The 71,431-nt window shown below is 43.1% G+C and overlaps 2 protein-coding genes across 4 annotated transcripts; both read left to right on the forward strand.

The window, feature by feature from the left end:
* Positions 1-249: 249 nt before the first annotated feature.
* On the forward strand, positions 250-15,312 carry AMACR (alpha-methylacyl-CoA racemase). Of its 2 annotated transcripts, none has more exons than XM_082622619.1 (5): positions 250-958; positions 3,062-3,205; positions 4,744-4,904; positions 7,647-7,833; positions 14,616-15,312. In XM_082622619.1, the coding sequence occupies exons 1-5, from the start codon at positions 622-624 to the stop codon at positions 15,023-15,025; spliced, it is 1,239 nt and encodes a 412-aa protein (XP_082478745.1). In that variant the 5' UTR covers positions 250-621; the 3' UTR covers positions 15,026-15,312. The 2 variants fall into 2 exon arrangements, with proteins under 2 accessions (XP_082478745.1, XP_082478746.1); XM_082622620.1 differs by having other exon boundaries at positions 260-880; positions 14,616-15,311.
* Positions 15,313-23,750: 8,438 nt separating this feature from the next.
* On the forward strand, positions 23,751-56,814 carry SLC45A2 (solute carrier family 45 member 2). 2 transcript variants are annotated; one of them, XM_082621028.1, is made up of 7 exons: positions 23,751-24,462; positions 26,442-26,618; positions 43,054-43,379; positions 47,576-47,719; positions 48,634-48,757; positions 53,093-53,307; positions 55,747-56,814. In XM_082621028.1, exons 1-7 carry the CDS (start codon positions 23,934-23,936, stop codon positions 55,969-55,971), a joined length of 1,740 nt encoding a protein of 579 aa, XP_082477154.1. In that variant the 5' UTR covers positions 23,751-23,933; the 3' UTR covers positions 55,972-56,814. The 2 variants fall into 2 exon arrangements, with proteins under 2 accessions (XP_082477154.1, XP_082477155.1); XM_082621029.1 differs by having other exon boundaries at positions 43,054-43,139.
* The last annotated feature ends 14,617 nt before the right edge of the window (positions 56,815-71,431 follow it).

Consider the following 71,431-nt stretch of genomic DNA (forward strand, 5'->3'; position numbering starts at 1 on the left):
CATTAAAATCTAAAACTCCAAGCCGTAATTGTCTGTAGAAATGGCAAGTGACAAATTAAATATTTTTAAACATCTCTGATTTGGCTCTGATGAGCACCGCCCGCTCAGATGTTCTTTTGAAATTCCACTATACGCAAGCCATCTGTGGGTGAATCATCGGGTGGCTAAGAAAGAAGTAAGAACGGTGAAGAACAGTCTGCAGCCCACCGAAAAAAATACTTTAGCATTGTTCTTAAATATTTATGTACTTTTAATTTCTCCAGGGCCGGAGAGGTTTACGAACCCAAAGCGCACAACAGCTGGGATCGCAACAGCGAGAGTAAAAGCGTCCTGAGAAGTCGGTGACCAGCCACGGGCTGCCCAGGTCAGGCCCGGTCACGATTTAGGATACCGCAGAGTTACAAAAAGCGAAACCCCTCCGGCCCACTAGCTGCCCCGGACCCGGGGAGGCGGGGCCAGGAAACGCACCAATGCGCAGACTCCGCGGCCGCACGCAGGCGCACAAGGGAGAGGCCACGAGGGCGGGGCCCCGAGGGACGGAGGGAGCGTGCGACAGAGGAGGGCCCCAGGCCCGAGTGGCTGAGGTTGGGGCTTCTCCGTCTTTTACGCCTTCGGAAGGAGATGCGAGTGCCCATGCCTTTGCAGGGCGTCTCGGTCGTGGAACTGGCCGGCCTGGCCCCGGGCCCGTTCTGCGGTATGGTCCTGGCGGACTTCGGGGCGCAGGTGGTGCGTGTGGACCGGCCGGGCGCCCGCGGCGACCTGAGCCGGATGGCCAGGGGCAAGCGCTCGCTGGCTGTGGACCTGAAGCAGCCGCGGGGAGCGGCGGTGTTGCGGTCGCTGTGCGCCCGGGCGGATGTGATGCTGGAGTCCTTCCGCCCTGGTGAGCCCCAGATCCCGACGCGACGCGAGACCGGACGAGGGACGGTCCCCGAAGAAGGGAGGCCGCCGGACATTTGGGGTTGGCCCGGCACACGTTTGCCCTGTTGCCACCCGAACCGTTTCCGTCCCTGTCTGTCTAGACCTTTCTGTTGCATTTGATATTGTTGCTGATCGTTCGCCCCCTGAGACGGTCTTCCATACTTGGACTCCGAGATACTGCTGTTGCCTTTGCTCTTCTCATACCTCTCTCTGACTCCTTCCCAGTTTCTCTTTTTTTGAGTCACCCTATTATAGTTGCCATTCTTAATTACTTGAGGATCTTGAACCCTTTGAGAAACGATCGAAAGCCATAGATTCTCTCCCCGGGAAAGCTGCATATAGGTACATAGTCATTTTGCTACCGTTTGGAGCTTGTTGTACCTCATAAAGCCATCCACGGACCCAGGACAAGTCCCTGCCTTAAATGCTGGTGTTCCCAAGTACCAGCTTCTGCTCAATTTCCTTTACACTCTGCTTCTTGGAGCCACTTTATCTCTTCCTATTATTTTTACTTTTTACAGGCAGATGTTGGCCAAATCTATAACTGTACCCCCTTTTAGAGCCACAGACTTCCGGAATACCCAGCTCCTGTCCATTTCTACTTGGCCTTCCCCCGGGCACTGTAGCTTCCACGTATTCCAAACTGAGCTCATCATCTTCCCTACTAAAATGGCATCTCCTCTTTGTGTTTTATTTCAGTGAATGGAACCAATGTCCACCCAGTTGCCTGAATCAGAAACTTGTACTTCAACCAGGACTCCAAATCTTCCTTTCCCCCTACCAGCTTTCAGTTATCACCAATCCCATCATTCTTCCTCCTTTCTATGACCCCAGATTCTTCCTCTTCATACCTGCTGCAGCTTCCTTGGCAGCGTTTTTTAAAGCTGATGTTTGGGTGTAGCACCACTCCGATCTATTCTTAGACAACTGCCACCGTCATCTTGCTCAAGTGCAAATACAGAGCTTTGCCTGGTATATAGCAGGAAGGCAGTAAATGTTTGGTGAATGAATTGAATGTCTGTGGGCACCAGGCATATTTAAATGTGTCAATTCATTTACCCTCAGATTTGAGGATTATAACAATAATAATTTAGTAATTAGGATTATGTCATAATTTAATAATACCGTATTTGAAGTTGAAGGAGGTTCAGCATGATTAAATAACTTGTCCACAATCTTGGAATTAGGAGAAGGGTAGAGCTGTGAATACAGACATAGCTGCCAGGGGAGGGGATTGTGGCTGATGTTTATCTAGGTAGAGGAATAAAGTTCTTTTTATTTTATTTTATTTTTTATTGAAGTATACTTGATTTACAATGTGTTAATTGCTGCTGTACAGCAAAGTGACTCAGTTATACATATTTATACATTCTTTTTCATATTCTTTTCCATTAAGGTTTATCACGGGGTATTGAATATAGTTGCCTGTGCTATACGTAGGACCTTGTTGTTAATCCATTCTGTATATACCAGTTTGCATCTGCTAATCCGAAACTCCCAATCCATCCCTCTCCCAACCCCCTACCCCTTGGCAACCACCACTGTAGGAATAGAGTTCTTCTGTAACTTATCATAGCTTTATGGAGGCAGAGGCACGTTATAAGCCTGTGGAAAGAGATGAGGTATGAATCCTGCCAGAGGAGCTTCTGAGCTGATAGGGAAGATGGAATATATACATACATAAATAAGTATAGCAGGCACTGATGCGGATATAGACTTAGAAAAGGTCCTGAAAGGAGTAACAGCTTCCAAAAGTGAATTTTTGGTCAGAGACCCAGAGTAACTTCCAAAAGAACAGACCATTTCTAATAAATTACTAAGGAGAGAATTTGGGGAACTATAAAGGGCCTGAATAAAGGGATGAAATGTCCACTCTGAGGATTGAAGATGCTTGGGTATGCCTGAAGGGGTGCAGGGCAGTGCTGGAGGGAAATAGCATTCTGGTGGTCTGGGGGAAGCCACACATTCCAGAAATGGGGGCTTCACTCTCTGGGTCCTTAATTACTGGCAATACCCTATAAACCCGCAACAAATGTTACTAGTTTTCCTTGCAAAAGTGCTGTTTTATGTTTGCCACAAAGAAGGGATTATACCCATCCTCAATTCATGCTCTCTTAAAAAAAAAATTGTAACTTTTCTCAAGGTGTGATGGAAAAACTCCAGCTCAGCCCAGAGATTCTGCAGAAGGAGAATCCAAAGCTTATCTACGCCAGGTTGAGTGGATTTGGCCAATCAGGAAGATTCTCTAGGGTAGCAGGACATGACATCAACTACTTGGCTTTGTCAGGTATGTTGAAAAAAATAATTTCTCTACACTTTTTATTTTGTTCCCAGTCCAGATCTACAGTTACACTTATTAAAAAGAATTTTTAAAAAGTGATTTAAATATTTACTGGAATCAGTAAAGAGCATGTGGTTGTTTAAAAAGGGTTGGTTTGTCTTGGAACAGTCATTCTCAGCCTCCCCCAGCCTTAACACATTGGAGGGGTAATGTGTTCACTAATAACATTTACTGACTACATTTGTGAAGTTAATTCTCCAGCAAGCCCCTGCTGGGAATTAAGAGACTTGTTGGTAGTAGAAATGGTTGCTCTATATTTTGCAAAGATATAGTTTGATTTTGATATCCCTCCTCCCTCACTTTATTGAGAATCATTGACTGAGTCATGATTTTAGAAATTCTATGAATACTAGAAAAAGCCCATGGTTTTCAGGTCATAATATCACCTTACTAGAGTTTTTGCCTGTAAGAACATATCTTAGGGCTTCCCTGGTTGCGCCGTGGTTAAGAATCCGCCTGCCAATGCAGGGGACACGGGTTCGATCCCTGGTCTGGGAAGATCCCACATGCTGCAGAGCAGCTAAGCCCGTGCACCACAACTACTGAGCCTGCACTCTAGAGCCCATGTGCCACAACTACTGAGCCCATGCGCCACAACTACTGAAGCCCGCACGCCAAGAGCCCGTGCACCGCAACGAAGAGTAGTCCCCGCTCACTGCAACTAGAGAAAGCCCACATGCAGCAACGAAGATCCAACTCAGCCAAAAATAAATTAAAAAAAAAAAGGAACATATCTTAGAATGGCCTAATTCTAGATTTCTAAGAACCGCATTGCTGAGTCAAGGAAGTCTCAAATTTTCTGTGTGTACACATTTAAAGGTTGAGGAAAAGATTGAGTGTAGAGTTGGCTTTTCTCATCTACTTAAAAATTTAATTCCTTTTCTTTTTCTTGTGTTTATTTTCTTGCATCTCTTTCTAATAAGAATGCAAGTGCATTATATTGTTGTTAAGCCATAAAGTGCTAAGTGGATAGCAACCATTTCCCCCCCCAAACCCAATGAATAAAAACTTAGCAACAGAATTCTGAAAATGTTAGTTGGAATAAAGTTTTAGAGAAAACAAAAAAATCAAACAAGGAACCTTGTTAGAGGGAAAGCCTTTTTTTTTTTTTTTTTGGCGGTACGCGGGGCTCTCACAGTTGTGGCCTCTCCCGTTGTGGAGCACGGGCTCCAGACGCGCAGGCTCAGCGGCCATGGCTCATGGGCCTAGCCACTCGGCGGCATGTGGGATCTTCCCGGACCGGGCACGAACCTGTGTCCCCTGCATCGGTAGGCGGACTCTCAACCACTGCACCACTAGGGAAGCCCGGAAAGGCTTCTTATAAATATACTGAACAGGTTTAGGTTTAGAAAAGCATTAGGTATTAGTTTTCATTTACAGCAGTAACTAGAGAGATTGGTTTCCCCCCTAAGATGTTCATGTATTTATTTAAAAGAGGCATTAAATTTACAGTTAGTGTTCCCCAATTTTTTTTAATGGTATAGGTGTTTTATCAAGAATTGGCAGAAGTGGTGAGGCTCCATATGCCCCACTGAATCTCCTGGCTGATTTTGGTGGTGGTGGCCTCATGTGCACACTGGGCATCCTGATGGCGCTATTTGAACGCACACGCTCTGGCAAAGGTCAGGTCATTGATGCAAACATGGTAAGTGTTGATTGGGGGAAATGATAAGCCTACTAGTTGTTCCTGAGGTCCATATATGGCTGCCTCAAATCCTCTTCTGAACAAGACAAGAAATAAATGAGATTGGAAATTTGAATCCAAGTTACCAAGGATGGCCTTTTCTTTAAAATAGCTTCATATCTTGAACATGTGTCAGAATGTCATATTTTGATCATCTGTTTGTGGAGTCACTCTTCTAAACTTTTCATGACTCACCTGATTTCTATGTTGTGTTTCAACAATTTTCCCCGTGCTGCCTCTTGTGCTTAGGATGTGGTTTTCAAAAAATCTTCATTCAAAACTGGGCTCATGAAGTCTCCCTTAGCAGGTAGAGAAGATTCTTAATGATGCTCAAGTAAAATGGACCAGTCTAGACCTTCCTGCTGCATTGTGTAGGGGAGACTCAAGTGTCATGATGCTTCGGTGTTTTTACCCTCATACATTTGCCTCATGTTATCCTAGGCACTTTGCCTGTGTGATTTCTCCTAATCCCCCCAACAGCAATTTCACTTGGAATACATTGTTATTTTAATGAAGAGGAAACTAAAGCACAGAAATTTGCCCGAGTTCTCACAGCTAGTTGATGAGAGCCCAGTCCAGTGTCACTATACCTTTGCGTTTGGACAGATATTTGGCGGTAGGGTGGAGAATGGATTGGATGGAGACGACGCTGAGAGAGAAAGGCGAGTACTAAAATGGTTAATGGTAGAATGGGTCTGGATTTAAGGATTTACATTTGAGATGTAAAATTGCTGGGATCTGATGAGATATTGGCAATGAAGGGAGAGGGAGGAATCAAGAATGACTCCCCCATGTCTGGCTTGGAAGATCCAGTGGATGGTGGCCCTGGCACCCTGGGGAGGATTGCTGAAGGAAGAGGGTGATTGGGGGAAATAGATACCTTATTCTTTAAATTTTTTTTTTTTTTTAATTTTCCTGGCTGTGCTGCACAGCATGTGGGATCTTAGTTCTCTGATCAGGGATCGAGCCCTTGCCCCTTGCGTTGGAAGCATGGAGTCGTAACCACTGGGCCACCAGGGAAGTCCCCAGATACCTTATTCTTTTGGGCCAGTAGTTTCCAAATGACGTTAGCAGCAGAATCCTTGATCCAGGCCTGCCTATGATGACCTGGAGTTGTCTCTTCATCAGACTGTTGCCTTAGAAACTAGAGTTAAGGTAACTGTGGAATGTGCAGTCCGTTTTACTGTGTTTACTCCTGAGCTGGGGGTGCTCATCTGACCTGGGGGGCTGTGTGTTGGCATGCAGGCCGTTGGCCTACGTGATGAGAACAATATAAAAGGTTGGGAAATTGAGGCTGCAATTTTCCCTGTGTCAAAGGCTCTGGTCCGTGGCAGCACACACTGCATGTGCGTGAGGGGAGAAGAGAAGTATGTGCGGGGCAGCCTCATGATGAGATGAGGAGTATAACTGCTGTGTCTCTTGTCCTGTATCCTCCTGTGACACCAAGTAAAGGTGGAGTTAGATTAGAGCCTGTTTGTATCCTGAGTGAGCCAAACCAGCCCCATCACACTGTTAGGATATCTTTTTTCAATAGACTCATCACTACATCCAGTGTGTAAAAGAGATTATATATGTATATGTATATATATGTGTGTGTCTATATGTGTGTTTGTGTGTGTATGTCTAAATGTGGGGACACTCTAAGATCTCTGTAACCCCATTTCAAAAAAAAGCGCCACCATAGGCCACTTATACAAACTCCACTACTTGGTGACAACAAATGTCGGATCCATGAATTGAAGTGTGCGTGAGCTTCCTCAAGTTAAACGGGAAAACTGGGATGTATCTAAAGATCTATTTTGTGTTTGTTTTACAGCCAGAATCTGTGAGAAGTCCCATGCTCACAGTTGGAATGGGGCCCCTCCGTTGGTAACCTCAGAGACAAGGATGCTTTGATGGCCTTCTCCCTGTGGTGCCAGAATCCTTAGGATCATAAAGCCATAGGGATAGGGAAGTCATCTTCTTTAGATAGCCCAGTGCATCCAGCCTTGTGATAATCATACCTGAGTTTGTGAATCCATTCCCGTTACTTCAGGACTAGTGGGAAGTTGGCATTCCCAAACTAGTTTGTCTGTACTCTGAAAACCCATATACCTGCCACCCATACTGTTACGTTTATTTTGTAACTTTCTAGTGATTATTAAAGTTAAGATATATTAAATACTCAAATTTGCTTTCTTGGGCTTGGAGTCAAACTAGAACAAACTAAATTTAACTGTCATGTGATTTACCTTTAAAATGTGATATGCTTCATATATCTGTGTGTATGTGTTTGTAGGTATTGAGATCAGATGATAGATTTTTAAAAAAAAACTTCTTGCTTTGTTTTCAACTTTTTTATCATGACGGTTGTTAACATATATAAAAGTAAAGAGAATGTATAATGAACTTCCATGTACCCTCACTTAGCTTCAAAAATTATCAACGTTCTGCCAATCTTATTTGAAAGGAAGAACAAAAGTAGTTTCTTTAAGTCTTCTGAACAGTGTTCCCTGATCTGAATAGTGCAGAAATTCACTCTATCATAAGCCTGCTCTAACTCACTTTCTTGAAATATCAAAGAAGTTGTATAATTAGATATAATCTTCCTATATTCTAAGATAAACATTTCATACAAATATTTTTTAAAAACTCAAGTAGAAATCGATCATGCTTTTTATAGTTGAATTGTCTGGATTCATACTGTATTCTGTTTCTTCAAAGGTGGAAGGAACAGCATATCTAGGTTCTTTTCTGTGGAAAACCCAACAAACAGGACTGTGGGAACAGCCTCGTGGACAGAACATGTTAGATGGTGGAGCGCCTTTCTACACAACCTACAGGACGGCAGACGGCGGGTTCATGGCTGTTGGAGCATTAGAGCCCCAGTTCTATGAGCTGCTGCTCAGGGGTGAGTACCTCTTTTCTGTGGATGTTTTTTAGACTCTATTTTGGAATCTTTTGAAGTTCATGATGTCTTTTATTGTATATCCACTTTATAATTAACCTAATTATAGCCATCATTGTACTGTGGGGCACTTCCCCCATCTTTAAAATTGACAAGTAAATTTACAAGTCTGTAAAATAGCTCAGATTAAAAAAATAATAATCCTTTTTGTGGTAGTTCAGTGTTTTTATCACATTTCATACTCCGTAGTATTGGATATTTATCTTGCCCATGTGTGCCCACATCCTTTTCTTCCCTAGAAATGATCTACTGATTCTACCAGTTTTTGTTCCTTGATAGATGTCCCTCATGGTACTTCAGTGACGGGGTCACCAGAGCACAGAGAGACTTTGGTGAATGAGAGTTTGTTGGAATATGTTACCACCACTTGATGCTTCTGCAGTTTACCTTTCTTGCAGATTCTTGTCTCGTTGACATGTTGCCACAAGTTAGCAGGAAGATTTGGGATCCCCTCTTCCCTAATTCATAATTGGACTGAAGTTACTTTGTTCCTGTGAAATGTGAATTTAAAGTTTACAGATAATTTAGTATCTAAGAAGTCTTAGAATATACTCTGAAGCAGTGTGACAGGCTGGTCGCAGCACATTTATCTTTCAGCTTTAAGTTTGGAGTTTTATTGCCGTGTTTGGTAGCTTTTCAGATGCGCAGTGCTACTCAGAGTTATCTGTATATCGCTGAAATGACTGTTTTTGCTAGCCTCAGAAAGCATTCTGTGATAAGCTATATTCACTTCACCAATTTAACTATAAGTTAGAGAAACCATAGAACAAAATGGTTTATCTAGATCATAGAGGATGCCTTTCCGGCCAGAAATTAAGACCAAGACTAGAGGTCAATTCAAAATTCTGAACAGAGCAATGCTGTATGAGGGGCTGAGTGGTGGGAACAACACTCCCACTCTGGGGTGCAGGGCCCTAGGAAGCAGCAGGTACATAACATAGTGGAGTCTGTGCCTTACAAAAACCTTGTGTTTTTGTCTATAGGGAATTTAAATATAATAATAAAATTAACTAATCTTCAGTGAAATTTTGTTATCACCATGCACAGGCAATTCTAAATGACAGTTGCAACTGACTTTTTTTTTTTTTTTTTGACAAATGTCTCAGGAATAGGGCAGTGTAAGCTCTGAGTCAGATCAAATAAAGACAAGCCCTGAGGATGGGGGTTTTCAGGGAGCTGTCAGACAGGCCAAACATTGGCGCTTCTCTGGGGGTAGGATTTTGCGGGAGCTTCAAACTCACTTTGCCTCCTCTTCCTTGGCTGTTAACCTACTGGTTTTCACGACTACCATTGTTGAGAGCCTGTTGGTTTTCAAGGCCATCACAGAGCTGGGGAGAGAGGGATGAAATTAGCCTAAGTTATAACACCACAAAGCTCACTGGTCTTACTGAGTTCAGTCATTTTTTTCCTTAAATATGCTCCTTAGATTGTTGCAAGCTTTTAGTTAATTTCTAGAGTTACAAAACTGTTGATTCTGACAATTTGTGCCAGTGTTCTTGTTGCTTTCATGCAGGAGCCAATTTTTGAAGGTCCTTGCTCTGTCATTTCAGAATTTAACTCCCCTCTGTGGTGTATTTTGTTGTTTTCTTAAAAACTTACATGTTTAGAATGATCATTTCTAACATCCACACTCCACTGCGTTTTATAGCAGGCAGACTGCTCCAGCCCTTGACTTGTAATCGTCTTCTCCCGGGTTTCCTCTTTCTGAGTCTAAACTCTGTAACCCCTCCAGTTGTTTTGCAGTCACGGCCTTTTGTGGTACCTTTCATGTCCTCTCCCTTTAAAGTTCACTAAGGATCCTTAGCTGGCAGGTAGCTTGTGCTTTAGGCGGACTTAGCAAGTTCAGTCAGCTTTTGTTTAATCTACATAGTCCATGCCGAAATGCCTCAGCATCTTCTTTCTTCTACAATATTGATTTGCAAAAATAGTACTTTTCCTTGACCCATACACATTACTTCTCTCTCAGGCCTAACTGGACAAACCCCCATATCTGTAATGATTTTTTGAGGTAGTTTTAATTTATTTATTTCACCTTATATACTGAGATCTTTGAGAACATACCTTCATTTAGCTCTCAGTATCTGAACATAAATACACAAGGTTTTTGTAAGTCTCCAACTCCTCTGTGCTATGCCCTGCTGCTTTCCAGGGCAAAGAAATCTGAAAGTACTGAGAATTTCATGACCTCTTGAGACTCTTGTAGTAAATCAGATAAGCAATAGAGAATTTTATTTTATTTTATTTTATTTTTGCGGTACGCAGGCCTCTCACTGTTGTGGCCTCTCCCGTTGCGGAGCACAGGCTCTGGACGCACAGGCTCAGTGGCCATGGCTCACGGGCCCAGCCGCTCCGTGGCATGTGGGATCTTCCCGGACCAGGGCACGAACCCGTGTCCCCTGCATCATCAGGTGGACTCTCAACCACTGCTCCAGCAGGGAAGCCCACAATAGAGAATTTTTTAAAGTTGTTTTAAAATTTCAAAATGTTATTAAAAGAAAACCAGAAAATAACAAGTGTTGGTGATGATGTGGAGAAATCAGAACCCCATGCATTACTGTTGCGAATGTAAAACTGCAGCCACTGTGGAAAATAGTATAGTGGCTTCTCAAAAAATTAAACATAGAATTACCATACGACCCAACGATTCTACTTCTGGGTATATATCCAAAATAATTAAAAGCGGGAACTTGAACAGATATTTGTACATCCATGTTCATGGCATTATTTACAGTAGCTAAAAGGTGGAAGCAACCAAGGTGTCCATCAACAGATGAATGGATAAACAAAATGTGATATATATAAAAAACAATGAAATATTAGTCAGCCTTACAAAAGAAAGAAATTCTGATATATGCTGAACATGGATGAACCTTGAAGACATTATGCTAAGTGAAATAAGCTTGTCACAGAAGGACAAATATTGTATTATTCCACTTATATGAGATACCTAGAGTGGTCAAATTCATAGAAAATAGAACGGTGGTTGCGAGGAGCTGGGGAAGCAGGGAATGGAGAGTTAGTGTTTAATGGGTATAGAGTTTCAATTGGGGAAGATGGAAAGTTCTGGAGATGGATGGTGGTAATGGTTCCAGAACAATATAAATGTACTTAATGACACAGTACTGTATTCTTAATAGTGATTAAAATGGTACATTTTATATTTTGTGTATTTTACCACAATTTAAAAAAATGAAAAAAATTCAAAATAATATAGTTTTTTAACGAAAAAAATGTAAACAATACAGAATTTGTAAAGTAAGAGAAAAAAATTCTCCCTTGTCCTTCCGCTTTGGGTAAGTTTGGGATATGAAGAACTTTCCCTGTGCACATACAAACACAATTAAAGAAGAACTTTCCCTGTGTACATACAAACACAATTAAAATTTTTTTACAATTTATATATAATCTATTTAATTATATAAATTTATAATTAATAACTATTTTTATTCAAAAATATAGCTAAGACATCCTTTTTTTGTCAGTACCAAAGATCTTCAGCCTCACCCTCTTTATATAGCAGCCATATCATATTCCGTGGTATGCCTGTACTAAAATTTATTTAACCACTTCCTTATTCAAGTTAATTTACGTTTTTTCCAGGTTTACATTATAACACATAATGTTTATTGTTTATTAATAAGCATTAATCTTTGTACATATGTCATTGCATACTTGCAGCATACATTTTGACTGCTTAATATGTGCCTAATATTGTGTTACAGAGCAGAAAGTTTATGACGTGTACTTAAAACAATAAATATTTTGTATAATTGTGTGTGTGTGTGTGTGTATACTTGTACGTGTAAGGTAGTTTTTTGGAAATCAAAACATATTTTCCCAAGTTTTAAATGGTGTCTGAGTCCCCAGGTCAGTCTCTGAAAGTCTGTTTGACTTATAATAGCAGAAATTGAATATTGATTGTACTATAAAAACTAGCCACAATCGATAATTGTGTTCTATGGGGGATGGACTCAGAGTTACGCATAGGCTGTCAGCAGCACAGGAAGCAGCCTGCCCTAAACCACTGGTAGTTCGTCCTGGGGCCTTGATGAGGGGTCCCTGGCTGGGAAATTGTGGGCTGAGAAAGGGTGATAGTACGATGGAAGAGCTGGCGTGTCAGAGTTAGGGGTAGAGCCTGGGGTCTTTTGATTTCTAGTATTTTCCAGTATACAAAGTATGATCTGTGTAATCTCAAGTATAGTGTTTGTTGGAGAACTATTGACTCCAATTTTATTTAGTTTATGATTCTGATCACATTCTGATTTTTTATTTTTAAAAAACTGTTTAAAAAAGCATGCAAATATGTTTCCATCCATAGCTGTGGTCTACTTAAATGCTTTTGGCCAAGTGCTCGTTTTATGTGTTTTTTAATCCCAGAGTTCGGGGCTATCAGGAAAGTGAAAGCAAAGTGAAAGACACCCTTAGAAACATTTCCTTATAGATTTTAGTGATAAACCTGAAACTATGGCTCCATGTCTTTCCTGGTTTTGAATGGGACATGTGGCTACAGAGAAAAATGTACTTGTATATCTCACAGGTGTTTTTTCACAGCTGTTCAGAACTATGTGAATTCTCCTCATATCCCTCAAAACACTAAGAAGAGCCTGCAGTATTCATGTTTTCTTACCTCCATAGGCACTTTTGTATCTTCAGAGCAGCTTACAATTGGTCATTGTTTTTCAACATGGTAGATAAGGAAAGGATGATAAAAGTGAGAATTACTTGATTAACTTGGCCAAACTTATACAAAATATTATGTGCAATTTAAATTTAGAAACCCTCTTCTACAAGAGGGAATAAAAATGACAGTTACACCAAACCCCAACAAAGTGTCCCCTTGGGTATAATTTAATCAGCACTGGAGTTTGGTTGTATCTACAGGGGTAGGTGCTTGTAGTCAATAAAGGAAGCACAGATCAGGTCATGGGGCAGAGAAGCCATCCTTCCTGTGATATCCCCTGGCAGATGCTTTCATCCTCTCTGTCCCTTGTGTTGATGGGCCCTTCAAAGTTCTTCATACGTGAGAGAGCAAAAAAGGCTCTCTCTGTTGATTGGCTGGCTGATAATTTTCTGTCCTGTTTGCTATAGGAACAATTTGCGTGTGTCTTTGGTTATTTCACAAGTCCTTTGTTCCTAGGTCACAGCAGGGTTGTAAGAGTAATGAGTCGAATATCACTGCCCTCCTAGAGCTCTTTTATTTGACGAAAATAAAGAGAAATGAACATTATTTATAAAATTGCAATCTTGAATTTAATCATTTATCTTTATACTTCTTCCTTGAAAACAGAGGTACAGGCATACCTCACAGACTTTGTGGGTTGGGTTCCAGACCACTGCAATAAAGGGACTATCTCAGTAAAGCAAATCACATGAATTTTTTGGTTTCCCAGTACACATAAAAGCTATGTTTACATGATACTGTAGTCTATTAAATATGCAGTAGCATTGTCTAAAAAAACAATGTACATACCTTAATTGAAAAATACTTTATTGCTAAAAAATGCTAACCATCATTTGAGCTTTCCATGAGTTGTAATCTTTTTGATGGTGGAGGGTTTGAAATATTGCAAGAATTACCAAAATGTGACACAGAGACATGAAGTGAGCAAATGCTGTTGGGAAAAGTGGCACCCATAGACTTGCTCCACCCAGGGTTGGCACAAACCTTCCATTTGTAAAAATGCAGTGTCTGTGAAGTGCAATAAAGTGAAGCACAATAAAACGAGGTCTGCCTGTAGTCTTGTATAAATGTGTTTAGATTTTAGCTTTTGTAGGGTTTGGGAGCACTATACGAAATATGGTTTTTTTAAATATAAACTTATTTATTTTATTTATTTATTTATTTATGGCTGCATTGAGTCTTTGTTGCTACGTGTTGGGTCTTTGTTGCTGCGCATTGGGTCTTTGTTGTTGCTGCGGGTGGGCTTTTCTCTAGTTGCAGTGAGCAGGGGCTACTCTTTGTTGCCGTGCGCGGGCTTCTCATTGCGGTGGCTTCTCTTGCTGCAGAGCACGGGCTCTAGGTGTGCGGGCTTCAGTAGTTGCGGCATGCAGGATCTTCCTGGACCAGGGATCGAACCTGTGTCCTCTGCATTGGCAGGCGGATTCTTAACCACTGCGCCACCAGGGAAGCACATGGAGTTATTTTAATTCAATATGACAGATAGTAACAGCATGAGAAAATTTCTTTTTAAAAACCTACTCAGAAGGAAGAAGTCAGCTTCTGGAAACTAGACCATTAAAAATAGACTATTTTGGATGAAATGTAAATAATAAAATTTTGGCAAAGACTTGGAAAGTCTGTTTTGAGTCCTGTTACCCTTACTACCTTCTCCAGCCTTTGGCTCCAACTTCAAGTTGAGTTTGAATTTCTTCTTTTTTTTTTTTTTTTTTCTGGTATGCGGGCCTCTCACTGTTGTGGCCTCTCCCGCTGCGGAGCACAGGCTCCGGACGCGCAGGCTCAGCGGCCACGGCTCACGGGCCCAGCCACTCCGTGGCATGTGGGATCCTCCCGGACCGGGGCACGAACCAGTGTCCCCGGCATCAGCAGGCGGACTCTCAACCACTGCGCCACCAGGGAAGCCCTGAATTTCTTCTTTTGACTCATTTGAGAAACCCTATAGAACGTCCTGTTTTGGGCGACTATAGTGAGTTCAAAACTCATTTTCACTGATTATATTTACTCTACCCAAAGCATACTAATTTAAGAAATTGTGTTTTTCTCTCAGGACTTGGGCTAAAGTCTGATGAACTTCCCAGTCAGATGAGCGTAACTGATTGGCCAGAAATGAAGACGAAATTTGCAGATATATTTGCAAAGAAGACGAAGGCAGAGTGGTGTGAGATCTTTGACGGCACAGATGCCTGCGTGACTCCTGTTTTGACTTTTGAGGAGGTTATGCATTGTGGTCACCACAAAGATCGGGGCTCATTTATTACTGACAGGGAGCAGGGTGTGAGTCCCTGCCCTGCACCCCAGCTGTCCAGCACCCCAGCTGTCCCTTCATCCGAAAGGGATCCCTTTGTAGGAGAACACACTGAAGAGATACTCAGAGAGTTTGGCTTCAGCCAGGAAGAGATCAGTCAGCTCAAGTCAGATAAAATTATTGAAAGTAATAAACCAAGAGCTAATCTCTAACTTCTAAGCCCCACAACTCAAATGAATTTGAATATTGCATTTACAGTATAGAATAATGCAAAAAATTGAATGCATGGAAACATGAAAAAACAATATCACAGTGGTCCGACTATTCTAATCAGGAAACAAGGCTGATTATAGAGTGATGATTGCATTCTGAAAACGGTTAACATCATGGCTTTTGATTTAGGAGGATTTTTAGTTTGCCTGTACTAAATTGTGGCAGTTTTTCTGCCTTCCAATTTACTTGATTGGTTATATTTGTTGATTTTAAATATTTATATATTTATAATATACTTTAAATGAACTAATATAATGCTTTTTATTAAATAAAGCTTTTATCCTCCCAAAGTTTACTCATGCTTTTAAGTTTGTGAAAAACTTTCAAGAAAGTTCTTTAAATAGCAGTAAAATCGCCTTTTGTTACTCCTTGAAATATTTTAGTCTCTACTGTTAACCAGAATGAATGTCCTTAGATAGAAAAGTCTGATCCTTTTAATTTGGTAAGGAAATCATTCAGCCAGTGTCTTGGAACTGGAATTTTAGAAAATGTCCTTGAGGTTTCCTTCAGATAGTTGCCACCTCTCCATCGAGACCTGCTCCTGTGTGTAGCTGCCTGTTGGTATCATCCAAACGTGTCTCTGTATCAGTAAACTCCACCGTCATGCATTTGAAAGTGTTACTAGACTTTTCCTCCTCTTACCAGTCTCCAGCTTCCACTCCTGTCCTATCTCCCTCTGCCCCCAGTAGGCCCCCACGGCTTACGCCTCACCTCATTTGGCCACTGTTCACATGTCCCTTATGGAGAGTCCTTTCTTGACCCCTGTCCAGGATGGCAGCTGCCTTGTCCCTCGCTCTCCACTCACCCTATTTCATTTTCCTTCACACTGTGTATCACTGCTGACATGCTGATTGACCCCAGCCCTCATTCCTTAACCAGTGCAGGCTAGAGTGGAAGCTTTGTGGAGGACTCTCTAGGTTTCGTTGCTAAGTCCCCAGTTCCTAGAATAGTGCCTGGCCCATGACTGGAAACTTTGTGAATATTTATTAAAGGAATGAAACTCGGCAGTGAAGTACTGTCAGTTCCACCTTCAGAGCTCCCATATCCATCCTTCTGCCCATCTCCCATTGCTGCTTTCATCCAGACCCCTATCACCTCTTCCCTGGACTACTGTTCAACTTCCCTACCCAGCTTTCACCTTCATTTTTTTCCCCATCATGTAGCAAGTTCTGGACCTCATTTCCACACACAGCAACATCCAGAAGAAGAGAGCGTCTCAGGAGCCCTCAGCAAACCTTGTCTTGTGTCTCGCTGGATCTAGATAAGTCACAAGCCAGTCCTGCAGCAGTCTTTGGCAGAGAGGGTAGGCTTATCCTTAGATAAAGCCAACCTGCTCCTGGAGCTCCCCTGGACTCAACTTCCTGGAAGCACATGGGTATTTGAGGGAGGGGTGGATTCCTGAAGCTAGTCCAGGTTCCATCAGGATGGGGGAGTGGAGAACAGATGTTACATCTGTGACATACAGTATCTCAGTTGCTCTTCAGTGATCACAAGGGGAAGGTAGGGCAGGTTTCTCCATTTTATAGATGTGGACACAAGCCTCAGATGGTCCTAAACCGTCTTAGTTCACATCTCCCTTAGTGTCTTAGTAATTTTTTCATGGTGCCCCTAGGTCAGAAGAAATACCTAATCATTCCACTTATAAATAATTAGGTCCCAACAACTGAAGTATTTATGTCCTAACAACTTATTAGCTGTTTGAAAAATATAATGCAAGTACATTGAAGACATTTTTTATTTCATTCTTTTTTAAAATTGAAGTATAGTTGATTTACAATATTGTGTTTAGTATACAGCAAAGTGATTCAGTTATGTATATATACTTTTCAGACTATTTTCCATTATAGGTTATTACAGGATATTGAATATAGTTCCCTGTGCTATTCAGTAAATCCTTGTTGATTTTATATATAGTAGTTTGTATCTGTTAATCCCATACTCCTAATTTATCCTTCCCTCACCCCTTCCCCCTTGGGTAATCATAAATTTGTTTTCTATGAGTCTGTTTCTGTTTTATACATAGATTCATTTGTATTATTTTTTAGATTCCACGTATAAGTGATACCATATAATTGTCTTTCTCTGTCTGACTTACTTCACTAAGTATAATCTCTAGGTCCATCCATATTGCTGCAAATGACAACATTTCATTCTCTTATGGCTGAGTAGTATTCCATTGTATATGTATACCACATCTCCTTAAGCTGATTGTCTGCTGATGGGCACTTGGGTTGTTTCCATGTCTTGGCTATTGTAAATAACGCTGCTGTGAACATTGGGGTGCATGTATCTTTTTGAATTAGAGTTTTCATGTTTTCTGGCTACGTACTCAAGTGGGATTGCTGGATCACATGGTAGCGCTATTTTTAGGTTTTTAAGGAGCCTCTATACCCTCCATAGTGGCTGCACCAGTATACGTTGCCACCAACAGTAGGAGGGTTCCCTTTTCTCCACACTGTCTTCAGTATTATTTGAAGACTTTTTGATAATAGCCATTCTGACTGGTGTGAAGTGATACCTCATTGTGGTTTTAATTTCCATTTCAGTAATAATTAGGGATGTTGAGCATCTTTTCATGTGCCTTTTGGCTATCTGTATGTCTTCTTTGGAGAGATGTCTATTAGGTCTTCCGCTCATTTTTGATTGGGTTGTTTGTTTTTGTGCTATTGAATAGTATGAGCTGTTTGTATATTTTGGAAATTAAGCCCTTGTTGGTTGCATTATTTGCAAGTATTTTTTCCCATTCTGCAGGTTGTCTTTTCATTTTGTTAATGGTTTCCTTTGCTGTGCAAAAGCTCATAAGTTTGATTAGATCCCACTTGTTTATTTTTGCTTTTGTTCCTATTACCTTGGGAGACTGATCTAAGAAAATATTGCTACGATTTATGTCCGAGAATGTTTTACCTATGTTCTCTTCTAGGAGTTTTATGGTGTCACATCTTATATTTAGGTCTTTAAACCATTTTGAGTTTATTTTTGTATATGGTGTGAGGAAGTGTTCTAATTTCACTGATTTACATGTAGCTGTCCACCTTTCCCAACACCACTTATTGAAGAGACTGTCTTTTCTCTATTGTGTATTTTTGCATCCTTTGTCATAGATTAATTGACTGTAGGTGTGTGGGTTTATTTCTGGGCTCTCTATTCTATTCCATCTACATGTCTGTTTTTGTGCCAGTAGTGTGATGTTTTAATAACTGTAGCTTTGTGGTATTGTCTGAAGTCTGGAAGGGTTATGCCTCCAGCTTTGTTCTTTTTCCTCAGGATTGCTTTGTCAATTTTGGGTCTTTTGTGGTTCCATATAAATTTTAGAATTCTTTTTTTCTAGTTCTGTGAAAAATGTTATGGCTATTTTGATAGGGATCACATTAAATCTGTAGATTGCTTTGGTTAGTATGACCACTTTAACAGTGTTAATTCTTCCAGTCCAAGAGCATGGACTTTCCATTTCTTTGAATCATTTTCAGTTTCCTTTATCAATGTTTTATAGTTTGCAGCATGTAGGTCTTTCATCTCCTTGGGTAAGTTTATTCCTAGGTATTTTTAAAAATTAATTTAGTTTATTTATTTTCGGCTGCATTGGGTCTTTGTTTCTGCACACGGGCTTTCTCTAGTTGCAGCGAGCAGGGGCTACTCTTCGTTGCAACGCGCAGTCTTCTCATTGCAGTGGCTTCTCTTGTTGTGGAGCATGGGCTCTAGGCATGCGGGTTTCAGTAGTTGTGGCACGTGGGCTCAGTAGTAGTGGCTCGTGGGCTCTAGAGTGCAGGCTCAGTAGTTGTGGTACACGGACTTAGTTGCTCTGTGGCATGTGGGATCTTCCCAGACCAGGGCTTGAACCTGTGTTCTCTGCATTGGCAGGCGGATTCTTAACCACTGTGCCACCAGGGAAGCCCTTCCTAGGTATTTTTAAATGCAATTTTAAACAGGATTGTTCTTTAACTTCTCTTTCTGATATTTCATTGTTACTGTAAAGAAATGCAACAGATTTCTGTATCTGTATCCTGCTACCTTGCTGAATTCATTAATTAGTTCTAATAGTTTTTGTGTAGAGTCTTTAAAGTTCTCTGTATAGAGTATCATGTCATCTCCAAATAGTGACAGTTTTACCTCTTCCCTTCCAAACTGAATACCTTTTATTTTGTTTTCTTGTCTGATTGCTGTGGCTAGGACTTCCAATACTATGTTGAATAGAAGTGGTGAGAGTGTGCATCCTTGTTTTATTCCTGAATTTAGCGAGAAAGAAATTTCAGCTTTTCACTGTTGAGTATTATGTTGGCTGTGGGTTTGTTTTAAGTGCTTTTATTATGTTGAGATATGTTCCCTCTATACCCACTTTGGTGAGAGTTTTTATCATGAATGGATGTTGAATTTTGTCAAATGCTTTTTCTGTGTCTATTGAGATGATCCTGTGGTTTTTGTCATTTCTTTTGTTAATGTGGTATATCACATTGATTTGTGTTTGTTGAACCATCTTTGCAGCCCTGGAATGAATCCAACTTGATCGTGGTGTGTGATCCTTTTTATATATTGTTGGATTCGGTTTGCCAATATTCATTGAGGATTTTTGCATCTATATTTATCAAAGGTATTGTCCTGTAATTTTCTTTTTTGGTAGTGTCTTTGTCTGGTTTTGGTATCAAGGTGATAGTGACTACCTGGAATGACTTTGGGAATGTTCCTTCCTTTCTAATTTTGGGGAGTAGTTTGAGAAGGTTACATGTAAGTTCTTATTTGTATGTTTGGTAGAATTTCCCAGTGAAGCTGTCCAGTCCTAGACTTTTATTTGCAGGGAGTTTTTTTGTTTGTTTGTTTGTTTTTTAATTATAGGTTCTATTTTACTTCTAGTGATGTTCAAATTATCTGTTTCTTCTTGCTCAGTTTTGGTAGGCTGTATGTTTCTAGAAACTTGTCCATTTCATCTATGTTGTCCAATTTGTTGGCATGTAACTGTTCATAGTATTCTCTTAAAATTTTTTGTATTTCTGTAGTATCAGTTATAATTTCTCTTCTTTCATTTCTTATTTTATTTGGGTCCTCTCTCTTTTCTTGGTTTGTCAATTTTGTTTACCCTTTCAAAGAACCACCTCTGGGTTTAATTGTTTTTTTCCTATTGTTTTCTAAATCTCTATTTATTTCCTCTCTGATCTTTATTATTTCCTTCCTTCTGCTGACTTTAGGTTTTGTTTGTTCTTCTTTTTCTAATTCTTTTAGGTGGTAGGTTAGGTTGTTTATTTGAGATTTTTCTTGTTTCTTGAGAAAGGACTGTATCTCTGTTAACTTCCCTCTTAGAACTGCTTTTGCTGCATCCCATAGAGTTTGTGAGGTTGTGTTGTCATTTTCATTTGTCTCGAGATACTTTCTCATTTCTTCTTTGATTTCATTGTTGACTCATTGGCTTTTTAGTACCATATTGTGTAGTCTCCATGTAATCATTCTTTTCTTGTTTTTCTTTCAGTGGTTGATCTCTAGTTTCATACCATTGTGGTCAGAAAAGATGCTTGAAATAATTTCTGTTCTCTTAAATTTGTTGAGGCTTGTTTTGTGACCTACCCTAGAGAATGTTTCATGTGTGCTTGAAAAGAATGTGTATTCTGGGTTTTTTTTTTTTTTTTGTATTAAGCCCAACTAGTCTATTGTGTCATTTAAGACCTCTGTTGCCTTATTGATTTTCTGTCTGGATGATCTGTTCCTTGGTGTCAGTGAGGTGTTAAAGTCTCTTACTATTATTGTATTACTGTCAATTTCTCCCTTTATGTCTGTTAGTATTTGTTTTATATATTTAGATGCTCCTATACTGGGTGTATATATGCTAATGAGTATAATATCCTCTTCTTGTATTGATCACTTTATCATAATGTAATGTCCTTCTTTGTCTTTATGGCCTTTGTTTTAAAGTCTATTTTGTCTGATATGAGTGTTGCTACCCCACTTTCTTGTCGTTTCCATTTGCATGAAATATCTTTTTCTGTGCCCTCATTTTCAGTCTGTATCTTTCTTCCTGAAGTGAGTGTCTTGCAGGCAGCATATGGTGGGCTTTTGTTTTTTTAATCTAGTCTGCCACTCTGTCTTTTGATCAGAGCATTTAGTTCATTGACATTTAAAGTAATTATTGATAGGTATGTACTTACTGCCATTTTAAACCTTGTTTTCCAGTTGATTTTGGAATTATTCTTTGTTCATTACTTTTTATTTCTCCTTTTATGGTTTGATGGTTTTCTTTTGTAGTATGCTTGAGTTCCTTTCTTTTTGGTTTTGTGCATCAATTTTATGTTTTTGATTGGTGGTTACCCTGGAGTTCAAGTATATTGACCCATAATTATATCTACTTGCTTTAAACTGATAGTCATGTAAATGCAAACACATTCTAAAATATCTACAGTTTTTTACTCCACTCCCCAACATTTTACGATTTTGATGTCCTATTTTACATCTTTGTGTTTATCCTTTTGCTGTTCATTGTAGTTATAATTGCTTTTACAAAATTTTTAAATTTTTTTTTAAATCTGTATACTGGCTTTTTAAAATGATCTTCAATCCTTTGATATATTTGCTTTTTCTATTGTGTTTCCCCTTTCCCATAGATACTTGCTTCTTTTCTATTTAGAGAAGACCTTCCAATATTTCTTTTAGGGTAGGTTTAGTATTACTTAACTCTTTTAGTTTTTCCTTGTCTGAGGAATTCTTTCTCTCTCCTTTCTGGAGGCTTTTTGTCTTTTTTTTTTTTTTTTTTTTTTCATTCTACCTGGTTACGTGGAGATCTTTCTTGCAGCTTTGGTTGTATAGAAGATCTTCTGCCAGTTTCCAGTTGCTTTTCTGTGAGCATTGTTCCACATGTAGATGTATTTCTGATGTGTTTGTGGGGGGAATTAAGCTCCACATCCTCCTACTCCACCATCTTCATCTCCCTCCTTATTTCATTTTTAGTCACTAATGGGTCATAGGCACCTGTTGGGCACTGCAGCTTCTCGTGCCTTGGAATCAGATTGGATGTCACTACCCTCGTTTTCTGTTCCACATTGATATTCATACAGTAGTTGCTTTTTTTTTTCTTTTGGCTGCGTTGGGTCTTCATTGCTGTGTGCAGGCTTTCTTTAGCTGTGGTGAGTGGGGGCTACTCTTCGTTGCAGTGCGCGGGCTTCTCATTGCGGTGGTTTCTCTTGTTACAGAGCACGGGCTCGAGGCACATGGGCTTCAGTAGTTGTGGCTTGCAGGCTCTAGAGCACAGGCTCAGTAGTTGTGGTGCATGGGCTTAGTTGCTCCGTGGCATGCGGGACCTTCCCGGACCAGGGATCAAACCCGTGTCCCCTGCATTGGCAAGCGGATTCTTAACCACAGTGCCACCAGGGAAGTCCCACAATACTTGCTTTTTATCATGGCTGTGGAAAACCCAACCTCACAAAAATCTAAAGTCATTGAAGGGATTGTAGTACAGTCTTATGTTGTGAGTATGAACTATTTCATTCTTCATGTAGTATCTGAAAGATGTTGAGTTTCTCTGAGTTTACTCTCTTTAAATTTTTAAATCTCCTGAGATACCCCTTTGAGTTCACGGTGGTGCCCTGGGGCACCTTGGCACACAGTTTGGGAAATACCACTTTAAGTGATTTGCTCAGGGAAATACAGGTAGAAGGAGGCAGAGCCAGAATTTAAACTTTAATATTTTGACTCCAAGTCTTGCTGTTAAACCATTTTGAGGGCCTTTCCTATGACATCATGTTTCCCTTGCCACTCACATTTTCATTTGAATTCAAGGTCCAACAAGGAAAATATGACCCACTCGAAGTCTTTAAAACAGAGGAAATTTATTATGGAGAATTACGTTGATGATAGAAGAGATGAGAAGCCCAGGGGACAGTGAGGCAACTCAGATACGAGCAACCACAGGAAGCCAAGACCACTCCCATAGCTGCAGGATCGATGGGAAAGGTAGTGTTATAGGGGCCCAGAAGCTAAGGTTGGCAGCTGGACCCACAATGGAGATGCAGCCGCTGCCAGAGACATCTCAGGATGGAGAAAGAGAGGGGAGGAAGTATCCTGATTTCTTCCTTTCTCCGGCCCCCAGTCTTCCCACCAGTGCCTCTGATTGGACAAATCTACCTAGAAGCCAGAGAGCAAGGGAACCTGGGAAATGTAGTCCCTTATGGTATAGAGCATAGTATGAGGGGGAGGGAATGGATCTGAGCAAACAGGCGGTTGACTGGCATTACAAAATGTTGTGTATACACTTTATTCATTCTGTAATTCCTTTAGCACATGTTTATTGAGGACCTACTAGGTGCCAGGTATCATGCTAGATGCCATAATGAGCAAAACAGACCAGATCACTGCTCATAAGGGGATCAAAGACCAACATAGGTGAAGGAGAATAAACACGAACTATCTGAAGTGTGTTAAGTGCAATGAAGGAAACTATCACAGTGCTGTGAGGGAGCTAGTGATTTAGGGGAAGGGGCGACCTCCCACTGTTTGAAGTCTAGTTAATTGACTATATGTGTGTGTGTAGAAAGCTTGTGTTCAGGAGAGGACAGAATATTTATACCTAGAAAAAGTTTAGAAAAAAGATATCGACTCATTCATACTTAACATCTGGATTATAGGGCTTTATTGTCTCAAAGCTGTGTGTGATTGTGTGACATAGATTGTGTGTGTGTGTGTGTGTGTGTGTGTGTGTGAGAGAGAGAGAGAGAGAGAGAGAGAGAGAGAGAGAGAGGCAGAGAGAACAGTACAAAGGAAGACTCTTTTAGAAAAACATTCTAAGGAGCCAGAGGGCTCATAGCAGCTAATCTCCATCATGCTTTCCAGGCCCCACCCCCCTTCCTTCTCATCATAACTTGTGATCTTAGAGGCATGAAAGAATTTGAGCCCCTCCCCCAGCCTGACCATCTCCGTTGGCCGCTCAGCCGGGCTCCACCTCAAATCCAGCTGGGAGTGCAAACCCCAGGGCCACGCAAGAGGTGGTGGGCTTGCAGGCAGGTTCCTCACCCAGTGGCCATGGGCGACAGCAGTGGGCAGCCTGGCATCCACACCTACAAATCCCTTGCTGAGGAGGGCCCCTTCGGCTCTGTGGAGCCTCCCAAAAGACCCACAGGGAGCCTGGTCATGCACAGCATGGCCATGTTCGGCCGGGAGTTTTGCTATGCGGTGGAGGCGGCCTACGTGACCCCAGTCCTGCTCAGCGTGGGCCTGCCCAGGAGTCTCTACAGCATGGTGTGGCTCCTGAGCCCTATCCTGGGATTCCTGCTGCAGCCCGTGGTGGGACTGGCCAGCGACCACTGCCAGGCCCGGTGGGGACGGCGGAGACCCTACATCCTCACGCTGGGCGTCGTGATGCTCCTGGGCATGGCTATGTACCTTAACGGGGACGCTATCGTATCAGGTCAGTGGGCAGCACAAGGTGGGCAGGCCGGGAGAAGGGTCCTGTTATGCAGCTCGCTGAAAGGAGAATGCAGATTTCTTTATGCCACAGTCAGAAATCAGTTAAAACTGATTCTCTCTCCTAAGTTACATTGAGTTTCCACCTTTGAGTGACCCAAATTCTGTGGTTAGGCACCTTTACTTTTAGAAACATCAGGACACATTATTTTTCAATTGTGAGAATTTGAAAGTAGGATTATATTTTTACCTATTTTATTAAATTACATATTTTTACATGTTTATCAATTATGGGTTTTTTTTATGCCCATTATATCTTATTTAGTACTTTCTCAAATTAACCAGCTGCCAAATGGCTCCATAAATTTTTACAATAAATGTAACTTTGTGTCCAGATGAGAGTTAATTATGTTCACAGCTTTCTGTGGAGTCTTTTAATAGGTACAGGGCATCAGCCTGGTAGCTCAAGGGGACATTTTTGCACTGCAAATTGTGGACATAAACCTGATGGTGAGCACTTTTTCTAGCCGTTAATCAACAACCACCAATTAGTCAGTAATTGGTGGTAGTACATATTGCATTGAGAAAAGAACCATTAAACTTAAAAATAGCACACATTTTTGGAGCAATAACTCTCAGGCTAGCAGAATGGATGATAATGAGACAGGATAATCAGTTATTATTTGTATATATTTAAAAGAGGGCATAAATCTATAAATGTAGGGTATTTCAGGAAGAAATTACAAAAAACCTGAAAAGAATTGTTGCCAATAGGGAAGGAGTACTAAAGGGCTGGGGTGAGAGGGGGAGAGTAGGCTTATTTTTCACCGAGGTCAGCTCGGTGCTCTGTGACCACCTAGAGGGGTGGGATAGGGAGGGTGGAGGGAGACGCAAGAGGGAGGGGATATGGGGATGTATGTATATATATAGCTGATTCACTTTGTTATACAGCAGGAACTAACACAACACTGTAAAGCAGTTATGCTCCAATAAAGATGTTAAAAAAAAAACAGGTGCATACATTACATATTAGGTTTAAAAAATAAACTGAAAGCAAGGGAAATAGTTGTGAGTGAGTCAGTGAACTGTGGCATAGCCATAGGATGAATATTGTTTAGCTGTTAACACTGTGAAGTTGCCCTTCATCACCTGAAATGCTCATGTACGACAGGATTCCTTAGTCAGTGCTCCTCAAAGCAGAGTCCTCCAACCCAGGAGTCCCCAACCCCCGGGCCACGGAACCGGTCCTTGGGGCCAGCCTGCAGCATCAGCCTCAGTGGGGGGCTGTTAGAGGCCCCACCTCCCTCCTACTGATGAATCACAGGAGATTCACAGAAGGTGGAGCCCAACAATCTGTTTTAACAAGTCGTCCAAGTGGTGGTTAAGCACGCTGAAGTTTGAGAAGCACTGCATAAGGGCACAGGTGCACATCTTTCTACAGTAGTGCGTAAAGGGATGTCTGAAGGATGACAGATCTAGGGGCTGGGATCTAGAAGCATCTCCCCAGCTTTTCTATATGGTTGGAATGGTTTACAATCAACATGTATAATTTTTTAAACAGCTTTATTTAAAGAGATGATTCACATACCATAAAAGTCACCATCTAAAAGTGTACAACTCAGTGCTTTTTCATATGTTCTCAAGGTTGTATAACCATCATCACTATCTAATTACACAACATTTTCGTCCCCCTGACCAGAAAGAAAGCTGGTAACCGTTAGCAGTCACTCCCCATTTCCTTCTCCCTGACAGTCCTAGGCAAACTGCTCAGTCTACTTTCTATCTCTAGAGAGCTGCCTTTTCTGGACGTTCACTGCATCATTTTTAAAACTTGAAAAAATAATGGAGCTATTTCTTATTTGGAAAAGCAAAGCAAAATGAAAGTAAAGGGAAATAATTTGATGACAGGAAGTGTGGGTGGAAATAAAAATGCGGATCATTCTAAACCAGGATTTAGGAGACCAATGTTTGTTTCTCTTTTAGCTTTGATTGCTGACCCAAGGAGGAAGCTGATTTGGGCCATCAGCATCACCATGATAGGTGTGGTTCTCTTTGATTTTGCTGCTGACTTCATTGATGGGCCTATCAAAGCGTACTTATTTGATGTCTGCACCCATCGAGATAAGGAGAGGGGCCTCCACTACCATGCCCTCTTCACAGGTAGGGAATATTCCAGAAAGTCTATCCTTCAGCTCCCCAGATAGGGAGGCCCTTCCACTGAAGCCATCCAGTGTCTCAGCACTCAGACTTTTTCAATGAATGGATCCGTTGATGGACTGCTCCCATCACGCGGGCTCTGTCTTCCAGTGCATTTCTCTTGTGACCAGACTGTGGAGTTTTTGCAAAGGAAGTTTATACAAGGGCTTTCTGAAGAGCCATTTGTGGAGACCTTTACAACTAAAATGAAAAGAGGCCTTGTAGACTTGACTTTATTTTTTGTTTTGTTTTATTTTGTAATCAGTAATATGTAGCATCAGCATTATTTAGGAGCTTGTTAAAAATGCAGCTTCTTGGGCCCCTCCTTCAGTTATTTTGATTCAGTAGGTTTGAGGATGAGGCCCAGAAATTTGCATCTTTAATGACTACCCCAGATGATTCTGTGGCAAGTATCCCAAGAATCACATTTAAAAACAAAGATAGAAACAAACCAAGCAAATAAAAAGCCCCAAGTCTTAGAGGTTTCTTAGTTGTCTAAAGAGTTGGCATTTCCTCAACCTCCTGGTTTGGAAAAGGCCATGCCAGGAGGACACGGGGGGCTCTCTCCATTTCTTGGGGCCATTGCCGACTTCCTTTGGTTGCTGTCGGGTCCTTCATTTAGAGCAATGCTACTGATGTTCAGCATGAATTTATAGAGCTCCAGTTAGGACTTGTCTAGGACTGGGGTGTCATACACAAGATGACAGCATGATCCTGGCCTGGGAGCATTTCTGTGTCTACTCGTGGGGACTCTATTTGATTGTCTTCATTGCCCAGCCAATATATTTTATGTTTTGACATATTCTGTGTCCTCCCATGGCCAGGTAGGTCCCATGAGAAGCAAAATCTTGAGTTTTGTCCAGTTTGTGTCTCCGCAGCCCAGAGCGGCACCTTCACGGAAGCCGTTGGCTCAGTAATTTGTTGATAGAGCAAATATTTGGTTGGTGAGCCCTGGAAGGATGGGGCTGCCCAGCAGAGGGTATTTCCTCTGTGCTCCAGGGCAGACAGAGAGCAAAAGTCCACCCTGTCTGTGGGGCCCCCGAGCCCCCTGTCTACAGCTAGAAGGTCCCAGAATAGAGATTCAAACTGCATCTTCCTAACTGAAATCCCACAGTTCCTGCTGCTTTATCATAATCTGCAAATTAATTACAACAACATCATGGGAGACTTCTTGGCTTTTGAACCTGACACATTCAGAATCTTATTGCTCTAAGTACTTTGGGCAATATGGCCACTCCTTCCCGGCTTACATCAGTGTTAGTCTTGGCCAAACAACCTCTGCTTTGCTGTCTCTGTGTTAGAAGACTGAGCCCTGTATTTTGGGAACTTTTCCAAGTTTAACGCATGGTAGTATTTCTATTGAGTTCAATAAAATGTCTTGAAGTTTTCTACTGATATTAGCGTATAGTGGTCTCAGCAAACGTGACCTGGGTTTAGGCTTTCACTGTATCTTTCGTACTTATCCTTTAACTGATTTTCCAGTCTCTAATTTCTTCCTATTCCAACTGAAACAACACGTAGCTTCCAGCTTCATATTCCTAAAAGACAACTATGACCAGGGCACTTTCCTGTTCAATGACCTGCCGTGGGTCCTGTTGACAAATTATGAATTAATTGACAGTCAATCTAAGAAAGAAATAGAGAATTTTAGTCAAGCCAACCTGAAGATTATAAACCATGAGACAGTCTCTCAGAGAGCTCTAAAACTGTTCCTCCCATTAGAGGTCAAAACACAGTTAGATTTGAGACAAAGGATTATACATCAAATGACATATTGACAGTTTACATAGTCCAGATCTGCACATACAAGGTGAGTAGTGGGTCATCGGGACCACTTACAGGATTAAGAAAGGAATGTTATTTCCTAAGGGGTTACCTTGCTGGTGCCAGGAGAAAATTGCTCCTTATCGAGCAAGTATTCCTGTGTCTTATACAGTGGTCTGGTTAATGTATAATACAGATGCACAATGCACACTAAAGGGGAGGATGGAGGTGCAAACGGGCAGAGAGAACATTTTATGTTTAAATTTTTCTCGTCTTGCCATAAAATATGAATTTTATTTCATCACTCCCCATTTGTCTACTGAATCAAGATCAAATTCCTGGACAGGGTTCAAACTCCCCACAATCTGTTCCCACCCTGCCCTTCAAGCTTTGTTTCCCATTACTCCCACCACATCCTCTGTGCTCTGAGCAGTTTCCCAGCATGTTCCCAGGGGCAGAATTCAGGTCTGTTTTACTCACTGTATCCCTGTACCGCCACCACTGCTTGGCATATTGTAGGTGCTCAAAGTGAATATCAATGGAACAAACCAAGGAGACTGCCCTTTCCTTTCCAGCTTCTGGGGCTTTACTCACACTGAAATTCCCTTCCCCCTTTTCTCCCTGTGGAAATCAAAGCTGCTTAGAAACTTTCTTCTACCCACTTCCTAGAGAGAAGCCCCCTCAATTCTCTTCCAAATTGCAGGCAAACTTAATTTCTAATTTGGTCAGAGGCTCCACCCACAGCATAATCAAAGCACAAAAGTTCATCAGGTATCAATGAAATGGATAATTCCAGCAGGAAGAGACAGTGGAGGTTACAGCTGACCATACACATATCCTGAATTTTACTTCCCTTGTGGCCTATGTGGTCTGCTTGGGCTGCCATAACTGAATACCACAGACTGGGGGGCTTAAAGTACAGAAATTATGTTCTCACAGTTCTGGAGGCTGGAAGGCCAAGATCAAGGTGCCAGGAGGGTTGGTTTCTGGTGAGAGCTCTCTTCTTGGCTCGCTCCCGGCCATCTTCCCGCTGTGGTCTCACACGGCCTTTCCTCTGTGCACGCACTCCTGGTACCTCTTCTTCCTCTTTTCAGGACCCCAGTCCTATGGATTAATGCCCCACTCTTATGACCTCATTTAACCTTAATTATCTCCTTAAAGGCCCTATCTCCAAATATGGTCACTTTGGGGGTTAGGGCTTCAACATATGTCTTTTAATGAAGAAAGCAAAAGCTTTCCTAGAACCCCACAGACTTCTGCTTGTTTCTCATGGGGTCACATGAACACCCAGGGGCCTGGGAGGTTGGAAAAAAGAGAGGGTATTTTGGGGGGTGGGGAGCATATATCTGAATCAAATTGGGGTTCTGTTAGCCAGGAGGAAGGGGTAATTATTAATACTGAATAGGCCAAAACTAGTAGCTACCATAGAGAATACAAACACAATTGAGTATTAGCCTCATGAGAACAATTAAAGACCAAGACTGTTGTAAGAAAGTTACAGCCAGATCTTCCAAATCCCCCATCTCTTAGTGCATAATGAAGAGGTAATTACATTTTAAAGTTATACTCATATTCACAGTTTTACCTGATCACATTTATTATATTCACATTCTCTCCTGAATTATAACTCACTGTGGATTTATCCATCTCTTCTACAAGATTTGTAAACTACAAATTTGTAAAAACATGAAGATTCACCTGCAAACTCCCATGGCTTCCAACTCATTGCCTTGCCATTAGCAGACACTTAGAAGTGTTAGCTATTTAAAAAGAGACTCTAGGTTTTATAACCCTGCTTGTATTTCGGGCAGTTTTACAAATCGCAGTGATCAGATGAATATGCTCATTTAGTTACCTTGCTTTGTCTCTTGACCAACATGAACTCTGGACCTCAGTCAACTGTCTCTGGCTATAGGGGGGCCCCCGAGGGTGTGTGGATGGCTCAAAGCAAGTTCTTTCCTCTACTAGAAAAAAACAACTTAAAATACCTTCCTCCTATAAAACAGTAAGTCTCACCTTATTTAAAGTTTAGATTCTAAAGTCCCTGCTTAAGTGATAATCACAGAGCGTCCACATTATTTTTAAACACCTCTCAGATCATTTATAAAATACAGTATACCTTGTTTTATGTATATAGATCTGCATAGTGATGGATACAGGTAAATATATCTGCAGATTCCTTTCCACTTCTGGACATGGACTCGATTAACAGAATAGCAGATAGGACAACCCATATTATTTAAAATGTTCTTTTTATCTTTCTTGCTCTCCCTCTCTCCCTCTTTTAAAAGTGTGAATAGTTGAATTCAGTTGAATTAAACATGGATGTGTGACCCCACTGTGGTGTCCTTGCTCTGAATGGTAGACCAGATTAAAAAATGGAGAGAAAAATAATGAGCAGTGCATTATCACTTTGCTTAGTCTTTGCATACATGCCAGACCTCCCGAATTTACATGAACTTGGCAAAAAGATGTCTATAACATTCTGCTTGAAACAAGCATTTTATAATAAAGTCATGTTCAATTTTAGGGCCCATTTGGATTTTCATCATCAGCAAGGTATCATTTACCTGAGGAATCCAATCATTCGAGTAAATTGAAATTCTTTTAAATTTATTTCAGAGCTGTAGTCCAGGCCCAACAATTCCAAATGCTTTGTGAGTCAGTATCAAAGGGTTCACTGCCAAAATATTTTCCAGCATATTTCTGATTTTTTTTTTTTTTTAAGAAAAGACCCTACTGGCTTCCTACTGGAGGACATTTTAGTCCTCCAGCTTCTTCTCTTATGTTTAAGGGTAACTCTATCTGCCCTCCATCCCTGGCGAATGTGGTAGATATGCTGTGTTTAGTGGATCCACCCTCATCCCTTCACCCCATGCCTTCACCTTTGGGTGCCTCTGAGGCTGTGGAACCCACACTCACCAGAAGGAGATTCCTCCCTTGTGTCAGAATGCTTCTAACCAATCCTGTGTTGCTAGATTAACCCAAGGCCTTGCTCTCCTTAGCAGCGAGCTGCATCCCACCAGAGGAGGCTGGGACCAGACATGGTGGTAAAGGCCGTCCCAGGTCACATCCTGGCCCCTCCTCCTGCTGAGTCGCCGTAGTATTTCTGAACTTTTGTTTCTTCACAGCGGTGTGAATCTCTACACAATGCTAGTTATTAATATCCTGGCAAATGGTCCCAGGTCCAGAGCAAGGAACCATTTAAAAGGATTCAACACCAAATGTTTATATGTACTAGATTTCCTCCATTCCCGCCGAACCTGTGAAAGTTTTATTTGTATAAAATGACTCAGTGAGAAACTTGCCCCATGTACATCTTTGGAAGAAGAATGGGTAACTTCTTAGGCTCAGCCTCTTTTGATTTTTCTGTTTCTTTAATATTTCAAAGTATGCATTAAAATGCTAGTGAAACAAATGCTCAGATTAGAAATAATTAAGAACTAACAAAACGAGTCCTAAAAATAAATTTCAGATATGGGTCCCTTTGACCAAACCTATACACGTGGAAAGAAGCCACGTTTCACGTTAGAGTCAGTTTTAACTTCTCCTTTAGGACTCATTGCCGCATGAGTGGATTTCTTTCATCAACTGAGTTCCCTTTGAAGTTTCTGCCCCTGGTGAACTTTCATATCGCCTCACTCAGGCAGCTTGGAAAGGATGTGGCCAGAGCAGAAGCCAGGATACAGGAACTTCAGCTTTGAGGGTGATGTGAATAACTTAGGGCAAAACGGTTAATGTCTCCAAACTGCCATTTCTTTTCCCATTTCAGCACCTACCTCTCAAAGAATCTCAAAGGCAGGTTAGAGAAGGGAGCCCCTGAGGGCATTTTTCCCTGAGTGCGTTGTCTGCCAGAAATCTTTCCCCAGATGCCAGTTAGCCAGCTTGGTTTGCTTTCACTCTTTGTTACAATCTGGTCGCATAGCCCCTCCTCAGTGATGTGTTCCTGGTTACCTGATAATATATTATTTGTTCATTTGTTTGTTGTTTATTGTCTGCCTCTATAGCCAACATATAAGCTCTCTGACTCTCTGAAGACAGGAATACTATCTTTCCTGTTTGTTGCTGTATCACCAGTGCTTAGAATAGTTCTGGGAATATGCTGAAGAAATATTGATGAGACCAATATTCTATTTTAGCATCCTCATTTTACCTATGAGGAAGCTGTGTTGCCAAGAGGTAAGTGACTAACCCAAGGTCACAGAGCTGAGTAGCGGTAGACTAGACTAGGGGCAGAAGCCAACCAGCCAGCCAGCCAGCCAACCAAAGACCTGGGTCATGCTGTCGTTTGGATTCACCTCAAAGCTGAGCCCCCGGAGAAGGTCTGTATGCACATAGCTTATTGAGGAAAGGATTCCAGAGATTGAGAGTGAGAGAATGGGGGGAGTGGAACAGGCCAATACAGGAAGCATTACAGAGTTGCCCTTTGCTCTCAGTGGCTGCCTCTATCTCACCAGGACCCTCCAAGGAGCCTTATGAAGTGCATCTCAGAACTCTCCAGTTGGGAGGATCAAGTCGGGGAGATGAATGCATTGGCTCCGGTCTCCACCAGCCAAGGGTGCTCCCATGGGTTTTAACCTCCCTTGTGTGGGTGCTGCCCCACCTGAGTGTGGAGCAAAGAGGGCCAAGGCTAGCTTAGAACTGGTCATTGCAGTGGCTGCTGGAGAAAGGACTGGGATGGGGGTACCGAGAGGACCTGCCGTGTCCACAAGGGCTGCCTGATTCAGCTCATGACTTAGTCCTGAGCTTTTTCACTCTAGCGTAGGTGCTCCATGTTGTTTGGTCACCATTAGGAGGATTTAAAGCATTTTGTAAAGTGCTCAACAAGTTACCTTACAGTAAAATGAGCTGTTGCAACTCGGAACTAAAACATTAGTTCTGCAGACTTAAAGAAAACTCATGGAAGCCACAAATGGCTCCAGAATTGGGCCAATTAATGACTTGACTATTTCTAATGTTTAAGCAAGAACAGGAGTCAGATTTTACATGTCACGTCAGAAAATGAGAAGTTTCAAGAACCTTCTCTGAATTAGGGTAGCAGTAGTCATTCATAGACTCAAATCAAGAAACTTGCCTTTAGAAAATGTTGAGATAAGGTGAATGCTTTTATGGGAACCATTATTGCATTAGACATGTCAGCAGCTTTCACAGGAACACAAAATGCGTTCTCAGTGCTCTTACCCTCTGTAGCAAACACTCCCCCAGTTCTCTGCGTGCGTGTGTTTGATTCAGACGTATACGATTCTGGCATTGCTTTGCTGCAAATTATTTAGCCTACAGCATAACCGATGCTCAGTAATGGAAAATGTTGGGTGAATCTTCATGTCTGAACTGGGTGTGAATCCCAAACCCCAAACTTAATTTAATTGCGTCTGTGTTAAGCCCCATTGGCACAGGATGGAGAAAATTTAGTGTTAGTCCCTTTGGAATATTCTCCCACCCCTTTCCCCAAGGGTTGCATCTAAATTCTGAGAGCTTAGAGTAGAAAGGTTTCAGGGCAGGGAGGATCTGGGTTTTAGCATCACGTGTTCACACTGGCATTTACTGGGCTGTCCCTGGTCCCCCAGTGTCTCAGTGGTCAGGCTCAACTGGTCACAGTTGCATTCGCTCTCATCCTTGTCTGCAGGGCCCCTTCAGAACGCGGAGATTCTCAGGTCCCTCCACCCCCAATGCCATTCCGCTCTTCCCACGCCTGCCCATATGAGGGGAGCTCTGTGAGCTGCAAACTCTCCGTGCTCTGATTTCCTTGATTCTAAAATAGAGATAAAAATACAGTTGATCCTCCTTATTCATGGATTCTGTTTTTGTGAAGTCACTAAAATTTATTTTTGCCGTCAAAATCAATACTTGCAGCTTGTTTGAGATCATTGCAGGCATCTGCAGAGTGGAGGAGAAAAACTTTGAGTCGCCCCATGTGCTTGTTCCCGGCTGTGGTTGACCAAGGTGACACTCTGACTTCTTGTTTTGATTCTCACACGGTAAACAGATGTCCCTTTACTGGAATATTTAGTGCTCATTTTTTTCTTTGCACTTTTTTCACTATTTACAGCGGCCCTAAATGTGGTGCTGAAAGCACTGTCTTGGATTCATAAGTACAAGAACGTTGTGATGTGTCTTATGGAGAAATTATGTTTAATAAGTTTTGTTCAGGTGTGGGTTATAGGGCTGTTAGCCATGGGTTCCATGTTAATGAAACAACTGTATATTAAATAAGATATCTTTAAGCAGAAACACACGTAAAACTAGGTTATATGTTGATCAGTTGATGAAAATGAGACTAGAGGTTCACAGGAACTTAACACTGTATTTCCCCTCAGAGCAGTAGTTTACTATTCACAAATTCAGGGCTTGTGGAGACTTTCTAGAACGTAACTACTAATAAGAATCAGTGGTAGTACCTTCGTCAAAGGGTTGTTCTGAGGATTGTATGAGTCGTAAATGTCAAGCACCTAGAACAGAGCCTGACACACAAGTTCATCTATCTCCATCCACTGCATAGCCATTTCTTTCTTGAGGTCTTAGTGTCCCCCTGAGGTCTTTCCAGGAAATAAAGTATTGGTGCCTTCTGCTCTTGGATCCCCCAAGCTACCTGCAGGAGGTTCTGCTCCCCACCTCCCATCCTCCCACCCCAACTAAGCCCAAGGAGGAAGGAGCACAGCCACCACTGCCTTAGGCATTCGCCAATATAGGCACACCCATCATGAATGCCCTGCCTACCCTGGGAAGCCTTGTTTTTTTTTTTTTTTTTAATTTTTAAAAATTATTTTATTTTATTTTTGGTGGGGAAGAAATAGTGACTTTATTCAGAAGCCAGCAAACCAAGAAGATGGTTCCTAGAGAACCATCTTCATTTGGGGTAGAATTTGGGCTTCTTTTGTGCGAAGGGAAAAGGGGAAGTGGGAAGATTTGAGATTAGAGGGTGAAGGCAGATTGCAGACTTCCTGGAGCCACCTGGCCTTCAAGGAAGCATAGCATTTCTTGCTCTTCTGCTTGCTCAGCAGGCTGGATCACGAGGCTCCTACAAATCTCACAGCTCTTGCATTGTGTGTGTGTCTTTCACTTGACAGTTTAGTCCAGCAGCAATGCATTCAAGGATGGACCTGGAGCATTCCAGGTCAAACAAGCAGGTTGTCCTGACCCTGTGTCATCCACCACTGCTTCCCAGGGCCTGTCCCCAGGCTCACACCTGGGGCTACAGGGGGATCCCTTTGGGACCAGATGATGGGGAAGGAAGAATTCCCAGCCCGGTTCTCCATCGGTCAGCTCAGTGTGAGGGAGATGGCTGGCCGCAGATGGGGCCTGCACTCCAGCCCACTCAGGGGTGGCCCGAACACCAGGGTGAGGGCCAGAGCGGCAAGCAAGTTACTTTCGTTGGACCCTTGTCCCCAGAGGAGAAGCATGTACCTGGGTGTGGTTGCCAGTACTGCTCCTAGACCTCAGTTGCACCCCTCAGGAACTCGGAGCACTGACCCTGCACAGGAGTCCACATCATATGTCATCCCCAGTGATGGGAACACAGGCTTCGGTCTGCCAGTCACATCCCACGCCTTACCACCCCACTGGACCAAGCAGAGGGTGGGCACCTCTCCTGGCTCCAGTTAGCCCTCAGGTCAAAGGCCTCTATTAGGTGCTGTGTGGCTGTAGGTAGAATACATGGGTCCAGGACCCCAGGGCAGGACTGGGCAGCTCTGTCTCTTGTCGTTTCCTGGACCACTGGTGACTTCATGCTCTCCAGCCCTGCTGCTCTGGGCTCTGTGGGTTCAGAAGTTCTGTTTCCCAAAGCTTCCTTCAGGTGACACAAAAAGGTGCCGTTGGGCTTCCCTGGTGGCGCAGTGGTTGAGAGTCCGCCTGCTGATGCCGGGGACATGGGTTCATGCCCCGGTCCGGGAAGATCCCACATGCCGTGGAGTGGCTGGGCCCGTGAGCCATGGCCGCTGTGCCTGCGTGTCTGGAGCCTGTGCTCTGCAACGGGAGAGGCCACAACAGTGAGAGGCCCGCGTACCGCAAAAAAAAAAAAAAAAAAAAAGTGCCGTTGACCTAAGATCTCTGGATGCCCCTTTGTTTTTCATGCCTGGGTCACAGACAGGGCCTCTTGACTCTGGTCTGCAGGAGGAGGGAGGGCTGCTCCACATGGGGGAGCAAGGTCCTCTCTTGCCCAATTTTGATGGTAAATGGCCATGTGCAGCACTCTTGCCCCCAGACTGTCACGGTGACCAAGGCCTAGGTTTCTCGGAGAAGGGGCCACATCACACAGTAATCCACTGGGCCTAGCAGAGCTGGTAGCTGAGGCTGAGCAGAATGTAGGATGGATTCCAGCACGAGAAGCTCCCTGGGGTCCTGGAGGGGCTGCTCACAGAACCTCCTCCAAGAGGCCCACGTGAGCAGCTCAGTGGTTAGGCTGCGGTGGATGCCGTGATGCACATTCAGACCCACCATCATGAAGGAAGGACCCACTCTCACTCCTGGGCCTGTGCTGCCTCGGCTTCCTAGCGGAAGCCTTGTTCTTCAATCACATTTTCTACTGAATCTACCATCTATGCCTTTGGAGCCTAAGGGCCTTTGAAACTCAGAAGCAAGGAGACACATTCTTGTTTCTCTGCTTTCTACTTTCATGTCCTTCCCCCAAGCAATGAGGCATCCTGGCTTAGCTTGAATGTGAAGGAAGGGCCCAGGGAGATACCGGGGTAGTTGTGGGTGGACGGAAACCATTGTCAGTACTTTAAATATATTATCTCACATCTCTTAAGAGATGAGTTGCCTTGTAAATCTAAAGGAGTGTCAGGTCGGCTTGTGTCTTCTCCCTTTTTGATTGATTTTCCTTGTACACTCAGCCTCCAGGAGGGCAGGTCATGTCTGTGTTGTTCATTGCTGTATCTTCAGTGCCCAGCACAGTTCTTGGTGAGAGTAGTGCTCCGTCAATTTCTATTGATAAACAAATGGGGTCAAGGTCTCTCTTTCTCTCTCTCACACACACACTCATACACACCTAGTAACTGGTACTTGTGTTAGCTCTCTGGGATTTAGTGTGTATGTGTTTGGTGTAGGTACGGACCTAGTCTGACGCTTTCATTGCTATTTTCTGAGCACGTAGAAGAGAATCAGAACGACTCTCTCATGAGCCTGCTGGGAATGTGGAGGTCTTTTGTCTGTCGCCTTGCTGAGGTATGGAAGCTGGCAGCACACCGCTAGCTCTCTCACCTTGAGCTCTTTCTCCATCAGTGTGGAGGTTGTTCAGTCACACGCCTGAAGCAGGGAAGCAGTTTGAGGCACGTGGTATGTGCCGCGTTTGACTCAGACAGACTCTCTAGATTCCTTGGTCCTGAAACTCTCCCAGTTTCCTATTTTACCTATTAGAGTTGTGAACAAAAGAAAAAATAATACATATTTCTATACGCTTGGACTTCTTCCAGGAGGATCCATTGTTCAACCTGTATCATTAGTTATGAAATACAATATCTGTCTGCCGAGCCATTCACTCTCATGGGGTTGGCTCTGGTGTGAGTTTGACGTCACGGCCTGGCTCTGTGAAGGAGGAGCCTTCTTTATAAAGAAGGCTGGACCACTTGTGGACCCTTCCTCATAAAGACTGGCTATCTAACGTGGCAGCTGGATGCTCCAGCTTATGATTTGGCCAGTAGACTGGAGATTGACTCCAGGAGCCCCAGGGAGGCTGGTGTTGGCAGCAGAGATAAATGTAACCTGGATGTAAACGTGGGAGTTGATGCTAACCTCTGTTGCAGCTGCGACGACTAGGCTTTGTTTAGGAGACTATTTTGAAGATAAAATTCTTAGTTTAAGCAGAGGAAGTAAAAAGTAAAGCATTCAGTAAGTTCCTACAGCCCTCTGCTGGCCCTCATCATACCTGAAGGTGTGAATAGATAAAGTTAAATGTTTCCATACAGAGTTTTAATATGGTGCCTAGTCAAATAATATCCCCAATGGCCTACTGTTCCTTCAAGGCATGTTCTAACTTTTAGTTAAGTCTCACAGTAGCTTTGGGACAAACAAAATCATTTTGCTTATTTTTCCCCCCTTCCTCGAGAGAAGAGAGGATTGGAATACTTTCAGATACTTGTAGCATGTTTTACTTAACTGATTAGTGAGGGAACCGACAGGGAAGACATAAAGAACAGTTTCCCCAAGTTCTTGCAGGATAAATGTATATGTGTGTGTGTGTGTGTTTAGCAAAAGAAAAAAATACTAGGTTAGATACAAATCTGATTAACCTTCTAAAGGCAATATAACTATAACTCCTCTGTGATAGTTCTACTGGGTTACAAAAGCATGGTTACAAATCATAGAAACCTATTAATATCTGCAAATATCCTTAGTTTTACAGGACTGCACATCATTGTGCTTTATCAATTGTGGCTTGTTGGTCAAATATCCTATGACAATAAAGTCTCATTCCCAAGAATATCAGGTGAGGGTGGAGCAGGTTGCTTGCAAACTGCTCTATCACCTGAGTACTCAGAAAGTGCTATTTGGACTAGCAGCCGTGGTATCACTGGGGAGCGTGAAAGGAATGCAGAGCCTCAGCCTATACCTACATGTTTAAAATCAGAACCTGTGCTATAGATTGAGTGTTTGTGCCCCCCAGAATCCATGTGTTGAAAACCTCATGCCTAATGTGATGCTCTCAGGAGATGGGGCCTTTAGAAGGTGATTTGGTCATGAAGGCTCGTGAACGGAATTAGCGCCCTCATAAAAGTGGCCCAAGAACGTTCCCTTGCCACGTCTGCCAAGTGAGATTACAGTGAGAAGATGGCTGTCAGTGAGGAAGTGGGTCCTCACCAGACACCAAATCTGCTGGCACCTTGATCTTGGACTTCCCAGCCTCCAGAACTGTGAGAAAGACATGTCTGGTGTTTATAAGCCACCAAGTTTATGGTATATTTGTTATAGCAGCCCGAATGGACTAAGACAACCTGTATTTTAACGAAACATCTGCGTGATTCATGTGCACATTGAAGTCTCAGAAGTGTTGCTTTATAATGATATTTTTAAAGATCAGGCTCTTAAACAGTTCTCTTTCCGGGTTTGAGATACGTATTTTTTCCACCATACTTGCTACAGGCCACACTAGGTCAGTGGTTAGCCCAGGCCTCAGCCCTCAGCATGAGCCCCCGATTCGAGTCACTGGGCCTAGAATGACACGGTCCTTTCGGCCAGCTCCAGGCAGATCGTCACCCTCTGTGCAGCAGTCAGCTTCTCCTGCTTCTGGGTGAGGCCTTGGGATTAGGGTTCTGTAGGAAGTCAACAGGGCACTTGGTTTGGGACCTCGTTCTGGTACTATATGTGCTGGTGCTTTACACGCATTATCATGTTAACCCGCACAAGACTCATACAAGGAGGCATCACTGTCCTCAGAGAAGTGCCCAAGGTCACATGATTAGAAAACACACAGGTGAGAATTGAAATCAGCGTAATTACAAACCCTTCCTTCTATGTGGTCTCCTGTCACCTACCCACTGTAGCCTGCGGTCTTCTTATCTAATTCAACTAGACGAACTACACCCATCCTTCCACCTCTAAAATCTTTGGATTCCTTGATATATTGAACTCTTATGAGCTTCACTGCTAATTAAGAGGAATTCTGTAATAATAAATAAACTCTTCAGAGCGCCTCTCTACCGTTTGAGTACCCAGCCCACAGTTCTCACATCATTTATTACAGTTTTTTTTAAAGCAGCTGTTTACTTATCTGCTTCTTCTGCCTGTAACTATCTTCTGAGGAGGAGGCGATTGGGCTGCTGTGGCTTATTTATGTTTATACCTCAGAAGTTAGTAGCGTTTTTATATATATATTTAGTACTCAATAAATATTTATTGAAGTACACAACACTAGTGGATGCAAAACTAGACTAGGAAACCCTTCAATTGTAGGACTCAAGTGTTCGAGTCAATATTTAATATAAATCCATTATGTTTATATCCACATATTTGTATTCATAAAATAAAGCCACCATTCTGTTGCACAGTGGAGGATTTATTTCACACAACAGTTCTTTCAAATGGGCAGGGGTCTTCTGTTCTATGTTTTCTCTGCTCAGTGGAACAATAAGTTTGAGAGAAAGAGGCATACGTGATAGGAGAACTTAATGGCAGTATGACAACCACTGATCTAGTTACGAATGATAGTTTTGAAAACGGAATGTGTAAGCTTTTCATAGGGTTAATTAAGATCAGGGGTTCTGGGCTTCCCTGGTGGCGCACTGGTTGAGAGTCCGCCTGCCGATGCAGGGGATACGGGTTCGTGGCCCGGTCCGGGAAGATCCCACATGGCTCACGGGCCCAGCCGCTGAGCCTGGGCGTCCGGAGCCTGTGCTCCGCAACGGGAGGGGCCACAGCAGTGAGAGGCCTGCGTACCGCAAAAAAAAAAAAAAGATCAGGGGTACTCAGCTGGGGCCCATTTAGCCGCATGAGGGACATTGGGCAATGTCAGTAGACATTTGTGGTCGTCAAAACCAGTGGAGAAGTCGTACTGGCATCTAGTGGGAGAGGCCAGACATGTTGCGAAATATCCTACAATGCACAGAACAGCCTCCAAGAAAGAATTATCCAACCCCAAATGTCAGTCGTGCTGAGATTGAGAAACCCTGGTTTAGATAGACCCTCAAATAGTGCTGGGCTTTTAGTACATTCTTTTTGGTTGAGTGCTTGACTCAGCACACGACCTCTGACATCCATGGCATCTCCGTGATTGAATAAAGAGCATCATCATCTAATGGCGATCCAGACACACCATATGTCTCAGAGCTGCCCTCTGAATCAGCAACAGTGTGACCCCCTCAAGGGCCTTCCATTCTCGGAGGCTACAGGGTGCCCACCGTCCAAACAGGTCACTGTATGTGCCACTGATCTGTTTATATATATGCACATCACCCATCACTAGGCCACATATTCCTTGCTGGCAGAGAACATGTTTTTCATTGCACCCCATTGGCCACCATTTCCCATAATTCCACCTTAAAATGCTTTGTCACTCAGGGCATGATAATGATGCCGTCTTTTTGGAATTCAATGGTTAAACTGTTGTTTATCTGTAAATATTCTCTATGATAAATTGCAACTAGACAGGATGTGAAGTCACCAGAATCATCCATTCTTCCACCATTCTGGATAAATTAGGCTTCATATTATTTGACGTTCAGATCTGTGTTCCTGGGGTCAGAGTTTATGTAAGTTTACATGTTTAGGGTTAGAGATAGAGAATTCCTTAGCTCTGTTTTCTTCCTTGATTCTCTGATTTGTGGGGATGTTGTCTTTATCTGGGAAATAAAATGGAGCCTTCATTCACACAAGAAAAATAAAAACAAACAAACAGAAAGCTGATCTGACTAGGTAGATATTTGTCTTTGGTAAGGCATGATGGGAGGTTGATATGTAAATGTATTTGCCAGAGGACCAGCCCTACGAAAGCTTGTGATGTAGGTAGAAGCTGTGTTTGGCATTCATCTGCTTACTTCCCTGGACAACCTCCCACCCCATGGTACACCCCCGCTGCAGCCCGGTGTTCTCAGATGTCACAGGTGCCTGCTGCCAGAAGGGCCATCTGAGGAGCACTTAGTATTTTGGCGCTGAGACATGCAGTGTCTTGTCCCTACCAGGAGCACTTGCTTTTTAAAACAGGAACCCAAAAGAATGAATCACTAATGGTAGAATTTCAAATATTAGACCATAAGGGCAGGATCGATTTTGAGAAGTCCTTCCTCCCTCAGGTCACACTGTCTTTAAGTGTAAGCAGGTAAAGAAAGCACCAGAAAGACTTCAGGTCCAGGTCCTGTGAGAGGATAAGATTTTAAAAATTCATATTTAAGCTTTTGTTTTTATTTTTTCTGAGGCTATCAACTGGGAACAAGTACCTTTAGCTTTTTTTTGTTTTTTATTTTATTTTACTGAAGTATAGTTGATTTACAATGTTTCAGGTGCACAGCAAAGTGATTCAGTTATACATATGTGTATATATAATTTTTCAGATTCTTTTTCATTATCAGTTATTGCAAGATATTGAATATAGTTCCCTGTGCTGTACAGTAGGTCTTTGTTATCTATTTTATATACAGTAGTGTGTATCTGTTAATCCCAAACTCCTAATTTATCCCTCCACCCACACTTAAGCTTTTCATAGATGAAAGAAGACAGATTCTAAGGCTGTTAGGTCTCTGCAAACTTGTGTCACCCTAAGGAGCTTATTAATAGATCAACAACAATACATAATTATATTTTATTGCAGTCAGAAACTGGTTTTCTTTGGAGCCCTTTAGGACCAGGAATTTTAGTTCTTAAGCAGTGTTGAGAGTGCAGTTTAGAAAGCTGGAGGACTTCAGATGGTGGTAATATTTACTAAGCGCTTACTATGTGTCTGGCACTAGTCCATTTTCCAGTCGTGACCCTACCAGTAGGTTGCTTTTTTATTATCATCCACATATGACAAGTGAGGAAGTCCAAGGTGACAGCAAGTGCATGCTAGAGCCAGGCCTTGAACCCATGCTTCCTGGCCAAGGTGTCTTAGCTTCTCGCATCATAACCAGGCTGCCTACGCTGTCCTCAGGGAGCTTTCCCACTGAAGAAAATGGAAAGAGAAGATGCTTCTAAATAATGCTAATACAGCTCTTGCTTGCTTGCTTTGCAGGTTTGGGAGGTGCCCTGGGTTACCTTTTGGGTGCCATCGACTGGGCCCACCTGGAACTGGGAAGACTGCTGGGCACAGAATTCCAGGTCATGTTCTTCTTCTCCTCGTTGGTGCTCACTTTGTGTTTTATTATCCATCTGTGCAGTATCCCTGAAGCCCCACTTAGAGATGTTGCCAAGGACATTCCCCCACAGCAAGCCCCTCAGGACCTTGCATTGTCATCAGACAGAATGTATGAGTATGGGTCTATTGAGAAAGTTAAAAATGGTTATGTAAACCCAGAGCTGGCGCTGCAGGGAGAAAAAAACAAAAATCCTGCTGAACAGGTAAAGATGCAAATTCTTTTTTATTACTTTAGGAAAAATATTCTTGTTCTTTTATTCAGATTTTTAAAAATTATTCTTTGTCTTTGTTTTGTTTGCTTATTTGATGCGAAAAGTCTTGTGAATCCTCAAATCCCCAATAGCTATTATCCCTTGGAATTAAAACCTAATAGAAAAATGTGTGCATTTTCTTCTAGTCCTCCTGTCTCTTACTCTTTTCAGACCATCAAACCAGGGAAAATGAAGCCAGTTGAAAAATGTAAGGCCATAAGAGAAGCCTTGAATCATCCTCAGGACACAAGAAGTATCTTCACTTCTTAGATTAGGATTACAAATTTGTATTCCAAATAACAGCATCCCTGGGAAGGGAACTGGAGGAACTAAGAGGTTATTGGGATGAAGCCTTCATTTTATCTTGATCACACAGTAAATAGAGAAAATATGAGAATATAGGTTTCCGGAGACCTGCTTAAACCTTTGCAGCCCCAGGCTACCTGGGGGAGAACACTCACACTCCCTGCTGATCTCAGTTAGGGTGGAGCCCCCTTGCTGTGCAGTTCTGCAAGGCAGCACGGGAATCATGGAAGAGCCATACAATGGAACCCATTCGATCATTAAAAGATCTGTGTGTTTTTGAAGATTTATTTAAGACATAATATATCAGATAAAACACACATACATATACAAAATGATCTCCATTGTGGGAAAAGCTACGCAGATACAGAGAAATAATAGAAAAGATATATACCCAAAATGTTATTTGAAGTTATTATCTCTGGGTGATGGGCTAACAGGTGGTTTTCATTTTCTTTTCTAAACTCTTCAGTATATTCAACATTTCTATAATAGACAAGTATTACTTTGAAAATAGAGAAAAATAATGTCAGGGTTTAAGGAACAAAACAAGGCAGGGTTTACTAAAGGTAAGTAGCTATTATATAGATTATGCCTGCCTCTTTGCCCTATTGATAGATTATGACTTGCCCTCAAAGGGTCACCCAGCAGAGGCTGTCTTATTCTACCCCGAGGCTGTTGTGATGATCAAATGTAATCAAGTGAGGAGAAGTCTTTTGAAAGGCCTAAAACCCTCCACACCATTAAGAAAAGAAATGCATCAAATGTAATTAACTTGTATTAGTATGTGCCACACGCACAACACTGTAGGCTCTGAATGGTTCTATTATGTGACTTAAAAAATAAAAGCAAAACAACATAAGAAAAAAAAAGAGAAACATATCTTAGGCTCAAAGCCAAGCATCTGACACCTCTATTCCAAAAGTGCATCTTGGGAGCTTCCAGCTGAGCAGTGGGTGTCTCCGAGGTGTCAGGGCCAAGGCCCTGGCCATCTTGTTTGTCAAAGTCATTACTTTCCAAAACGAGGGTGGCTGTGCAATTTGAGAACTGGGATTTTTTTTAATGGCAAGAGGCCTGAATTATTTCATTTATTGTTCAAACTGGCTACCATAAAATCCATCTCTAGTTCCTCCATGCCATCAGTTACTCCCTTCAATATTTAGTCTCCTTCTGGTGGCACTTTTGTACAGTTCTCTCTCCCCCTGATGGCTCTGTGCATTTTTCACTTATAAATCCATCACCACCCAATGTCCAGTTGACAAAGGTGCATAACGTATGCAGTAAAACAGTTCCCAACGGCTCAGAATCATTGCAAGGGCTTCACAAAGGGAATTGACACGTCAGTGAATAAGATGCCAGCTGAATTTTCATTCTGAGTTAAAATACCCAAAGGGACTTTAAGTATTTACATTCACAGCTTTTACAGAAAGACTAGGTACAATTTTGAAGCTCATATTTATTTTTTGGAAGAAAAAAAATTAGGTTAACAATGAAAGCAGGCTGAAAATTATGTATAAGGCAGAAGCATAAATTAATGTTTGGAATGAGACTGAATACTTGCTGGTCAGATTCACTTTTTAAAATTTTGAATTTTTGGAAAGAAAGGAAAGAAAGTGAAGATAAATCACTTAGTCTGAGGCATGAAAATTAGGCTGTTGTTTCCCAGTCTATACCTTTAATTGCTTCTTCCTGTGGTCAAGGAAAAAAGTAATAGTTCTTCAATGGATTTCTGTTATGGTCACCCTTTATTTTGACAAATACCATGTTCTACATGCAGAAAATGTTTATTTTTCCTAACTCCAAGGTAATGTCTATACTCTTTAATACTGATTAAGTATAAAAAAATCAGTTGAGGCATAGTCATAAATACTACAAAACTGATGAATTAAAAAAATCAACTTGTACAACAAACCTACAATGAGTAAATATAATTTTCTGCATCAAAGAATAAAAAGCATTATCATATAAGGTTAAGAGCTATAAAACAATTTGCTATTATAGTTAAAAGAGAAAATCTCAGGAGACTGTCTTATAAGTAAACTAGCCAGGACCCAATATCATTATGTCAAGACTCAGAATAAATAAAAATCTGACAAGAAAGACCCATTACCCCATCATGGTTAATGTTTATTGTCTCAGTGTCTTCAGGGCAGGTGATTGCTTAATATTCCTGAGGTTTCTTTCTTTTCTCATATGACAAGCTATTAAAGGCTCTTTCCTTTTTTTGTATTTCAAAACAGTTGTGTCAACAGTTCAAAATTTTTCATTCTCTCAAGGCTACTGATACCAATAAATTATAGCCTCTGGTTTTAACATAATTTAAGTCTAGATTAAAGAATTGTGGGCATATGTAGTCATTGTGTGTGTGTGTGTGTGTGTGTTCTACAATGTTCTCACTTCTGACTTGACATAGGGCTCGTCTACACCTGTTGGCTGATGGCAGGATCCAGAGAAATAAACTAGGAGGAGGTACCTGGCCCAGAGCAGGGAGCTGATTGGCTTTATGTGGTAGTTTTCTATTGCTACATAACAAACTACCACAAATTTAGCAGCTTAAAACCATACCCATTTATTATCTCACAGTCCTGTAGGTCAGAAGTCTGGGTGGGCTAAGCTGCATTCTCTGCTCAGGGTCTCAAAAGGCTGAAATCAAGGTGTTGGTGAAGCTACCTTCTCATCTGGAGGCTTCAATGGGGAAGAATCAGCTTCGAGCTCATGCAGGTAGAATCCAGCTTCTTGTGGTTGTAGATGTCCTTGTTTTCTTGTTAACTGACGTTGGCCAGGGATCACTCTCATTTCCTAGAGGCCACACCCAGGTCCTTTCCATGTGGCCCCCTCCACCTTCAAAGCCAGCAATTCTTGAGCTTTGAGACTTTCTGGCTTCCCCTTCTGCTCCCAGCCAACTGGGAGAAACATAGAGAAAACTCTATGTTTTTTAAAGGGCTGATGTGACTTGATTAGGGTCATGCAGGTAATCTCCCTATTAATTAACTCAAAGCCAACTGATTAGTAACCTTAGTTATATCTGCAAAATCCTTTTGCCATGTAACAACAGAATCATGAGGATGGAGATCATAGAGGCCATCTTGGAATTCAGACTACTATGTTTTAAGAGTCAAGAAAGAGGCTTCCCAGGTGGTACAGTGGTTAAGAATCCACCTGCCAATTCAGGGAACATGGGTTCTATCCCTGGTCTGGGAAGATCCCACATGCCACAGAGCAACTAAGCCCGTGCACCACAACTACTGAGCCTGTGCTCTAGAGCCCATGAGCCACAACTACTGAGCCTGCATGCCACAACTACTGAAGCCCGTGTGCCTAGAGCCTGTGCTCTGCAACAAGAGAAGCCACTGCAATGAGAAGCCTGCGCACCTCAATGAAGCGTAGCCCCCTCTCTCCGTAACTAGAGAAAGCCCACGCGCAGCAACAAAGACCCAACGCAGCCAAAAACAAACAAACGAAAAAAAGAGTCAAGAAATCTAAGAATTATAACCATCTAGGGGCTGGCTTACATCTATGAGCTTCATCCTCAGCAGTGGTTCTGTTGTTCAAAGATAGGAAGCTAGATGTGTCTTACGTCTTGGCTCAAAGCAAGCTCTATTTCCAGTCCCTTCACCCTTATGTCCCCAAAGCCCTGTTCCTGACCTGAAACTACTAAGTATCTGCACGTACTTAACAGAACACCTCTTATGAGAACACTCAATGGAAACCTTGGCACCATGCCCAGGAAGTGCGACCTTGTGTGATAGTCTACTGACAGATATGTAACATGGCTGTATGCTTTGCTCCCACAGCTGGCTGTGTGTCTACACTGAGTGTCACATCTGTTTGGTGTTTTATTCCAGACTCGGAGGACAGTGACCATGAAGTCACTGCTGAGGGTGCTGATGAGCATGCCTTCCCACTACCGCTGCCTTTGCATCAGCCACCTCATTGGATGGACTGCCTTCCTGTCCAACATGCTCTTCTTCACAGACTTCATGGGCCAGGTAAAGGACATGTCTGTGCACACATGCGTTATCTCACACACCAATCCCTCCATCAGCCCCTGTGGAGCTTCTGAGCTGGCCTCTAAGATGGGCAGAGTAAGAGTGTAGGAAAGAGCACCTTCAAGGAGCTGGCTTCCAGACAGGTTCCAGAGGGAAGTTACTGTACCCTACACAACTAGAGGACACTGTGTGATGGGACCAGTACTTGATCAAATACAACAAATAAGGAAGAAACATCAAGGTGAACTGTAGCGGTCACAGCAGGCTTAATAAAGGAGGTGCAGTGTGATTTGGATCTTGAAAGGTGAGAAGGAGTTGGAGAGGGAGGGGTGAAGGAGAAAACATTCTAGGCAGGGCTTCCCTGGTGGCGCAGTGGTTGAGAGTCCACCTGCCGATGCAGGGGACACGGGTTCGTGCCCCGGTCCGGGAGGATCCCACACGCCGTGGAGCGGCTGGGCCCGTGAGCCATGGCCGCTGAGCCTGCGCGTCCAGAGCCTGTGCTCCGCAACGGGAGAGGCCACAACAGTGAGAGGCCCGCGTACCGCAAAACAAAAAACAAAAAACAAAAAAACAACAAAAAAAACATTCTAGGCAGGGATAGGAATGGCATGTGTAGAGATGAGTCAGAAGCCTGTTGGTGGTACCAGAATATGGATGGCCGGGTTGCCTATGGCGGGTAGAGCCAGCTGTTAGGCAGAAGGAGAGGTGTTAAACATCCAGGGGGATGTTGTTTAGACTTTATGCATTAAGACCTCCTGAGGGTCCTTGAATGGAGGTGTGAAAGGATGAAAGGGTGACATGCTTATGGGAGAATGAGGTCTGAGCCCCAGGAAGGGGTGAAGAAGCAGAACCTGTGAGCAGGGGTCCTTACCACCCTGCACTGGTAACTCAACGGCCCCAAATCTCTCTTGCAGATCGTGTACCATGGGAACCCCTACAGCGCACACAACTCCACAGAGTTCCTCATCTACCAAAGAGGGGTCGAGGTTGGATGTTGGGGTTTGTGCATCAACTCTGTGTTTTCCTCACTTTATTCTTGTGAGTCTCCTCCCCCTAAGGATGTCTTCTAAGGGCTAGCGAAATCTTGGATTTTATACATCTGTATTTCTATATTTATTTTTTTGCTAAGATGCCAGATTCTTGATAAATATATGGAGGTCAGGAAAAACTATTTCCTTAGAAAGGACCACATCAAGTAGCCTTTTCCCTAGTGAATCCTGGGTATCATTTTCCTCAGTGATTACTTTGTACTTGCAATCAGTGGGATCCTGATCAAAATACTTTGGAGAGTAACAGGAAATCTTGTAAACAATATGGTGAAGTATTGGATGGATGAAGGGTAGTCACAGCCAAGATTATTGATTGATGGTAGGTCTGTGTTCTGCTGGAATAAGATCACTGGTAGCGTTTCATAGATGTGCTTATCAGTCTTGACAGAAAATGAGGGGTGGTTAACATGCTAAAATGAACATATAAAATAACTTAAGCTCAGATGGGTGGGTAAGTTACAGGGCCACTCTTCCAGATTGAGAACAACAGCTTTCCTTCTCAGACACCAGCTTTCCATGGGGTCTGGAGTCTATTAACTCCCCTTGGCTAAGATTACCTGTGAGGACACTGTAAACAAAGGGGTTTCTGGGATTGGTTTTAAATAAGTCCAAACGGATGTACTTCAACTCTAGGGCATCACACAGGCTCGTTTTGTCCTTGCTAATTTGTATGGAAATCTCCAAGTGCTGTACACATTGAATTAAGTAAAAACTCTGGCTTATAAAACGTATGCAGGTCCCCCATTTGGAGTGGAAATTTGAGAGCTTCTCCAGCATTGTGGGGAGAATAGCTGGTCCCCAGGGCAGAGCTCCAGGCTTTGGACAGGCCCAGGGGACAGCAGGGGTATGGCCCAGGTTGGGGGGGAGGCGATAGGGGCCAATCCCTGTTACCATTCTCAGGGGCATCATTCTGTCACTAAACTGTGCTTCTTGTGGAGATGGAGGCTGAATCTATGTAATGACCCCTAGTCTGGCATTTAGCCCTTTGTCCAGCCATAGCACAGTGGGAAACCTGCTTCGAGATCAAGAAAAATCTCTTCAAAGTATAGCACAATTGGGAAAAGGGGACCTAATATAAGCGTATTTATGAGCCCAATAATCATAAAACCATAAAATTCATTACCTTCAAATTTATGGTAACCAAATAGTGGTGGCTTAAAGCTTACATTTCCTCAGCAAACCCATTTTTTCCCCCTTAGAGTGTACAAATTAAGAAAACTCCAGGGTGCTTGCTTCGGCAGCACATATACTAAAAGGAAAGAAAAGAAAAGAAAACTCCAGGAGGACGATTCCAACTACCTAGAATCAGGGAGTGTTAAGACTGAAAGGATTTAATAAATTATCCGTCTCAATCCCTTTGTGCTTTCAAGAGGTGGGGGGAATATTTACTACTATTCTCATTCTTGTAAGAGGAAAACATTTTTCTAAAAGTCATTAGTATTTGAATTTTGTGTCAAGCTTAACTTGTTTTCCTCAAAAAATCCCTTCTAGGGACCCTTCCATTAGTGTAGTCTGAGTTCCTGTATGAGTTTCATGGCATTTGAAAATTCAAAAGCATGTTATTTTTTAGGGCCTTTATAGTTAAAATCCCTGTGTATAAAGAATCCCTACTATTTGAATAATTTTCCAAAGTTATATTAATGTATAAACCTATGGGATCCCTATCACTGTGAATTAGAACTAAAATTTTCTTTATAAAATACCAACCAGCCCTGCCCAAGGATCTTCAGGGGCTCTCGTGCCCATAAGATCGAGTAAAAGTCCTGATCTTGGCACTCCGGGATTCACAGTTTGGCCGGGCTCACACTTGGACCTTTGTCACTCCCACGCAGGAGCTCCTCCAATGACCCACTGCACAGACGTTCTCACCTCTGTGTATTTGCTTTTGGTTTCTTCCACCCGAACTGCTGTTTCTCCCTCCCCGCCCAGACCCAACTCCAGTATGTCACTCTCTGTGCCATCTTTCAAGTCTCTCCCTCTGCACTCCAACCCACTCTGGGCAGAATCAATCATTTCCCTCAATTCCAGAGCACACTAGACAACCCTGTATTCTGGACTCATCACATAATATCAGGCGCAGACCCAGAACTTCTATCCAGACAGAGCGTAGCAGGGTTATCTGGCTGCTGGGCGGGGCATGGGGAATGGTGATAAGGGACTTGTTTTTAAGCTCCTTTGCACAGCAGGCACACTTAGATCAATGAGAATAGCCACACTGAGTACTGAAATATAGCCAATTGTTCACATCATACACTACTATCCATAGCTGGGGCTTACATCAATCATTTCCCTACAATCCTCAGGAGAGGCACAGTATGAGTTGGTGTCAGACCCAGCAGAGGACAAGTCAATGTGGCCCTTAAACGTATTGCTTTCTCTTTATGAATAAAGCATTCTTTGCCAGACTTTTCATCTTCGTAATGAAGTTAGTTACGTTTCCAAATATCTCTTTATCCTCTTTTGCCTCCTTCCTGGCTGCCCTATACACTTAGTGAGAGCATTTCCCTAATGAATACTGATGATATCTTTTAGGTACCGAGACAACTTAGATTACGTTTTCCGCATAAATGTGATCATTAAGCAAACAGAAACTGACCTTAATTTATACTGCTTTTATTCTCAACCTTGACAACAGCCCTCCAAGCATGGCATTTAATAGAGGAAGCACTGTTGCCCATTTAACATTTTCAGAATTCCACAATTGATACAAATGTAATACATAATTGATACAAATGTAATAAATATTAGGTTTCTTGTCTATGCAATGTAAATCCAATAATTATTGGAATAGATATGGAAAATTTCACTCTTGAACAGGCACATTTCTAGTATCCATCATTTGTGTATCCCCTGGGTCCATGTGTTCCAGTAGAATGGGGCAGAGGAAAGATAAGGAAAGTACAGATTAAAAGCCATTTGCAGCAACATGGGTGAACCTAGAGATTGTCATACTGAGTGAAGTAAGTCAGACAAAGAGAAATATCATATGATATCACTTTTATGTGGAATCTTAAAAAAATGATACAAATGAACTTATTTACAAAACAGAAACAGACTCACAGACTTAGAGAAAGAACTTATGGTTGCCGGGGGGGGAAGGAGAAGGGGGGAGGGATAGTTAGGGAGTTTGGGATTGACATGTATTATGTAACAACCTAAATGGGAAAATAATTTGAAAAATAGATACATGTATATGTATAACTGAATCACTATGCTGTACACCTGAAACTACCACAACATTGTTAATCAACTATACTCCAATATAGAATAAAAAGTAAAAAAAGAAAAATAAATAACCGATTAAAAAAGGAAGATAAAGGTTTTTTTTAGGGATTTTCCCTACTGTGGTGGAAAACATAGTAAAATGTTTTAAAGCTGAATTTCCAATTTTAAAAAATGAGCTCTACCATGAGTTCTTTATGAGCAAGCCAAGTTTACCTGCTGGGAGGGGACCCCAGTTAAGAGTCAACCATATTCAGCAAACTCTGTATTTATTGAAGTAATGATAGTCACCATTAACTGGATGTCTTCTGTGTGCTTGGCACTGGGCTGGGTGATTTCCTAGACGTTTTACTTCATTTGATCCTGATAACAACCACCAAGAAGGGTTTTATTAGTTCCATTTTCTGATGAGGAAACTGAGGTTTTGAGAAGTTGTGGAACTTGCCCATAGAGGGTGAAGGCGCCAGCGAGGGGGAGGTGTCTGGTGCAGCAGGACCCCCTGACCAGCCTGGGAAGGGCTGGCAAGGCAGGGAGAGCATCTACAGGTGATGTACGTTCTTTACTTCCTTCTCAAGTTGTGCAGATGGCATTCAGGTGGGGCAAAGAAACTGAATGAGTTGGATCATTCTATGCAATCTGGTTGTGTTAATTTCCTCCAACCTGACTTTGGGCTGTGGGGCTAATAGAGACCTGGATTGTCATTTTGGTCTTGTTAGGCTAGATCTCTGTGAATCGGAAAGATATCCGCTTTTCTTCCATGGCTTGCAGCCCCAGGGTCCCACAGCCAAGGTGGGCTTTTCAATCGCCTCTTTTGCGTCCTGTTGCTATTCAGCTGCCCAGTACACAGTGCCTGGTCCTTCCCTGCAGAAAAGAAAATCAACCCAGCAAGGCAATCTCCAGCTCTTCTTTACACAAAGGATTCAAAACTTATTCCAAAAGCCAGCTGTTTTCAAGCACAGATAAGGAGGTTCCTCTGTTTCTGACTCAGTATTAAAGGAAGGCTAAAAAAAGTGAATCTTCAAAAGGAAAGGTTGTCTGAAATTATGAGATGTTGTGAGGCACTGCCAGCTGTAATTTCTCCCTCTCTTCTCCCCACACACAGACTTTCAGAAAGCTTTGGTTCCCTACATCGGATTAAAGGGTCTTTACTTCATGGGGTATTTGCTGTTTGGCCTGGGGACGGGCGTCATCGGGCTCTTCCCGAATGTCTACTCCAGCCTGGTCATGTGCACCTTGTTTGGCGTGATGTCCAGCACCCTGTACACCGTGCCTTTTAACCTCATCACCGCGTACCACCGTGAGCAGCAGGAAGAGCAGGTGTGTTGTTGAACCTCTGCACTGAGTGACGCCCGGACTCATCTGGAGGCTGGGGGAGCTCGCTAGGAAAATGGAGAGCAGAGCTGGAAAGCAGGGCTTCTTGAAACAGCAGCACTAAGATGTCCAGCCAGATGTAACGATGGTCTAGCCAAGGCCTGACCCCTTTCCCAGCCCACCCCCTCCTTACTCTGAAGCCCTGTGTACCTGGGAGCAGTCGGGCAGGTACCATTACTCCCATTTGTCAGATTAGGAAAGGTGAGGTTGGTAATGCTGAGAAACCAGCCCACAATCACACAGAGACAAAGCAAGGGAAACTCTGGGCTCATGACCTGTCCAGCCTACCTGCAGTGTTTCTGGATGCCACAACGAGGGCCCAGACCCTCAACCACTGCAGAGGTGCCTGGTGCAATTTCCGGGAGTTACTGGTTGAGCAATGTTTTCCTTGGAAGTCCGGGTTTTGGTAAGTCATGCCCTGTGTGCAGGGAGGAAAGCTGGTCGCAGGTGGTCATCTCACCAGCTGCCGCAAGGGAGGCCCGCCCCGTCTCCATCTCGGAACTCAAGCCAGAGGGCAAGACCCTATGCTGCCCTAAAAAAGCACTAGGTTCGGTATTTCTGCTCTAAGATTATCACATTTTCTTATCCAGATATGCAACTTTTCCCCCTGAAAATAGGCTTACATTTCTTTAACTGTAAAAGTTAAAGAGATGGCTATTAGCTTAATCTATCACAGTAGGAAACTGCAAAAACGCTGAACACGCGTCCATGTGACTACAACGCTGGCCTTCTTTTTCATTATTTGATCTGGTAAACACAGCAGGAGAGAGTTGCACCAGGTGTTAAAACCTTTTAAACAAGAGCTGTAGCTGTCCTCTTCCCTGGCAGACATGGTCACTAATGTTTCAATGCATGACAGATGCTTTGCTGCTAAAGAGACAGCTATCAACAAAGAACTATCCCTCCAAGAGGGAGGTGGATGGTACTAGGCCCAAAACACAGAGGCTTTGGACTCAGAGAACCCTGGATTCAAATCCTGCCCCCCACCCTTTGACAGCTATGTGACACTGGGGATCTTATTCATTTATTTATTAAATATCACTCAAAATGAGTTCATGTTTAGATGGGTTAATACAATCGCATGGTTCAACAACCACAGTGATACACAAGTGTGCATCACGTGACTCCCGCCTACCCCTCCCTCCACCCTTTCCCTGTCCTCACCTCCCCACCCTGGGCTTACATGTAGGAACATGTAACCACTCTCATCAGGTCTTTGTCTATTTTTCCAGTATCTTTTAATGAAAATCCAGCGATTATGAATCTGTTTTCTTATTTTCCCTTTCTTATTCAAAGGATAATGTGCGTTTTCCTGCACAATGATCTTTTTTCATTTAATAGTATAGGAATTATCATTCAAACTCTCAGAGCCTTAGGTTTCTAATCAATGAAGTGGGAATGATACACCCACCTTAGAGAGTTGTTGGAAAATTAAATGAAACAAGATAGTGTAGGTAATCTGCTTAGCATAATGCCTACCTGGCACCTGGCAAAGACTCAAAACATGGTAGGTAGTATTGTTATCATGGGGTTAATGATTGTGATATGTGCATCTAGGGAGGTGGTAAAAATGAAATGAAGTAAGGTATGTGAAAGAGCCTTGCACAAGGCCCAGCACATATATGATACCCAATAAATGGCATTGTTATCAACCAATTCCGACCAAATATCAAACTAATCAAATATTAATCTACTAAGCAAAAAGCAACCGTATTTTGAAAGGTTGAATTGCTTTTTTATGTTGCTACCCTGACACATATCTGTGATTCAACATCCTTCTAAAAATGTTTGAACTTTAAACACTAGGGAAGAGAAGGAATGGGATATTTATTGAGCTTCTACCTCATTGTATTTATTGACTTATTGATTTATTGAAGAGATAATTCTGCGTTCTTAACCATTTAACTCCCATAGGTGTGAACGGTGGAATTTAAGACTTTGTGGCAGGTGGGGAAGAAAGGTGCAGGCAGGGGGGTGGAGCTTGAATCAGGAGTTGGTAAACTGTCTTCTTGGCCAAACGTGGTCCGCCACCTGCTTTTCTGTACAGTCTGTCGTGTACGGACACGACAGGAATTCTAGGAATTCTTTGACAATTTAAAAACGATTTTTAAAACATCAGTGGAAGGATAATATTTGTGACAAGGGAAAATTACATGAAATTCAAATACCCGTGTCATAGCGTTCTGTTGGAATGCCAACTTGTTTACGTTCTGTGGCTGCTTTCGCACTGCAGCGGCAGAGGGGTGTAGTTGCAACTGAGGTCATACCACCCACAAGCTGCAAGTATTTATTATCTGGCTTTTCATAGAAAACGTTTGCTTGCTGCCTTCTGCCCTGAAGGACAGTTGGTGCAGATCAAATGCTGTTCCTGTGCTTCCCTTGCAGAGGCAGCGGCCACAGGGCGGGGGCCCGGATGGCAGCGTGAGAGGGCAGGGCGTGGACTGCGCCGCCCTCACCTGCATGGTGCAGCTGGCCCAGATCCTGGTCGGAGGTGGCCTGGGCCTTCTGGTCAACATGGCCGGGAGCGTCATCGTCGTGGTGATCACAGCCTCTGCGGTGGCACTGATTGGCTGTTGTTTTGTGGCTCTCTTTGTTCGATATATGGATTAGGTCAATAAAGAGACATCGTTCCTAACCCCAGACACAGTGGCGCACATGGCAGGAAATCGATCCTTTCTTTAGCTCTGCACTGTTTGTATCTGCCCATTGGATGCCACATGTTCCGACTTCAGCTGCGGTGATCCGCCCGCCCCGCGCTCTCAGCCGGCCCTCTGCACATCCGTTTCCCTATTTCAGGCATCATTTGTCTTAGGAGAGATTGGACGATGCCTCCATTCACTGGGGGCAAAGGGCAAGTGTGGGTGACGGCACCTCCCCGCGCCTTTCTCCCTCCGTCTCAGGGCAGCGGAATGGAGAGGGAGGGTCTGTTTTCCACAGGGCATTTCAGGCCTTGATGAAACCTGAGAAGCAGACTAGCACGTCCCTGTGATGCTGGGATTTATTCTGTGATGTGATTTTTTTTTAAAACCTGGTGTCCGTGTATAGTTGGCGGGGGGGAATAATATTTTTCATCAAATTCACTGTAACTCAAAATATTGCCAATGATTTATATAAAGATATTAATCCACTCATCTTTAATTCATATTTAACTCGCTCATAATTAATTCATGCTAATTTATAATATCCCTGACAAGTCTGCTTGAACATCTCATGCTGGAGGATTTACCACTTTGAAACAGCTCATCTTACTGACACAGTAAAAATCTTTCTCTCCAGTCTGCACTTTTGTTCCAGCCGCTGGAGTCTCTATGGAAGCCTTTCAAAGAACTGCCTCCCATTTCTCTTCTCCAAGTGAAGCCGTTTTCTCAGCCAGAGGTCTTTTTTTTTTTTTTTTTTACACATCTTTATTGGAGTATAATTGCTTTACAATCGTGTGTTAGTTTCTGCTTTATAACAAAGTGAATCAGTTATACATATACATATGTTCCCATATCTCTTCCCTCTTGCGTCTCCCTCCCTCCCACTCTCCCCATCCCACCCCTCCAGGTGGTCACAAAGTACCGAGCTGATCTCCCTGTGCTATGCGGCTGCTTCCCACTAGCTATCTACCTTACATTTGGTAGTGTATATATGGCCATGCCTCTCTCTCGCTTTGTCACAGCTTACCCTTCCCGCTCTTGACGGCAGCATGGTTTAATAGGGAGACCATGAGCTTTAGAGCCAGGCTGGTTTGGGATCCTGGCTTTGCTGCTCCCCAGCAAACTACAGACCCTCTCAAACCACACTCGTTCATCTGTACATTTGGGGTAACAATTCCTACCCCAGAGAGGTGTGACCATTTGTAATATGTTAACACTTACGGAGTGCTTACCACCTTTCTCAGCGTTTAACCTGTGTTAACACAGCAATCTTGAGAGAGGCTGCTGTTACTCATCTCCATTTTACAGATGAGGAAACTGAGGCAGAGAGGCATTACAGAACTCGTCTGAAGCTACACAACTCCTAAGTGGCAGAGCTGGGCCTCGACCCCAGGCGCTCCGGCTCTGCTGTTTCCGGTAAGAGCAGCACTTGGGCTGGCAGTTGGTCTGCACTAGAAAAATGATAGCCATTGTCACTGTTTCTGAAGGCTCGCCGTCCTGCTCTCCCAGACCTCCATCCTTCCATCCCCAGCCTTTCATAAGTGTTTGTCTGAATAAGGCCAGATGTGCCTGAGTGGTGCAGAATGATTTGCCCCCATGTTTTTACAAGTTAAAAAAAATTTGTGGTTCTTCCTCCTGCCTCATCTTAGAGTCTGATAGTGTAGTCATTGCCTCAGGTGAATTTCTAGCTTATCAAAACCTCCCATGTTAGAAGGGAATTTGGAGAAAGGAAATGAGCTGCTCTGAGAACAGGAACATGGGGATTTGGGCTGTTCTCTGGTTTTTCTCCTGTGTAGCAGGATAGATGGTTTGGTAGAGTGGCCAGGCCCCAGCAGTGGCAGCTCATTTGGGGGTAGCGGTTCTGAGAAGAGGAACCGTGCTCTGGGGGTTCTTCGGGTTCTCTTTCACAAAACTGCTGGGGGCACAAGGGGCACAGGCCCACTCCCAACTTCTCCTTTCCGGGGCCCAGGGTGAGAACCCTGATGAAGGCCCACCCCTCCTCCCCCCACCCTTAGCCCCACCCAGCACTGTGAGGGCCCTTGTGTGCACCTGGGCACCTGCATACCCACAGCCTTCCCAACCCCTCCAGCCTCTACCACACCTGCAAACAGCCGCCCTCAGCCTCCCCTCACACCTAAGTGTGCAGAGGCTCAGCGGTGTCGTTCACCTTCCGGAGGACAGGACCCCCGGAGCCCCTGTAGACTCAGGGCCACTTAGATGGGGAATTCTGACGTCTTGGGTGCCGGAGCATAATCTAGAAGGTGTGGCTGTGGAGTTCAGGCTCCAGGCGGCTCTGGATTCCTTGCCACGTGGGAAGGGGTACAGGTGGGAGGGGAGGACTGAGCAGTGCCCTCTAATCATCAGAGCCAGGGCAGGGGTCTTGGCTGCCTGGGTCTGAGGGGAGGACCAAAGAGTGCCAGCCAAAGGGCAGGGCCAGGTCCACTGTCACCGCATGGCAGCCCCCCTCTCCTTCCCAGTTTCTCCAGTGGTCTCAGGCTGGGTCTGTGTTCTCTCACACTCACTCTCCTCTCGCTACTTTTTTTTTTTTTTTTTTTTTTTTTTGCGGTACGCGGGCCTCTCACTGTTGTGGCCTCTCCCGTTGCGGAGCACAGGCTCCGGATGCGCAGGCTCAGCGGCCATGGCTCACGGGCCCAGCCGCTCCGTGGCATGTGGGATCTTCCCGGACCGGGGCACGAACCCCTGTCCCCTGCATCGGCAGGCGGACTCTCAACCACTGCGCCACCAGGGAAGCCCTCCTCTCGCTACTTTTGGGCTTCCAGGCTGCTGCAGTTCTCTTGGCTGCCTCCGTTTTGTTTTAAGAGCCTGATCTCTGCTGCTCTTGGGTCGTGGCTGGGGCAGTGCTAGGGTGTGGGGCGGTACATGGGGGCACCCCTGTGGATCTGGGCCCTTCTGGTTTGTGTGGGAGGGGGTGAGGGGAAGGAAGGCAGGGACTTACACCGAAGAGGTCACTCCTTCCTGCCTCCTGCAAATCACGCAGCTTGCTTATCTGGCAACAGGCTCTCTGGGCTCCCACAGTTTATCCCATTTTCTCCAGAGTAATTTTTTCCAGACTGGGCTGAGCTTTCTCCTCGGAGCTGAGCATGCTGTTGCTTCACGTATCAACCCCTGAGCCCTGCTTTCCTCCTCTCCACAGCGGCACTTATTTTCTGCCCCCCAATCCGGTCCCCCTGCCTTCTACTAGTATATTCACCCCCAAGTGAAGTTACCACATTCACATGCAAAGCTATTCCATCTTCCCCAGTCTTCCTTTCTCCCTCTCCGCCTCACCTTATCCATCTGAGCACAGCAGGGCCATGACTGACTTAGAGGAGTGACCAGGGAGAACACCTGCCCCCAACCCCACAGTGTGGGGTGAAGAGCAGCCAGGGCTTCCAGGACCCCACGTGACACAGCACCCAGCATTACGAAAGAAACAGCACCCAGCCGCCTCTGCTGCTTCACCTAGCTCTTCTTGACCTCTGCAAGCTGCGGAAATGGAATTATGTGCTGAGTTCAGTGTTTATGTCCTGATCATTTCTCCAAGGACTGCTCAGGTGATTAAAGATTTTGAAATGAATGACTGGGTGAGCTGGGAGGGTGACCTACAGCTGAGGGTCCTCTTACCTGGACCCCCCAAGAAGTCAAGAGTAGTCATCTCTGACCAACCACAGGGCATCAGGGCCTGGTCTTTATTACAGGGGAAGCACTTTTCAGATGGAACACTGGGTGGGTTATGGGATGACGAAGGGAGCTAGAGCACACAGCCTCTCTCTCTCACTCTCTCTCTCTCTCTCTCTCTCACACACACACACACACAGTCACACTCAAATATTCAAATACTTTACTCGCTTAACTTCATTGAGGTTTGAATGAGTGAATAGAAGCCAGTTTCAAAAGCCTTTAACCACCTTTGGGAACCTAAGTACTTGTTCTTAGTATACCAATGACATATTCTCTCTGAGATAAAAAATGTCTCATTCCCAGACAAATAAAGCAAGTATAGGGATATCTACATTCTTCACAGAAATCCTAGGAAATCCTGCAGGAGAAAGGGAAGCCACACTGCTTTGCTTCCCTTCCCCACCATGCACCTGGCATTCCAACCTCAAAGCCTTCCATCACTGCATTTCCTCGGCTTCAGACACCCTCTCTATGTGCCCAGTCCCTGTCCCACCTGCCAGATCTGCCCATCTAAATTGTACCTATATTCCTAGGTCCATCTCAAATACTGCTTTGGCCAGGAAGTCTCTGATCCCCCAGTAGAATCAAGCTTTCCATCCCTGTGTTCCTATAGATAGCACTTTCTTTTAGCCCTTACTATGACATTCAACTCACTGTCCCATGACTCATTGGCCTTGTGTACATGGCGCTGTCCCCTTCTAAATGTCAGGAATGTGTTTGTGATCCCAGCACTCAGGATAGAGCTAGGCACACAACAAGCATTCCAAAAATAAATTGCTGATGTCAAGTGGGTTTGACCATTTCCTTGTTGATGCTTTTGTCCTCGTGGCAGACAGAAATCTTGGTCTTTGCTCGCTCTAGCCGTGTTCTCAGGAGTCCTCGGGTTTGGGTGGGGACGAGGTGGCTCGTTTCATAGAGTTTTTTCACGAGGTCCTTGCCCCCAGCCCCTTCTGTTTTTCTAGTGCCCATCACACCAGAAGCACACACTTCAACATATTTTCCCCCAAATCCTGGGCTACCCACACATTATTTCATCGTCGAAATTGAAACGGCAAGTTGCTTTCATAAAGAGAATCTCTCTGTCAATGTCTAATATCAGCGTTACACATAGATACACTACCATGGTACTATTTGTTCTTTGTGGGCGTGTACTTGTTCATTTATTTTGTATTTTGGAGACATGGAGGGCTTACAGTTCAAGTTTTATCAGCCCATTGGTCCTCAATATCAATATCAGTAAGCTTTCTTTCTAAAGGGCAAAGAGAGACTAATTTGACTACTTTTAAACAAAAGCATTTTCCTGTTTTCTAAAAAAGGTAACTTCTCAAGGCTACTCAGGATTGAGGATGTCAGGCAGCTTTTGTTTTTGTGGCAAGGTCTGAGTGCACTGCGTGTGGCAACCGAAAGCAGGGCCAGGGACGCTGGGGCCGTGCAGTTCACATTCTGAGCCTTAAATCTCAGACGCTTCTGGGAATTTCCAACAAAATCACAAAACAATTGATAGTTCCAGAGGCCATTTAAGCAAACATGTTTGTATAATGATTATTTATGGTATTAACATAAGCACCAGTAGGTGCCTACATGACCTGTTTTTTGATCCCAAACTAGGTCGCCAAAGAGAACAGCAGTAGCACCTCTGTCAAAGCTGGCAGCTGGATGGGTAGATTGTCCGATCCCCGCTCTCTGAGCGGCCTCAAGAAAGGACTACTCTGCGCTGAGCGTCTGTTCTGAAGGGGAATTCGAGAGCCTAGGAGCACAGCATCTAAGGCGAGCGGTCGGCGCCCAGAGGTTCTCCGGCCAAGGTGGCAGCCTCCGGGTCCCTACTGTAAGAGTCAGACTTTGCTCCCTGCGTTTCCCGCTGTCACTTGGTCACTAGCGCATACCCGCCCTGCCGCTCAAGGCCGCTATTGGGGGCCCTCTCCTTCTCTTTCAAATACCTTTGTCGGTTTCCTCCGCAGTTGCGTGGACGAGGCTTCTGAACAGAGTTCTGTCTACCTCGCTCTGACTCTCTGCAGGGCTTTCGATGCTGCCCTCGCGGCTTCGCGTCTCCGTCTCTCCGCTGTTGTCAGCTCCCAGGGAGTTGCCAGCAGCGTTCCCGCGAGTTGCATCCCCACCCGTCAAACCGCGGCCGCGGGCTCCCAAGGAGCCTGCGTAACCCCCGCGCCGGGAGAGGGGGCGCTTTCCGAGGTGCTGAACTTCGCCGCGCCCGCCGCGGGGGAGCGGGGAGAGGTGCGCGGCAGGAAAAGCCCAGCGGCCAATTTCCCTTTTCCTCTTCAGCTTCAAAAGGAAGTGGTTGTAACCCTTTATTTTCCTATGTTGCTGGAGAAAGTCGGCTTTGATTTGCGATCGCTTTGCCTTTCTCATTCTCAAACATAACAGAATTTTTTCTTTCTCACTCCCAAATGCACAATCTTCTGCCTTTTTTTTTTTTTTTTTGCGGTACGCGGACCTCTCACTGCTGTGGCCTCTCCCGTTGCGGAGCACAGGCTCCGGACGCGCAGGCTCAGCGGCCATGGCTCACGGGCCCAGCTGCTCCGCGGCATGTGGGATCCTCTCGGACCGGGGCAAGAACCCGTGTCCCCTGCATCGGCAAGCGGACTCTCAACCACTGCGCCACCAGGGAAGCCCCCATTTTTCTTTTTAAAAGCAATGATATATATTTTTTATTAGTTTCTGCTTTATAACAGTGAATCAGTTATACATATACATCTGTTCCCATATCCCTTCCTTCTTGCGTCTCCCTCCCTCCCACCCTCCCTATCCCACCCCTCCAGGCGGTCACAAAGCACCGAGCTGATCTCCCTGTGCTATGCGGCTGCTTCCCACTAGCTACCTACCTTACGTTTGGTAGTGTATATATGTCCATGCCTCTCTCTCGCTTTGTCACAGCTTACCCTTCCCCCTCCCCATATCCTCAAGTCCATTCTCAAGTAGGTCTGTGTCTTTATTCCTGTTTTACCCCAGGTTCTTCGTGACATTTTTTTCTTAAATTCCATATATGTGTGTTAGCATATGGTATTTGTCTTTCTCTTTCTGACTTACTTCACTCTGTATGACAGACTCTAGGTCTATCCACATCATTACAAATAGCTCAATTTCGTTTCTTTTTATGGCTGAGTAATATTCCATTGGATATATGTGCCACATCTTCTTTATCCATTCATCGGATGATGGACATTTAGGTTGTTTCCATCTCCGGGCTATTGTAAATAGAGCTGCAATGAACATTTTGGTACATGACTCTTTTTGAATTATGGTTTTCTCAGGGTATATGCCCAGTAGTGGGATTGCTGGGTCATATGGTAGTTCTATTTGTAGTTTTTTAAGGAACCTCCATACTGTTCTCCATAGTGGCTGTACCAATTCACATTCCCACCAGCAGTGCAAGAGTGTTCCCTTTTCTCCACACCCTCTCCAGCATTTATTGTTTCTAGATTTTTTGATGATGGTCATTTTGACTGGTGTGAGATGATATCCCATTGTAGTTTTGATTTGCATTTCTCTAATGATTAGTGATGTTGAGCATTCTTTCATGTGTTTGTTGGCAGTCTGTATATCTTCTTTGGAGAAATGTTTATTTAGGTCTTCTGGCCTCTTTTTTCATGCCCAGACCTTAAATCAGATGAGGGCTCCTCCTGAATACACAAACGCCAGCTCCGCTTCCCCTTATGAATTAGCTGACCACTTTAATTGGTGTCTGTGACTGTCAGGATTTTCAAAGCGTCTTCACATAACAAAACTCTGGGTTCAGGTGTTGCCCTCTGCTTTGGTGTGTTCTGAGAACTGAAGCGAAGCAGAGCGTGTAATTGGTGCGCCGACTTCACAGACGTTAGATGTTTAGCTCTCAGCCCAGAGCTCTTCCACAGATTGTTTACTCATATACAACCACACTCTACCTTGATGCAGTTGGAATAGAGGGTGTCATAGGGCTGTTTTTTGACCACCAGCCCCCTATTTCCACTACCATTATAATCAGAACTCTTAACCAGTGATTTTTTTTTTTTCCAGACCAGTGGAAGTAAATTCTAAGGAATCTTTTAAGTTCCTTTGGGCAACGGGAACCAATATAAACCATTTGAATTACTTCTTAAATTGCAGTTAATTTAAATGCCAGATCAACCGCTGTGGTGTAAAATGTACATTTCTTAGGATAAACTTAAGAAATTTGAAATGTTTTCCTCACTGTATGGGACTAAACTGAAACAAAAGTATCTTACGCGTAACTGTCCTCACTCTTGCAGAGCTCGTGACTTTACTTACAGAGATAAAGAGTTTGTGACTTGAAAGCAGAGGTGATAGAAAAAGCATAGTGAAAATGAAACGCGGTACCCAAAACATATGAAGGGAAACGGAAACAATGTTGATTCCAAAGCGGGAACACAGCTCCGGAGAACACGCTTCACGGTAGTCTCTGGTCTACTCCGTTTACCCGCTAGAGGGCGCCAAGGCTTTAATAAAAACCAAACCAAACCAAACCACTACCTTTGAAAAACAAGGAAGCTTAGGGCATACCCTGAAAGCCTTTTGCCTCGGTTTCCTAGTATGTACTTGGGAGGAATTGTGGTTTTCAAATATTCTGAGGATAGGTGCTGAGCAGGTGACATCTGAGCCAGCTGGGGAGCTTGCTAAAATGTAAGTTGCTGCTCTCCTCCCAGCCCCATGCGGCCACAGAGATTCTGATTCTCAGTGGAGTCAGAAAGGGGCTCAACAATCTACATTTTAAAAACATTCTTCCAGGTGATACTAATGTTCCCCCAAGATTGGGAACACCTGGATTAACTTTTATTCATTTTTTGTCTCTCCATGTGAAAAAATTTAAGTCCCAAAGAAATATTAGTGTCCACTGGTGGTTGATCCCATACTAGGTTTAGGCCCAATAGTGATATTTTCTTCACTGTAGGACAGGGGGGACCATGTGCTCCTGAGGTCTGCCAGGCCTTGAGCACCTGGCATCAGGACTCAGACTGAGCCCCCAGGAGAGGCTCTTCCCAAGTGTGACCCCCAGAGGATGCGGCCAGAGTGCTTCCGAGCCTAGAAGGCTCTTCATTTCCAAATCCGTTCTCTGGAAATGAAGCACACGTTGTGAGCAGGAATTTATAGTATCACTTAATTAAGTCTGTGTCATGGAAGAAAAAAATCCCTTTTCAAATAAGTTCTTTTTCAGTAGGACCTTAAGATATTTTAGGCCATTTTTCTTAAAGGCAAGGGCCATGTTTTTCTCAACCAGCATCTACAATATTCAAGAGGCATATCAGTCATGGTCAAATATCATTTAGGTATACTGTTAAAATATTACCAAAATCTTACCATATAAATTCCCAACGTAAACTTTGGAAAACTGGCAATGTTGTCAAATTGTATGTTGATCCATAAGGATCAACCTTATGGAAAAATTAAAAGAGGGGCTTTTTTAGTTGGTTTTAAGCCAGCTGTTACCCCTCCTCCTGCCCCATTAATCTAATTGCTTGTCAAGTTTTATTACTGAGGATCCACACTTGCCAGTCTGTTTTCCCAAGTTAGTACCTTTGCTAACAATGTTCTTGTGCAAGTTCTTCTTCTATTCTCATCTCTCTCTTCCCCCACTTCAACATATTTCGATGCTACTTACACTGTTTAATATTACTGGCAAAAGGTTACTGTCTGGGGGGAAGCTTTCTGAATTCTCTGAGAAATAGATATTGATCTTTTCCCCTCTCAATTATCACAGAACCCTCTATCAGCACACTTCTAAGGCATGCCTCCCTATCAAGAAGTGCTGCAGCTCTTTCTGAATATTTCTTACCTTGTTTAAGAGTGTCAGCCTGGCAGGGCAGAGCATCTATCATCATCATTGTTGTTTGCCCTTAGTGCTGGGTTCAGACTTTTCACATGTATGGGCACAGGACACACTTATTGATTGGACTCTGCATTCAGATGCAATCTTCCTACTAAGGCAATTCCTTAAAAGGTAACTTACAAGTTTCCCCTAACTATCTACTCCTATAGAATATCCAAGTCTAACTCCAGGGAATTGATTTATTTAAAAAACCTTTCATTTTTACCTAAGCTAGACCTCCATCTATAAAGCCACCTGCACATTAAAACCACTTAAAAGTATTGATGCCCAGTGCCGACCTTACACCAATAAAATGGGAATCATTTGTTAAGAGTAAGATATGTGGTTCCATGGGGCTTATTATAAAAAATTGAAGCTCCCCTACAGCTGGACCCTCCATATTTCTTTTGCCCAGAGGCACATTCAAATCTTTTAACTGATTCTTTTGCTATATACTGCATAACTCTGGTTGAAATACTGATATTGGTATTTTATTTTTTCATTGTAGGCATTAATATTTTACTCCCTACCATGGAAGGTGAAAGTTTAGCTTTTTGCTCACACATCCTCTCCTTCCACTTCTCCCAAAATTCTGACACCCCCCAGTTTAGTTATATTGTACTTTTGAAAGATCCGTCCCCAGCATTTTCACTGTAATGACTGTAAACGTTAACAATTGAGCCATATATAGTATATGATTGTTATTCTTTTCTTTCACAACATTTTGTCTCCATTGGAATTAATAATTATCTTTGTTACTAAGGTAGAAAAGACCAAGTAGAAGCTACTAGAACTGCTTCTACCTACCAAAATAGTAAACCAAGACCATACCACCTACCTGAAGGAATCTTGGAGAAATAATGTTATCATCAAGGATTTCAAAGACGCAGAGGTGGAAGTGAAGCAGCAGCTGTTTCCACTTAGGACAACAGGCACTGCTGCATCTTGCCCACATTTTCAGGGATCTGCTGGCTCACCTCTTCGGCGTTGGGCAGCAGCTGGGGTCACAGCTCCTGCAATGCCCAGCAGATCTCTTCCTTCAACTTTTCTGAGTCATCAGCCAGCCACATATGCAGCTCCATGCCAAAAGGTGTCATCTTTCTTCTCTAGGCCTCTCACTGGCGATATCGGAGGCAGTGAGAGACAGACGTGGACTCAAGTTTGTTTTCATGGGTTCCAGAAGAAGAATATTTGTTTTAAAAAGGAAGAGAGCAGGGTAAGATGTCTGGAGGTGGTTGAAAGTCCTCTTACTCCAACTCCAAAGGCTAGTTGGCCAACAGATTTAGGTAGGTTGTTCCAGCAGGCGAACAGCAAAGAACCAAAGTTGACCCTGTGTGGGAGACCATGCTGGAAGGAATGGCACACGATGAGACCAGGATGAGCAAGTGTCCGATCACACAGAACCTAGGAGACCATGACTGAGGGCTTGGATTTCATTCGAAACCCAAGAGCAAGCTACTGGAGGGATTTAAGTAGGTTTAGAGATGCTGTTGGTGCCCTGCCCATCTCCCCTCCTCACATGCCATTTCCCTAGTTGCCAACTTGACCTTCAAATGCCAGCTCCTGTGGCTCCTTCCCAGTGGCCTTTCTCTGAAGCTGCTTTGCTTGTTTGTGGGGCTGCCTATAGGTGGTTGGGGACTTAATCTCCCACTCTCACCTCTCAGAGGAGCCTACAACAAATGACTGATGGAGGTGGGTGTATAAATACCCCAGCTTCCTTGTCCCTTTGTCAGAGTAACTCTGATTCTGTGTTGTAACCTATTCTCCAGAATTTAGAGGTAAGCTTTAGCTGGCAGAGTGGCAACTTGTTTGACAATACATGCTTATTGGGTTTCTCCCCTTCCCTATCACACTTAACTTTCAGTGTTTTCAGGGGTCTCCTTCCAAATAAACTACTTTCACTAGAATTTTTGGTTCTGGATCTGATTTGGGGGGAGTCCAAATCAGGACAGCAGGGGAATTATGCAATCCAGCTCATACATTATAAAGACCATACTGATTGGTAAAACAGTTATAAGGCATGAAGGGTGCAAACTGGGAGCCTGGAAAAAGACTACTGCAACAGTCTAGGTGGGCGATGATGGCAGCTTGCCTTAGTCGATTCAGACTGCTATAACAAAAACACCGGAGACCAGGTAAAGTAAACAACAAACACTTATTTATTATAGTTCCAGATTCTGGGAAGTCCAAGATTAAGGCACTGGCAGATTTGGTGTCTGGTGAAGGCCTAGTTCATAGAAGGTCATCTTCTATTCTTCTGTGCTGGGTCCTCCATTGCAGAAGGGGCAAGAGAATTTTCTGGGGTCTCTTCTATAAGGGCACTAATCCAATTCATGAAGGCTCTATCCTCATGACCCAATCATCTCTCAGAGGTCCCACCTTCTAATACCATTACATTGAGGGTTAGGATTTCAACCCATGAATTTTGATGGGACATAAACATTCAGTCCAGCTTAAGGGTGGTGACTGTGGAGGTGGAGAGAAGTCCTGACTTGAATTTTTATTTGGACAGTAGAATCACTAGGATGTGGTAATGATGATGGGTTGGAGGGGGTTAGAGGTGAGAGGAAAAGTAGTTTCCAATAGGACCTGATCCTAGGTGGCTAACAGACATTTAGTATGATAGAAAGACTGGAAAATGAAAGACTTTGGTAGAAGATCAAGAGATTTCTTATGGACATATTGCCTTTTGACCTCCAGTTGGAGAAGTCAAACAGGCAGTTGAAAACATGGGTATGTGGAGCTTGCAAATTAGGACTGGACTGATCTTTAAAGCTATAAGAACAGATGAAATCATTCAAGGAGAGAGAGCATAGAAAAGAAGACCTGAGCCAACATGGGTGGTACAGGAAAGTCAGTTTCTTAAAATGAAGTTTCTATGACTTTTTTTGGAGGAAGTTATCATAATGAACATTTTAATTTTATTATCTATTTTAAAAATTAGTTCTCTTGGAGAAAACTGGAACTATCTCCACCAAGCTGAATCTGGATAATAGAGACAAATAGAAAATATTAAAAAGAAAAGTTGAGCATATGTTTACTAGGACTAAGGCCTTGAAGAATGTGATAAATATTTTCACTAAATACAGAAAATATTGATATACTATTACCTGGGGTCCTTCACAGATCAAGAGAGGCCTGGGACTCCTCCAATATTTTCCTAAGGCTCCTAATATAGATAAATACAGATATAGATATAGTTTACATAATGATATGCACTCTAATGAAAACATACCAAAAACAAATGACAAAATAATATTGTTATAATTTACATATTTACTATTTAAAAATTTGGTATTTTAATGTAATTAAAGACTGAGATGATGCAAAAGCCTAAGTTTGATGCCATTTGCGAGTGCAAGATCCAGGTCTCCCCGCCTACTCCCTACACTCTTCCATTCCCTCTGATGCCAACCACTGTGATAACTTTGGACCCAAAGAGGGAAGAACTCACCTTGGAGTGGGAATGATGTTTCTTTTCTTCCCTTATGTCCTCTTTGTCAATAAACAAACTTTGAACCATAGGCTGTAGAAAAGGAGGCATCATCTACTCTCGGACTGAAGCAATTGTAGGGCTGGACTTCAGGCTGGGTGGTTGTCTGGGAGGGCTGGACTTCACTGTGGAGGGAGTTGGGCTGAGATACTCAGATTATGAGCCTCAAAAGAGTAGCCAAGGCTAGTGGCAGGACAAGCAGTCCTCTGTGAAATTCCTCCTCCAAGTGTTTAGAGAAGAGTTGTTAAAAACCATCGCCTGGATTTAAGTGGGAATGAAAGAAGAGATTTGAGTTCATGCCTACAGTGGGTTGGTGCCGGGAGAGAAAAATAGCCTGAAAAAGAATTATAGGACTGTACATTGTGACCTGATTTTCCAAGGTCACGGGTGATTCATTTGAAGTTCACATTGTTGGCAGAAGGGGCTAAACAACCACCAGATGGATTTGTGGAGTATTCAAGCATTCTTCCTGGATTTTTGTGGTTTCTTTGCAAGTGGAATACAAGGTAAGGATGGATTTTCCTTGGGATGGGGCTTAGAAAATGAGCACTGGAGATATAACTAAAAAGTATGACCTCATTTTCTGGTTTCAAGATGTAATGATGAGGAAATATGTCTGGTAAAGATGTAGTAACATTCATATGTCTAAGAGAGTCATTCAGCTGTGTTTTGAAACAAGTATAAAGACTGTCTGATGTTTCGGTACTTCTAATTACAGAGATCATATACTGATGTGAAAAGTTGAGTAAACATATAAAGTTATAATCCAAATAAGTAACCTATAATTAACGGGTAAATAAAGTCTAGGATGTGAGTTTGGGGTAGTTTGTTCTGGGAAGATTTCTGCTGGGCAGAAGAACTTGAGCTGGATCTAGATAAGAGAACAGGAAATTACTCCCAGAGTCAGATTAGAGAGAAGATATATAATCAGAACTTTAGAGTCTGGGATTCTACAAAGCAAAGTGTGTTTTCAGATAAGAGAGAGGAGAAAAGGATCCATCCTCTCAAGATCCCTTTGGAGTATGTACAGGCACCGCTCACTCTGCATTACTGCTTCTTAATCTGCAAGTATCACATCTTTTGTTCTACCGTAATTATAAATTGAGTTCTTACTATGTGCAATGCAATGTGTTAGGTGTTTGGACAATTAACAACAAAAACATCAATGACACAGTATAAGTAATGATTGAAGTGATGATAACCAATCACATATCACATTTATTTGGATGCTGTATTATTTTCCTAGCGTTTCTGTAACAAATTACCACAAACCAGGTGGCTTAAAACAACAGAAATGTATTATCTCACAGTTCTGGAGGCTAGAAGTCAGAAGTCAAGGTGTTGGCAGAGTTAGTTCCGTCTGGAGGCTCCAAGAAGGAGACCATCCCATGTCTCTCTCCTAGCTTCTGAGGAGGTCGAAGGTAATTTCTTGTCTTGTAATTGCATCACTCTCATCTCTGTCTCTGTCTTCAGATGGCATTCTCCTCTCCATGTCTATCTTTGTGTCTCTATTTTATCTCCTTATAAGGGCACTGGTCATTGAATTAGGGTCCACTCTAATCCAGGATGACCTCATTCTAACTACTTTCATCTGCAAGGACCCTATGTCCAAACAAGATCACATTCACAGGAATCAGGGGCTAGGATTTGAACATATTTTTGGGGGGACACAATTCTACCCACTACAGATAACAGCCGTGTGCACTGTGCCAAATGTTCTGCATTATCTCACCCAATGCTCACAATGGGTGAGGTTGATACTGTTGTTATCCCAAATTTGATTTCCCGACTTTTATCCCCAGAACTCCAGAGTTGTATATTCAACTGCTACTTGACATTTCTACATGGTTTCTGATTTTCCTTCAGTTTTCTCAATCTTAGTAAATGGCATTACTATCCACTTAACTGTGCAAGCTTAAAATCCAAGAGTGATTCTTTATTTCTCATTTTCCCATAAAACCAGTCTAACCCAATCTAGTAGGTCCTGTTATCCTGTTCTCAAGAACAGAAACAAAAACCCCGAAGACCAAAAAATTCCCGAATTGACCTACTTCTTCCCATTTATTCACTTCTCTCTGCATGAATTATCTCTTCTGAGATAATGATTTATGCTGAAACTTTATGGCTTAAAAAAACAAACATTATTCAACAGTTTGTGTAGGTCAGGAATCCAGGTGCAGCATAGTGTCATTGGCTCGAGGTCTCTCCTGAGGTTGCAGTTAAGGTATCAGTTGGGGCTGTGGTTTTATATGAAGGCATGAGTGCTAGGGAGAGGGATTTGCCTTTAAGCTCACTCTCATGCTTGCTGGCAGATCTTCAACTTTCACCATGTGGGATTCTCCACAGGGCTGCTTCACATTACTGCAGCTGATTTCCACCAGAGTGAGTGATGAGGGAGGGTAGAGAGGGAGAGAGAGAGAACCCAGCATGAAAGTTGGCGTC

This window comes from Mesoplodon mirus, assembly GCF_964341445.2.
Source record: "Mesoplodon mirus genome assembly, chromosome: 5".
NCBI classification, from domain to species: Eukaryota; Metazoa; Chordata; class Mammalia; order Artiodactyla; family Ziphiidae; genus Mesoplodon; species Mesoplodon mirus.

Excerpts from the sequence above, each read along its gene's own strand:
- AMACR (XM_082622619.1), top strand. The coding sequence starts at position 622 with ATGCGAGTGCCCATGCCTTTGCAGGGCGTCTCGGTCGTGGAACTGGCC. Across the intron at positions 959-3,061 it reads GAGGCCGCCGGACATTTGGG|GTGTGATGGAAAAACTCCAG; the intron begins GTTGGCCCGGCA and ends ACTTTTCTCAAG. Across the intron at positions 4,905-7,646 it reads AGGTCATTGATGCAAACATG|GTGGAAGGAACAGCATATCT; the intron begins GTAAGTGTTGAT and ends GTTTCTTCAAAG.
- SLC45A2 (XM_082621028.1), top strand. The coding sequence starts at position 23,934 with ATGAAAGAATTTGAGCCCCTCCCCCAGCCTGACCATCTCCGTTGGCCG. Across the intron at positions 47,720-48,633 it reads TCACAGACTTCATGGGCCAG|ATCGTGTACCATGGGAACCC; the intron begins GTAAAGGACATG and ends TCTCTCTTGCAG. Across the intron at positions 53,308-55,746 it reads GTGAGCAGCAGGAAGAGCAG|AGGCAGCGGCCACAGGGCGG; the intron begins GTGTGTTGTTGA and ends CTTCCCTTGCAG.